Below are 71,580 nucleotides of genomic sequence, written 5' to 3'. Positions count from 1 at the left end.
GGACACAGCGGATCATGGAAAGAGCCGAAGATGTCGGCTCGGTCATGTGATCAGCTGTGTCCAATCACAGCTGATCACATGTAAACATGGAAATGCTGGTTATCGGCAATTCTCTCCTCTCAAGCTGTCACGTTGACAGCTCGAGAGGAGGGGAGAGCCGGTAATCGGCTTTCCGCGGAGGGGACATGTACACTGATCATCAGGGCACTGATGATCAGTGTGCCCTGATGATCAGTGTGGCCCCAGAAGTGCCACCTGTCAGTGTCCATCAATGCCAGCAGTCAGTGTTCATCAGTGCCACGTGCCAGTGCCACATCAATGCCACATATCAGTGCATACCAGTGCACATCAATGCCACATATCAGTGCCCATCTGAGCTCCCTTTCACTGTCACCCATCAGTGCCAGTAGTGCCACCTATCAATGCCAATCAGTGCCACCTATCAGTGCTGCCTATCAGTGCCACCTGTCAGTGCCAGTCAGTGTCGCCTATCTGTGCCACCTATCAGTGCCAGTCAGTGCCGCCTATCAGTGCCAATCAGTGCCGCCTAACTGCCAGTCAGTGCTGCCTATCAGTGCCAGTCAGTGCTGCCTATCAGTGCCGCCTATCAGTGCCATATATCAGTGTCATGTATCAGTGCTGCCTTTCAGTGATGCCTGTCAATGCCCATCAGTGCAACCTACCAGTGCCTTCTCATCAGTGCCCATCAGTGCCACTTATCAGTGTCCATCAGTGCAGCCTATCAGTGCCCATCACTGCAGCCTCATTTGCGCACATCAGTGAAGGAGAAAAATCACTTATTTACAAAATTGTATAACAAAAACTAAGAAAAAATAGTTTTTTTCTAAATTTTCAGTGATTTTTGGTTTGTTTAAGAAAAATAAAAATCCCAGAGGTGATTAAATACCAACAAAAGAAAGCTCTATCTGTCTCAAAAAAATGATAAAAATTTCATATGGGTACAATGTTGCATGACCGCGCAGTTGTCATTCAAAGTGTGACAATGCTGAAAGCTGAAAATTGGCCTGGACAGGAAGGGGGTATAAGTGTCCAGTAGGCTAGGGGTTGAAGACTGAAATGCGAGTATCACCCCTCTTTAGTGAATACACTTCACAGTGTTATCATTATGACATTAGTGATAAATCTCCAATTATCACCCATACATTATATATCATTCATTAATACAGATCCTAAACATTATCTCTGTAACAAAAAATACATAAATAATAAAAATAAAATTAATAAATGCAACACATGATGTGATATCTCCAAAAAAAGTCCCATGTAACAAAAAAGAAATAAATAATAAAAATATATAGTTTTTATGTCACGGGACTTTTTTTTGGCGATATCACATCATGTGTTGCATTTATTAATTTTCAGCTGCCCAACATGTATAGCTCCGGAGACCCAGCCAGGCTTCACCATCCTTGCCTTACAGTGCAGCGCCTTCTGCTGACCGATTATGGTCCACTCCTCTCTGGAATAGCATTTACATCTGGCGACAGACGTACCACAACACATCCCTATGAGCCTGTTTTTATTGTTCAAGATGTGAGTTGTTAAGGTTACTTTTTTTATTAAATGTGTTATACAGTTTACACCTAGAGGCGCTGTTTCCTTTGTCTCCTGGGTTTAGTAAAATTTTAATTCATTTAGGGTGAAACCCCTCTGACTGAATTGGGTATTGAGATCCAGCCAGCAGCTGTGTGATAGGACTATAATAAAGCCAGGACTAAATGCACAATTAAAGCTGAACTCCAGGCACAAAAATGTTTATGCAAATATATTCCTCAATAGCCATAAAGGATATAAATTCACTTTGTTTGCACCAAATTTTTTGCGTTTGGCAGTGACATCATCATTGTGCTGTACATAATCTGTGCAGAGATCAGAGTAGTGATAGGCCTATCAAAGTGTGACCAGATGACCCCATTTTCTGGGGACATTCCCTTGATTTTAGTAGCCTGTCCCTATACAAAAAGTGTCCCTGATTTTATCCCCATTTGTAAAATGCCATTCCCCACCCATGGACAGCGTTGTCCTTTATTTGGAGCCAAACCTGGAGGAGGAGCAGCTGACTGTACCTGGAGGAGGGATCCACACTGTGTCCAGGTTTCATCCTGCACAGCTCTCTCTGGCTGGCTGCCGTTGGGCTGCAAGTGCTAATAATTTTCTGCTGCTCATCCTCCGATACTCAAGCTCAAGGCAAGGAGTTCTTCCTCCAGGAGCTGGGCATTATTTCCTTACAGTAGCATGACCACTAGCATTTTAGTGAGAATGCTCCTCATATATAAGTTGATATTCAGGTTTTGGACAATGATATATTGGTACAAGACACTCTGGTGGCCATATGGCTGCATTGTCCATCCATCAGCAGAATCTACATGGTAGAGCAGAGCAACAAGAGCCAGCTGGGAGCTTCTGATTATAGAGATCTCCAACAAGTTGGCAGAGCATGAGCCTTGTGAGTGTCACAGAACCTAAGGCCACTAAGTCCCCCTGTGTCTTTCTATTGTACCCCAATCTTCCCTTCACCCTTCTATTGTACTACAATCCCCCCTCTGCCCATCTATTATACCCCATTCTCCCCCTAGTCCTTCTCTCATGACCTGTTCCTCTCTCTGTCAATTGCTAGTGACATATGCACCTACACGTCATACCTGACCTGTCTGCCTACCTTTGAAAACCTGGTCATCTTAGCCTGTCAGTTCCACCCACTACAGGCTACCTGCAGAAAATTACAGGAGGGGGGTGGAGACAAGACCAGTCACCCTGCACAAGTACAGAGGTCAGCAGTGACCGGTCTTTATTATAGGAAGCTCCTGCACAGAGGCAGAATTTCACACTGTCCAGCCGTCGAATCACTTCCATCTGACAGCCAACAGTCGGCTTGTCAGATATACACACATGTGGAAAACCACCTGTTGTCAGGTCCATACGACCTATGATCCTGGCAGTAAAAGGGTTAAATCTCTGATTCTGAATGTAACTGCTTGTTGACAATCACTTTATTAGCATCACATTGATTTCTGAGTGCTGCCAATAAGTGGTTAAATTATCCAGTCTCAAAAAATGAATACTAACTCACACCACAGTTATTAGGAAGGACAATCTGCACCCTCTCGTCCTGTTTGGTCAGTGTAGATGGGTGCTTGTGAAGTCCCTGCTCCCCCCCACCTTGGCTGTAAACATTGGGAGAGCATCACAACTATGTGTCTCCTGCTCTGGTAGAGTGCGAGAGGAGAGATGGACTATGTGCCTTTCATGTGCCTTTCAGCCAGCTCTCTCCTTTCACTTCCTTGCTGCCCTACACTGTGACAGAGGGGGCTGTGTAAAATCCCCCTTCTGCCCCCTTCCCTGCTGGCAATGGTGGATCAGATCTAATCAGGGGCAAGTGTGAAACAACCACTTAGGATCATGGGATATGTAGTCCATGAAGGTTCACTACTCAAAAGGAGTAAATGGGCATCCCCTCCTCTCCTCCACCTCTTGCCGGTGTTTTCCATCGATTTCCATGCATTGCACTGGCTGGAATGGGCGCATGCACGGTAGGTCCCCTGTGTGGACTGGTGGCGGCTTCACAGGAATGGGTGGATTGAGGCTGTCTTCCAGAGCTATTGAGTCAGTGTTAGCGGACAGCAAATGTGGTGATCCAGGAGAGGCTGTTGACTCACATCGCGATGTGCCCAGTCATTTTACTAGTTCATGTGAGTGCATTGGAGAAAGTTTTTAATATATTTTTTTTACAATAAAGCGTGTACCACTAGGGCAGTTTGGCGTGCTCTTTTTGTTGTCTTTTTACAGCTAACATAGGAATACAGGAAAGGCAGTTTAACAATTCTTTTTGCGCTAATCAAATGGATACATTTTACATATGAAAGCATCTTCTCAATGGACCAAAAGTTCATTTTTTTAGGTTTACCCAGGTGAAGATTGTTGTGCTTAGACTATTAGATAACACCACTAAATATTGAGGTCATTTTGATTTAAAACCCAACTACAGTGGGGATCGAAAGTTTGGGCACCCCAGCTAAAAATTTGTATTAATGTGCATAAAGAAGCCAAGGAAAGATGGAAAAATCTCCAAAAGGCATCAAATTACAGATTAGACATTGTTATAATATGTCAACAAAAGTTAGATTTTATTTCCATCATTTACACTTTCAAAATAACAGAAAACAAAAAAATGGCGTCTGCATACGTTTGGGCACCCTGCAGAATTTATAGCATGCACTGCCCCCTTTGCCAAGTTGAGACCTGCCAGTGTCATGGATTGTTCTCAATCATCGTCTGGGAAGACCAGGTGATGTCAATCTCAAAGGTTTTAAATGCCCAGACTCATCTGACCTTGCCCCAACAATCAGCACCATGGGTTCTTCTAAGCAGTTGTCTAGAAAACTGAAACTGAAAATAGTTGACGCTCACAAAGCTGGAGAAGGCTATAAGAAGATAGGAAAGCGTTTTCAGATGTCAATATCCTCTGTTCGGAAAGTAATTAAGAAATGGCAGTCATCAGGAACAGTGGAAGTTAAAGCAAGATCTGGAAGACCAAGAAAAATATCAGACAGAACAGCTTGCAGGATTGTGAGAAAAACAATTCAAAACCCACGTTTGACTGCATGATCCCTCCAGAAAGATCTGGCAGACACTGGAGTTGTGGTACACTATTCCACTATAAAGAGATACTTGTACAAATATGGTCTTCATGGAAGAGTCATCAGAAGAAAACCTCTTCTACATCCTCACCACAAAAATCATCGTTTGAACTTTGCAAATGAACATATAGACAAGCCTGATGCATTTTGGAAACAAGTTCTGTGGACCGATGAGGTTAAAATTGAACGTTTTGGCCGGAATGAGCAAAGGTACGTTTGGAGAAGAAGGGGCACAGAATTTAATGAAAAGAACCTCTGTACAACTGTTAAGCATGGGGTTGGATCAATCATGCTTTGGGGTTGTGTTGCAGCCAGTGGCACAGGGAACATCGCACGAGTAGAAGGAAAAATGGATTCAATAAAATTTCAGCAAATTTTGGATGGTAACTTGATGCCATCTGTGAAAAAGCTGAAGTTAAAGAGAGGATGGCTTCTACAAATGCATAATGATCCTAAACATACCTCGAAATCCACGGGGGATTACATCAAGAGGCGTAAACTGAAGGTTTTGCCATGGCCTTCACAATCTCCTGACCTCAACATAATTGAAAATCTATGGATAGACCTTAAAAGAGCAGTGCGTGACAGACAGCCCAGAAATCTCAAAGAACTGGAAGACTTTTGTAAGGAAGAATGGGCAAAGATACCTCAAACAAGAATTGAAAGACTCTTGGCTGGCTACAAAAAGCGTTTACAAGCTGTGATACTTGCCAAAGGGGGCAGTGCATGCTATAAATTCTGCAGGGTGCCCAAACTTTTGCAGACGCCATTTTTTTGTTTTCTGTTATTTTGAAAGTGTAAATGATGGAAATAAAATCTAACTTTTGTTGACATATTATAAGAATGTCTAATGTGTAATTTGATGCCTTTTGGAGATTTTTCCATCTTTCCTTAGCTTCTTTGTGCACATTAATACAAAATTTTAGCTGGGGTGCCCAAACTTTCGATCCCCACTGTATAACTACTTTTCAATAGAACATTAATACACTGCAACTTTACAGATGTTGACAGAGCAGAGCTAGGGACCCAACAAGACAGTATAGCCATACAAGTTATGATGAGAAGGAATGAAAGGAGTCAAAATCCCTCCAACTGAACCAGTACCCAGTAAAGCCTTCCTTATATGGAAGGTATTCACATGTCTCATTCTGTTACATATTTCATATATACAGTTGAGTCTGTATACTTCCGCTGGCCCATATAACAGAGTGGGCTCTGAAACATGAGCAAACATGGATGAGCCATCTGCCTATTCTGCTCTGATCAGCAGGGATGCTGTGAACTGATCCCCTGTTGATCAGAATGGTATCCGTACCATGTGAAAGGGACCTTAGAGCTTTCTTCAAATAACAAAAATAGTGTATATTTTCACTTCTATAAAACCTGCTTGCATAAATTCCCAGAGTAAACAAATAAAGGAATTAGGGTTCTTATGGTTCATATATAATCCCTTTAAGCATTATTAGTATTATTAATAAGCAGATATGTATATGGGAACGATTAAATAAGTCAGTGTTTCTCTAGTGGGTTGCCACAACACCCTATGGTGCTGTGAAGAGTCCCCAGGGGTGTTGCGGGAGAATGACATACACCTGCTGCAACCCTGTGTGGTCTGATCTGTGAGCATTCCTCTGTTAACTCCTGTTTACAGAGAGGAGAGAGAGAGCACAGCCTGCACCTCCTCCCACCTCTCTTCTTCTCTTCTCCTCTCACTACTTCTGTAGCAGAATGCTGTGTAGGCCTCCCACTGGCGTCCTACAAACCAACAATGTTATCGTTTGCCAGGGACCAGTCAGGCAGTCCACACAGCATTCTGGGTTACTGAAAGAAGTAGTGACAGGGATGGAGAACGAGAGAGCCGGGAGGAGGTGTAGGCTGAGCGCTCTTCCTCCTCTCTTTACACAGGAGTTAACAGGGGTACTCTCACAGATTGGACTGTACAGGGTTTGATTACCTCTTCCTATCTCCTCTCCAGACTGCTCCTGTCTTGGTAGCAGAATCTGTATGTAGGGGGAGATATTAAAGCCCTGAACAGTCCTGAACAGTCATCTCCTGTATACTGACAGGAGGGAGAGGGGCGGGGAGGTGAGAGCACAGCCCACACCTCCTTCCAGCTCTCTACTACTGTCACTACTCCTGTAGTGATGGGAGGGTGGGATGTTTTGTGTTAGGAGGGGAATTTGGAGGGGGGAGGAGGAGGAACAAAATTTGTGCTATGAGGGGGGATTGGGTAGGGGTTATGGTGGGAGGGGGGTTTTGGAGGGAATTAAAACCCACAGACCACTTAACTCACAAATTAAATTTTAGTGTTTGTTCACACCAGGTGCAGTGCGGTAACAGGTGAAAATGCACATTTTTACACACCACACAAAAATGTATTGCCTTTTGCAGACACACACAGGTGCCATTGTTTCTTAATGGCACCCCCACGCATCTAGCAAATGCAGGTATGGTCATGCCCAAAATCATTTTAAAAAATCATGCTAGCATCATTTTTTTTTGCATGTTTTATGAACATAGAGCAGCCTAATAAAAATGCAGTGCATGGGAACGTGCAAAAAGGTGTGTGCGCATGGAAACACTTTGTGGTGTGAACAAGCCCTCAGATTAGTGTGCCCTGAGATTGTGCGCAATTCAAAAAGGTGCCGTTGTCTGAAAAAAATGTTGAGAAACACTAAAATAAGGCTTCTAACAGCCATCTGTCAAAAAAAATAAAATAAAAAAATTAGGAGATTATCAGGATTTTTATTGATTCATGTTCAGTCCCTGTCATGGAGTATTCCTATAACCAGTATATTTGATTATGCTGGCCTTGGCAGCATCACTTCACACAATTCAAGAAAGGGTATGAATTGTTTATCCTGCACACAAACAAGAGGACTAAATGTTCATTAATGTCTCATGTGCCTGCTTTGCCATTTCTGCGTATTCTTTTCCTTTTCATATCCTCAATCCATTCATGTTTCCTCCTGTCTCCTCCCTCCTACTATGATCCTTCCTGCTGACCCTATTCTCCTCCCTATTGTCTGTTATATGCTCCTGATGCCTGCTGTCTTGCTCCTGCCATCCACAATCTAGTCTAACACACTGTATGTTATGTATGTACATCCACTTTTCTTACTGTTGATCTGTGATCCATTCCCATGGACACTCATCCATCACCAAAGTATTTTCTACTTCGCTCTTTAGCTCATGTGCCACTTTCCTCCTCTGATCTTCTAGCTCTTTCCCATCTGCTCACCTTCTCTGATATTTGGGCCCCTGTCCTGCACTCAGCTCACTGCCTCCCTCTCTAAGCTATCATTAAAACCCCTGCCATAGCCACCTTTTATTTACCCCATTTTCTTCAGATATCCCTACTGCCCTGACTCCTACTAGATGAAATTGCAGCGTTTTATTTGTCCCTTTGTTCTACCATCAGTTCCCATACCCTGTTTACTTTATTTCTTCTACCGCCACCACCAGCTTCTGTATCCTCCCTTGCCATTAGCCCCCTTGGACTGTTAGCTTCAGTACTACTCCACCATGAGCTCCTCTCACCCTCACCTTTTCACCACCAGCTACGATCCTTTGGTTCCACAACAGCCCCCCTGCTTGAAGGGATTATATAAACTATAAGAATAAAACCACTCTGCTCCATCATAACCTTTAGCCCCCCCATCAGCTCCTATTCCAGAGCATTACATCAATTTCCATTCCCCCACAAATCCTCCTCAATCATCTCATTCTCTCAACTATCAGCTTTTGTTTTCTTTCCCTGAAGGGACTGTAGAAAATAAAATATTAGGGGATGATGAAAAGCCATATGAGAATAAAAATATCTACACATTTTAATGTACAATCGGGTCCATAAATATTGGGACATCGACACAATTCTAAAATTTTTGGCTCTATACACCACCACAATGGATTTGAAATGAAAAGAACAAGTGCAGACTGTCAGCTTTAATTTGAGGGTATTTACATCCAAATCAGGTAAACGGTGCAGGAATTACAACAGTTTGCATATGTGCCTCCAACTTGTTAAGGGACCAAAAGTAATGGGACAATTGGCTTCTCAGCTGTTCCATGGCCAGGTGTGTGTTATTCCCTCATTATCCCAATTACAATGAGCAGATAAAAGGTCCAGAGTTCATTTCAAGTGTGCTATTTGCATTTGGAATCTGTTGCTGTCAACTCTCAAGATGAGATCCAAAGAGCTTTCACTATCAGTGAAGCAAGCCATCATTAGGCTGAAAAAACAAAAACAAACCCATCAGAGATATAGTAAAAACATTAGGTGTGGCCAAAACAACTGTTTGGAACATTCTTAAAAAGAAACGGGTGAGCTCAGCAACACCAAAAGACCCGGAAGACCACGGAAAACAACTGTGGTGGATGACCGAAGAATTCTTTCCCTGGTGAAGAAAACACCCTTCACAACAGTTGGCCAGATCAAGAACACTCTCCAGGAGGTAGGTGTATGCGTGTCAAAGTCAACAATCAAGAGAAGGCTTCATCAGAGTGAATACAGAGGGTTCACCACAAGATGTAAACCATTGGTGAGCCTCAAAAACAGGAAGGCCAGATTAGAGTTTGCCAAACGACATCTAAAAAAGCCTTCACAGTTCTGGAACAACATCCTATGGACAGATGAGACCAATATCAACTTGTACCAGAGTGATGGGAAGAGAAGAGTATGGAGAAGGATGCTCATGATCCTAAGCATACCACCTCATCAGTGAAGCATGGTGGTGGTAGTGTCATGGCGTGGCATGTATGGCTGCCAATGGAACTGGTTCTCTTGTATTTATTGATGATGTGACTGCTGACAAAAGCAGCGGGATGATTTCTGAAGTGTTTTGGGCAATATTATCTGCTCATATTCAGCCAAATGCTTCAGAACTCATTGGACGCCGCTTCACAGTGCAGATGGACAATGACCCAAAGCATCCTGCAAAAGCAACCAAAGAGTTTTTTAAGGGAAAGAAGTGGAAAGTTATGCAATGGCCAAGTCAATCACCTGACCTGAATCCGATTGAGCATGCATTTCACTTGCTGAAGACAAAACTGAAGGGAAAATGCCCCAAGAACAAGCAGGATCTGAAGACAGTTGCAGTAGAGGCCTGGCAGAGCATCACCAGGGATGAAACCCAGCGTCTGGTGATGTCTATGCATTCCAGACGTCAGGCTGTAATTGACTGCAAAGGATTTGCAACCAAGTATTAAAAAGTGAAAGGTTGGTTTATGATTATTATTCTGTCCCATTACTTTTGGTCCCTTAACAAGTGGGAGGCACATATGCAAACTGTTGTAATTCCTACACTGTTCACCTGATTTGGATGTAAATACCCCCAAATTAAAGCTGACAGGCGGCAGTTAAAGCACATCTTGTTCGTTTCATTTCAAATCCATTGTGGTGGTGTATAGAGCCAAAAATGTTAGAATTGTGTCGATGTCCCAATATTTATGGACCTGACTGTAATTGCATGTGTGAAAAATTAAACCATGTAAAAGCATTCTTAACAAATTACAACACAAAACTACCAATTCACTCCCATGTTACCTTTCTCATTAGCCCACCATTACACAGGCTATTCAGCCTAAAAAAAGATTCTGCTGCCAGACTTATTACCAAATGCTCAGTGTCTACCACCCCCCTTGCCAATCCTTCCACTCCAAACAAATAAAATTAAAATGCTAATGCAACATACAAAGCCACCTGCAACTCTGCCCAAAGCTACATCACCATCTCCTCTCAAAATATCACCCAAACCATACCAACCTCCTGCTCTCTAGTCCTCTCCTTACCTCCTCCCCTGCTTGCCTCTAGGACTTCCCCAGAGCTTCCACCATGCTCTGGAACTCTCTACCCCAATCTCTCTCCTACTCTGTCTGCCTTTGGGTAATCCCTGAAATCGAATCTCTTTAGGGAATTCTACCCCGTCTCCTTCTAAAAAAACTATACTATTACTTTATCAGTTAATCGCTCACAGTTGTTACCTTTTGTATCACTTGCCTTCCTTCTTGCTTGGAAGCTATTACAAGTAGGGCCTGCCTAATCATCTTGCCTTGAATTGTACTATGCTGTCTCCTTTTATATATACACTGCTCAAAAAAATTAAAGGAACACTTTGAAAACACATCAGATCTCAATGGGGAAAAATATCATGCTGGATATCTATACTGATTTTGTTAGGGATCCAGGTATGACCAGAAATGTGTGGACTGACACAGGGAAGTAGCAGGCTTCAGGAACACAGGCGTAGTCAGGCTGGAGAGGTGCAATGCTCAGGCAGGCTGTAAGGTACTGTCAGGTGCCGCCTGGCAGTGTCTCTAGCAGCCCACAGCACGGATTTCCTCAGGGCGCGGGGTCTAAGTCCCAGCCTGCTATTCACCAGGCCCCTGATGGTGGGAATGGACTTGGTGCAGACTGGAACCAGGTCGCGACCCCTCAGTGCGTCCGGCTGTAGTAGAGAGTACTGGCAGGGGAGTGCAGGAATGGAGTCTGATGGGAAGAGGCAGGCAGACTTACTAAAGGTGATCCGTACGGGATGGAAGGATCGTCAGGTGAAGTAAGCGTAGTCAGGCAGGCCGGGTCGGTATCGTGCGGGCAGCGTGGTACAGGAGGAGCAAGCAGAGAATGGTCGGGGTCACAAGCCAGGTTCAGCAGGTAGCGGGCAGCGCGGTACCGAGGATCAGGCAGAAGGATGGTCAGGCAAGCCAGGGGCTCAACAGGAGACGGTCAGCAGAGGTCAGGATCAAAGCAGGGTCAGCAACAAGGCAGGAACACAGGATACCAGGTACAGGGGCTCATGGGAAACATACACCAAGGCCCTGATCACAGGCCTGGTCATTCCTTAAATACACCTCCTGCAATCAGCCCCAGGTGTTGGCTGACTACAGGAGTGAGCTTCTGGCTGCTGAGAGCACCCGCTGGTCAGCCCTGGTACTGCAAAATTATCAACCTACAGAGGACTGAATTCAAAGACACCCCAAAAATCAAAGTGAAAAAATGATGCAGCAGGCTAGTCCATTTTGCTGAAATTTCATTGCAGCAACTCAAAATGGTAGTTTATATGGCCCCCACGTGCTTGTATGCATGCCTGCAAACATCAGGGCATGCTCCTAATGAGATGATGGATGGTGTTCTGGGGCATTTCCTCCCAGATCTGGACCAGGGCATCACTGAGCTCCTGAACAGTCTAAGGTGCAACCTGGCAGCGTTGGATGGACCAAAACGTGATATCCCAGAGGTGTTTCATTGGATTTAGGTCAGGCGAGCGTGGGGCCCATTCAATGATATCAATTCCTTCATCCTCCGGGAACTACATGCATACTCTCGCCACATATATATATTTATATGGCAAAGTGCTGCACAATGTGCTGGTGCTATATAAATCCTGGATAATAATAATAATAATAATAAATTGATTACTTTTAATCCGTCTCCAAAAGGATTAGGACATGGCTGAAAAATTTGTAGGATGATCACGGTAACAGCATCCCCAAATGACTTTGCATGTTTATAAGTTAACACACAGAAATGTAATAATACAATCTTTATTGTGTTAAAAAGATTCTAAGTATAAAAAGTCAATGACTCTTAGATTTATAAAATAAATCAAAGAATGAGCTGCAAAAGGTCTGTTTGCCATCATACCTAACCTCACAAAATTCTAATAATATTCTGATGGAATCTGATACATCATCAGTTAGCACTAATTACAGCAAATTGGATTTATCACTGTTCTTTTCTCAACCTTATTAAAAAGGTCTAGCACTGTTCAATGCAATTTCAATCACTTTTAAATCTCAATTCATCAACCTTTTGTCTGAAGTGGGACAGGTTTCCTCCTGAGAAATGGTACAGCTGAAAGGAAATGCAAGAAGAAAGTTAGTAACATGAAACAACTCCTACAAGTAGGCTGCAGTGTAAGAAAATGACAACCACTCACCAACACCAAATAACTTCTAAATGTGGGGAACAAAATTAAATCTGCAGAAAACAACAGAGACCTAAAGCTGAACTTCACTCTCTCAATCAACATTAACTATTTGTAATCCTTATGCTGCTAGCATTAGTAAATAAATAAGAAGGTATATTAAATTTACTTGTTTAAACATTTTTTTTTACATTTCTTCAGTTTCTTCCTTGTTTCTGGCCTAGTCCAAAATTATATCATACATCCCAGGAGTCTTCATGGGCATTTTTTTTTCTCAGGAGAAGATTTCTCAGCTAAGCACACCCTTCAATCTGCATGCCTGAGGTAAGGGTAGATGGATTCCAGGAAGTAAATGGTCCATGAATCATATGCCCCTACTCAAAATAGAAATGCTGGGGGTGAGGGACACCTGTAAAAGCGCCACTAGGATCACTTTTACATTTTGTAACAAAGAACAAAAACAAAAGTGCACCAACCTTGCGCATTACCTCAGTAAGCAAAGGGTGAATTTATTGAATTGAGATATATACTCACAAAAGTAGCAATAATTAAGGCATATAAAATCCAACATCAAAGCACTGGAATAGGAGACACATGCGGATCCCATCGAGAGGGGAGACTCCCAGGATGAAGCTGACATGTTTTGAAGGGGAATCCCTTCTTCCCCAGAGCTAATCAAACTGAGAATACCCTCCTCTATATATAGCATGTGCAGGGGCAGACTGACCATTTGGGAACTTGGTCACCGCCCGAGGGCCCGGGGTCAGTAGGGGGCCCCATGAGATGCCCCTGGTACCTTTCATAGGCTTTTTTTGGGTGTGGTTTGAGTGTGGGCGAGGACACAGGGGCCCCATGATCCACTATTGCCCGGGGGCCCCATGACTTGTCAGTCTGCCCCTGAGCATGTGTGAGCTTTTTCATATAGGCGGGACATTCACAACATGGGGGTGGGGCAACAGTGTCAAAAAAACCACAGATGAAAATAAAAAAAAAATATAGAAAATATAGAAAACATATAGAATGTCTAAAATATACAATATATACTACATGATTGCCATTCTGGTATAACCCCTTCAAACTGATGATGTACAGGTACGTTGCAGGGGCTGAAGTGGTTTAAACCCTGTGCCCTATTATTTGTAACCAATTTTTATTTGGAAACATCTTAAAATGCTTTTTTCCTAAAAAACATGCTCCTATCCACTCATAATTTAGTGGTTGCAGAGCTAAGTATTAGCCACATCCCTCCTCACACAGACTTATATTGTAGAAGAGGATGTGCCTGATCAGTTCCATTACTAAGTGCTGATTATTGAGAGCACTAGTGCCTTTTAGACTACACAGTCATATCTGGATGTCAGGCACAGCTGCTGTAACAGGAAAGTGAGGATAGAAATAGGAAAATGAAGGCTGTTGGCACAATGGCTGCTTGATGGCCAGTCAGTTTCTGGGTTTTTTTGTAACCCCCATGTCAGAAGTAATTTTCGGAACATTAAAAACAGGTTTATTTTTTACATATAAATAAATGGTCATGGTAAATAAATAGAAAATAAATTCAGTTTCTGGACCTACTTCAGTTCCATTCCTGAAGTAATAGAATGTTGGTACTCCTGGGATTTGGAAACGCTGTGTAAATTCCTGTAGAAAAATTATTGAAATGATCAACGTCATTTTCTAAGCTGCATAAAGCTATCAGAGTTTATGTGTTGCTACTTACATCATCTTTATCAACTTCAACTTTAAGGAACAGTATGTCAGGCATTTCTTCACTTATTGCCTGAAAAATTGAGGAAAAAAAAAAAAATCAGACTACAGGAACATATCATATCGGAATGTTTCATATCGTATCATATTGTAATGTTTACTAAGTGCTGATTTATACCAGGTTTCCTTACTATAATGGAATTCTTCTTTAAAGTTAATTGAATGTAATACTGCAACAAATCTTAACACTTGACACAACACACTGTTCTAACGCACCAAAATGCTAAAGTGTGAAGGAGGCCTTAGTCTAGGTTCACAACTGTGTAAGTTGAGTTTGAGGCATTTCTGCATTGCGTTTTGCGGTTTTGCACTTGGTTGTTTTAAGCGTTTTTGATACCTTTTTTTGTTAATTTTTTTCATTTTCTTGTTGCTAGGCAAATTTTAAATGCATTAAAAGAGCGGCAAAAATGTAGCAAAAATCAATACATGCTTTTCCGCAGCATTCCCATTAAAGTCTATAGAACAAAAAAACGCAACGTTTTGCATTCAAAAAAGTCCCTGACGCTTTCCAAAAAACACATCGGGTGAAAACGCGGAGATGTGAACCTGTCCCATAGGAAATCATGTTAAATGGACTGTACTGCATTTCTGCAAAATGAAAAACACTGCAGAAAACACTTAGGTGTGAATCTAGGGTTAGGGTTTGTATGGGATGGATTTCATACTCCAAAGAAATGTGACTTCATTTCACTCCTGTAGGTTTCCCATAGTTGCGTAAGCATGCGCACAGAGTGTGACAGATGTGCTTGAGCACACCCTAATCACCCCGTGTGGCAAAGATTCCCCCTTCTGCTGCCCAATTACTCACTGTGATCATTCATAACTGAAGCATAGTAGACTATGTTTACTATGCTTCATTTTGTGAATGAATAAGAAGCCACTTAGCAAAGAGCACTTCCCATTCTTTCATGGTCCAGTGTAGCTGAGGCTGCAGAGAAAGGGACTGGGGAATCTCTGTCCTCAGTCTATTTCTCTGTCTCAAATGGGAGACATCAGGGGACTGTTTAGCGCCCAATGGGGCTCCTAAAAAAAATTAAGAAAAAAATGTAAAATTATATTGTAAAAAATATTATTAAAAAATAAAATAATAAAAATTATGCCCTATTGACACCATCCATTTTAAAATGTTTGTTTATATTTAATTATAAGTGTGTGTCTGTGCATGTGTGTTTCATCTTGGGGTGAACATCCTAATGCAATAGGTTCCGCACAGATATGTATACATTATTTGTGCTTGAGTTGCTTTGCCTTTCATCTGTTCAAGAAGATCAATCTGGCTTCTGAGCTGCATTCAATTTTCATGTGCATTCACATTGATATGTAAAAGAAAAAAAAAGCTCAGAAGCAAACAAAAACCCATATACAAGATCTCCTAAATTGGTCATAAGCGTTACATTCTGTTTGTTCAGCTTCTATAAAATCTCATTTAGGACTAGAGCACATGTTGCAATCTCACTGTACAATCTTTGTACAAGAAACTTTGGATTTATTAACACTTTTTAATAAGAGGACCTACCTAAACTATCTAATCAAGCGGTATCCAGTCAAGCAGACCCTTGCACTACAAAGGCAAAGGAACTTGTACAATCATATTGTAATATGTGTCTAATGAGCCTAAAGTGTGCATCCAGCCAAATCTTTTACTACATTTAGTTTATATTTCGATTGGCTTGGCTCATATTTCCATTGTTGGTAAGCAGCTAAAAAGTTATATTGGACAACATTTTTTTTCCTGCTTTTAAAGGCTTCAGAATTCTTTAAGGTTCACTTACCTCCAAGCAAGCAGGCACAGGTCTGCAAGGACCACAACCTTTAGATGAGAAAGTAACAACTACAAGTTTCCTTCCAGAATTTGATATTTTTTCTTCCAGATCTTTCTATAGAATGGAAGACAGAAATATAAAATTACTGAAAAAAGCCCATTGTGTGAGTGCACAACTACTCCGATGTCATTAGTGACTTCACATAAAGAGATTATTTATGTCAAATTCCCATGATATAATTAGCTATACATCATTACCATAATCATGTATTTTTTTGTAGTAAGGTGCAGCTTACTGTTAAGTAATTAGCCAGTTCAAGTCAGGAGGAGGCTGAAGAATACATAAAGTATGCAGTGCAGGGAGAAGGCCCACTGGCCCTAAAATGAAGATTAACATTAAACATTAATTAATAAATGAAGAATGGGATTTGGCTTGCTTGCCTTGCTGCTGTGGTTCCGCTGGTACCTCTGGTACCTGTGGTTCTACAACCATGCGATCTGTTCGTGGGTCCTTGCAGCACAGAGCTAGCAGCTATGGGCATTGTCCGCCTCTTCTGCTGAATAACATACCTTTCTCCTAGGTCATTCCCTGTCCAGCTTCCCAAAGTCCATCAGTGATTTAGGTTCTGCTTGGATCAGTTCCCATTTCCTGAGCAACTTTCTTGTTTGTCTCTGAGCTCCCTATTGCTACTCCTTGTCCTGCCTGTTATTTACTGTACATGGATTGATCTTCTGTGTACTAACCCTAGCATTGCCTTTCGGATTTTGCACATTTGCCGCCTGCCCTACCTTTGGCCTGTTTTCCAGATCTTCTCTTTGTCTTTACCTACATGTACTCCTGCTTGCATGTCCTCTTGCATAGCTTGTCTCTGCACCTACAGCAGGGTGAACCTAGAGGTCCTGACCTAGCAGCAGCCCCGGTATGTGCAGGCCCAGACTGGCCAAAGGGCACAGCGGGCATTTGAATCTGATTAGGAGAGGCGCCTGGGCGGCACATAAAGGACCGCGCAGTTCACGGTTCCTTTACCTAGCCGCCTCTCCTATCCATCTCCTGCATGCTGTTGGCTCCTGTATGCTCCAATACGGCCACCCCCCCCATCATCTCCTCCAGCAGGCCCCCTCCCTTATCTCTTCCAGCGGCCCCCTCCACATCTCCTCCAGCAGCCCCCCTCATCTCCTCCAGTGGTCCCCTCCCTCATCTCTTCCAGTGGCCCCCTTCCCTCATCTCCAGTGGCCCCCCCATCTCCTCCAGCGCCCCCCTCCTCATCTCCAGCGCCCCCCTCATCTCCAGCACCCCCCCATCTCCTCCAACAGCCCCCTCCCTCATCTCCTCCAGTGGCCCCCCTCTTCATCTCCTCCAGCGGCCCCCTCCCTCATCTCTTCCAGCGCCCCCCCCTTCTCTCTCCTTTTTTCTTTCTTTCTTCCTCTGTCTCCTGTTTCTCTCCTCTCTTTCCTTTCTTTATCTCTGTCTCCTGTTTCTCTCATTGTTTCCTCTCTTTTTTTCTCTCTCTTTCTCACTGTCTCCTGTTTCTCTCCTTTCTTTTTCTCATTTTCTTTCTTCCTCTCTCTCCATCTCCTGTTTCTCTCCTTTCTTTCTTTCCTTCTTTCTTCCCCTCTCTCTCTGTCTCCTGTTTCTCTCCTTTCTTTCTTCTGTCTAAATTGGCCCTAGTATATGTATGTATGAATGTGAGTTAGGGACCTTAGATTGTATGCCCCTTGAGGGTTAGGGACTGATGTGAATGTACAATATATAAGTAAAGCGCTGCGTAAATTGATGGCACCATATAAGAACCTGAAATAAATAAATAAAACTACTTAAGATATTCTCATAAACAGCATACCCTGTAGTACAGCCCATGGTAGCTCTGGTAACAGAGGTGAACAGCTAGAGGGGGCCCAGGTCCTGCTGGAACTGCAGTACTGTGGTAGCAGTCAATGAAGGACTTTCCATAGTAGCTAGATCTTTTGAAGAAACTGTATGTTATTAGGCTGCAGCCCTTCTGCCTGCACACCAGTTCAGACAGTCGAGTGCCTCCCACTTGACTGCAGATCACTTGTCTAGCTAGCTTTGATTCATCCTCTGCCTATCCTGCTGAAGGAAGGAGAAGGAAGCACAGAAGCTTATCTTTCCTAGGTGTGTCCATGAGCACAAGGAGCTGTGGCAAAAAAAGAGTTAATGGGACCTGTGCCTGTATCTGAGCATGGTGAATAAACAGGCACTCAGCTACAATGTTCTTTATTGGTATCCAGCATGTGCAGCAAATGGTTCTCAATAAAAAAGGGAACAATCTGTGAGCAGTCACATAGGGCTCGTCCATGTGATAAATACTTTCAATGCTATTAGGCTACACATTTTTATTACAGGTGATGTGTGGGAAATTATTTGCCGCTGTAAGTAAGGTAATTAAATGCAAGTGACGTGGAATAGGCACAATATGTGCAGTCTAAAGGTATGTACCTATTTGTTTTTGCACATATGTTGTCTAATTTAAAATAGTTTTTAAAGAGTTTTTTTCTGCATACAAAGTAGATTTTCAGATTTTACAGCACAGGTACAAAAATGAATGATACTTTTTAAAGTGAAGAACGTTGTATTTCAGCAGGCTGACTAAACTAGAAATCAAGATATCGGCTTTTTAATTAGAATTGCATCCTTGCCCTGGCCAAGACCATTGCCTTACCCAGACATTACTATAGTTGTGGAGATGGTCTTTCTGTTAACGTAAAGTGGTTGTAAGACCTTATATATACCCACTATTGAAGTGACTAGCCTTAGATGATACACAGAGATGAAACAATCCGCCTACATAAGTTGTACCAGTTTATCTATGGCCCTCTCACCTCTACAGCTGTTTAAAGTACACCGACCAAAGGCTATATCTGAACTCCAGCAGGCAGGGAGTGAGGATCTGATATCACACATGGTATAGCATAGCATATAGAGACAAGTGTAATCTGAGACCTGAGTAGAGGGTACAGACACCCCCCCTCTACACAAGCTCATAAGGCAACTGAGGCTGTCAGTCACCTGCTGTGTGCTGGGGGGGGGGGAGGTGTTTCTGTGGTGTCAGCATAAGCTGTCAGGAGTGAGAGCAGACAGAAATCACACTCGCTGCTTTGGTTTGAGACACGTACACGCTATAGAGTGATATGCCTTATTCATTTTTTATTTATGAGGTTTACAACCATTCTAATAGATAAAAAGTGTTATTCTATTATCTGCTTATTGTAGTGTCATAAAATCCCCAACATTACTGCATGACAGAGGCAAACTAAATTCTTAAAGGTCAGAGTTGACCAAATTGATATTTAATTTATAAGTGGCCATAGATGAGCTGAATGAGTTACATAGGTGGTAAGTTTGAGTAAAGTTTGTGTGTGTGTGTGTGTGTGTATTTATGTATTTATGTGTCTACCACTTCCTATATCCCTGTATATTGTGTTCAATAAGATGCCCTTCTAAGAGTTTTTTTTTTTTTTATTTAGCGACATTTCCCGCTGAAACCACTGATTAGGGCTTCCACATCCTTACTGCTCTAACTGTAAAAAACTCCTTACACAGTTTATGATTAAACCACTTCTCGTCCACCTTCAGTGAGTGGCCACGTGTCTTCTTGAGTGACCTGCTGGAATCACAACCATTAAGATATTTGTATATTGCTATCATATCCCCTTTTAGGTATCTCTTCTCCAGGGAGAATAAGTTTAATATCGTTCCTCGTAACTGAGGTCCTCCAACCCTCTTAGTTTTGTTGCCCTTCTCTGGACTCCAGTTCCAGCACATCCTTCCTGAGGACTGGGGACCAGAACTGGCTGGCATAATCAAGATGCGGTCGAACCAAAGTTTTGTAAAGTCGTAGAATTATAGTTTTATCTGTTGAGTAAAAACAATTTTTAATGCATGCTAATAGAGTCTAAGTAAAGTAAAGTTATAGTCTAAGTAAACCTATCATGCAATATATCTGGGCACTGCCATTGCTGCCCTCATGAAATATTAGTTATATGACTGTTATATTGACTGACTGGCTTCACTATTTTTGAGTTAAGCTACAACTAATATTTCTTATAGATATGCAATAGAAGTTCTTTGTGAAATGAAGAGACTGGGTGGAGTACCAACTGTGTGACTAATACCAAACCTATTCTGTAAAGAAGGATGTGGGGTTGGGATTGAGACATACAAGCTAATTGATATGACACTGCTTGCACAACAAGAAAATAATCTGAATCTGCCAAGGCTGCAAGATGTGCAATGCAATGCTCACACTTGTTTCATCATGCTCAAAAACACTCAAGTAACATTCAGGTACTTTTTTTTTTTTTTACATGTATCCCAAGTAAAATAGGTTTATTTTTCATTATTAAGTCTTCAATACCAGGCACTTTTACCCCCTTCCTGCCCTGGCCAATTTTCAGCTTCCACGCTGTACCCAAACTACATTTTTACTGTTTTGATCACACAACTACAGCTTTTCTTTTTGGTGGTATTTAATCACCACTGGACTTTTTATTTTTTGCTAAATCATTGAAAAAAAGACCAAAAATTTAGAAAAAAAACCCCAAAAAAACCAAAAAAAAACAAAAAAAGCCCCACGTTTTTATTTGTTTCTGTTATACAAATAAATAATTGTTCTTCATAAATTTAGGCCAAAATGTGTTCTGCTACAGTTCTTTAGTGAAAATAATCCAAATCAGTGTTTATTTTTTAGTCTGTAGGAAAGTTATAGAGTTTACAAACTCTGGGATATATCTGAAATGGATCAATCCTGAAGTACTGATGGCCAATCTAATTTCTTAAGGCCCAAAAATTTCAGGACAGTACAGATATCCTCAAAATGACCCCTTTTTGCAAAGTAGACATTCTAAGGTATTTATGGCGAGTTTTTTGAAGTTGTCATTTTTTTGGAAATTTTTTTTTCAATTGTTTAATTTTTTTTATTTATTTTTTATTACATTGTTTTCTTTTTTTTAAGATTTTTTTTGCCATAATACACTGTAGCCAGAGTAGTATAATGTTACCATAGTAATGGTAACATTGGGGAAGTGATCAGTATTTTTTTTTCTACACACTATGATTTCTTATAGCAAAGAATTTGAATGAAATCGATTCATTCAGGTTTTTTGTTGTGATTAGCTGTGATTGGCCATGGCTAATCACATGACACAGATGGGCAGTGATTGGCCCAGTCTGTACATGTGATCACTGTGACCAATCACAGATAGTGATACAATTGTATATAATGGATGGCATGAAAGGAAGCCATCCATGGTTTACAATTGTCATGTGACCTGCTGTGATTGGTCACAGCAGGTCACATGGTACTGGCAATCGGTCGGTACACAGATCTGTCATCGGCTGTGACCGAGGTAAACAGCTGTGGCAGACCTTGCTCCGCGTGAGGCCGATCCGGGAAGGATGTCATATCACTACCACCTGGATCGAAAAGAGTCCTGCTTGGCCGTCATTCTGCTATTGGCCGGGTGGGAACTGGTTACAGTGGATGTAAACCATAACTGGATGATATTTAGTTTTCTAAAGCACAGTGCATCACAAGCTATTGTAATTTATATTTATTATAAAAGGAGAAGTGTACGGTTTTAAAAAAAAACATATATACTCAACTTTATGCTGCAGCATGAGTGTGATGCTGTAGCTGTCCCATGTCAGCGCTAAGAGAACTGAGTGATCACATGACTGTTTTTGGTCTGCTCAGAGTGGAGATCAGTGACTGTCAGTCACTGCTCTCCACTACGCTCCTCCAACACTCACTGGAGCATGGGGCAGGAAAGGGGGTGGGTGCAGTTGGCACCAACTCTCAGCCACACACTGGGAGGTGTAGCCAGCTGTCAATCAGGCAGTTGAGTGGACCCCAACAATATTGTTGGGATCCTTTTAGAGTCTGGATCAGCTCTGCCATGTCAAATGATAATGGGCAATAACATGCTATCAGTCGACCCTGGGTCACAGGAGAGCAAAAGTAACTGCCATAAATGACTGTAAATTCCTATGTGTGCATGGATAGACAAACAATGAAGGACATTTAGTGTCAGAAAAGAAAAAAAGTTAAACGCTCCTAAAAGTGGCATTTTTAACGCCCAATGTGCATGAGGCCTTTTTAAAATCTATTCAAGTTCTAAAACTACATTACCATGTTAAAGCTTATATGTGATTTCAGAGACCTTGGTTTAGATCTTCTATATTTATAAATACAGTGTTTAGCATAAATGAGTACACCCCAACAGATTTGTCAGAAAACCTTTACTTTTCTTTCATAATCAAAATTTTCTATGGGGCACTACACTACAAAATACTCCCACAAATGCAGGCCATTGATTGCAAACAAGACTGGTTAATTTGCACAAAAAGTATTTTTCTTACAGATTCATTCAAGACCATGTTGCAGAAATGAATACACCCCAATGAAAGTCTTATGAGGAAAGCTAAATTTTAGACAACAAAATTCTAATTAACAAGAATTCAACTACAGGTGAGTTTAATTATTAATTAAACAAGTATCCAGAGGACAGAGCAAAGCTTTACTTTTCAGTCAGAATAATGTAGTAAAATTCATACAAAAATGTCACAAAGATGGAACTGCAACCATCTCACAGTGACGTCCAGGTCATCCATGGAAGTTAACACATCGACAGGAGCATCTTCTGATGAGAAGGTTTGAAGAAAAATTGCCATGAAAGTTCACTGCAGTTAGCTAAAGAAGTACAAAAAACTTGGATGATTGTTTCCTGTGACACAATATGGTGTACACTGCAGAGGAATGGCATGGGTGTGTCCACGAAGGAAGCCTCTCCTAAAGCCCATGCACATAAAAGCCTAGAATTTTCTAGGGCCCATGCTGGAAAAGAAGACTACTGGAGTGATGAGACCAAGATAAATGTTTTTGGAAATTCACAACTGTATGGCACCGCAAAGGTGAGGAGTGCAAAGGAAAATGCACGGTGCCTACAGTGAAACATGGTGGTGGCGGTGTCCTATGGGGCTGCATGAGTGCTGCTGGTGTCAGGGAGATGCATTTAATTGGTGGTATCATGAATTCACAGATGTACTGCTCTGTATTGAAATAGAAGATGCTACCATCACTCCCTGCCCTTGGTCGTCATGCACTTTTCCAACATGACAATGATCCAAAACAAACATTTAAGGCCACTGTTGCATTTCTAAAGAAAAACAGGGTGAAAATGATTCAGTGGTCAAGTATGTCTCCTGATCTGAACCCAATCGAACACCTATGGGGAATTCTGAAGAGACAAGTTGAGCATCACCCTCCATCCAGCATCCAGCCTCTAAAAGAGGTCATTATTGAAGAATGGAAAAAGATAGATGTTGCTATGTGTCGCCAACTTGTTCATTCCATGCCTAGATGACTTGGTGCTTTCCTTAAAAATCATGAAGGTCATACAAAATACTAAATGGAGTAGTTTTTGTTGTGGGATGTATTCATTTTTGCATCAACTAATTAGAATAAAACTTAAGATTTTGTAATCTCAGTTATATTATTAACCTTACTTTCATGTAATGAACACAAGAATAGTTTTGGAAATTGTTCTCGTATTCATTGAAATATTGATTTAAATCTTACCTTTCAAAAGGAGTGTATTCGTTTATGCTGAGCACTGTATTTATTTTGCAGAAAACAGTTGTCTCAGCCTACTACTGCTAGTTCCTATTCATTCCAAAAGTCCTGAGGAATATCCTTGCACTACAGCAGAGGTGCCCAAGTCACCAAACAACAGGATTGCAAAACAGAACACTTGCCAGCATTGCTCCCTTGCTGTCCAGATAGAGGGAGCAACAACAGAGCTGAATAGACCAGAGAGGGAGTGATGCCATAGAAGCAGATGAGTGATTTGTTCTTCTAGCAATCCTGTTCCTGGTGTGTTGTGGCTAGCATTAGGATCGCTAGTGTTACATGGCCCAAAAGCAGTGGTTCTCAACCCTAAACCTTTCTAGCTGGGGTCCTACACTGAGGTTAGTCAAGTTTTAGGCACTGTGGGGGTGATTTACTAAAACTGGTGCAAAAGAATCTGGTGCAGCTGTGCATGGTAGCCAATCAGCCTCTAGGTTTCACCCCCAATTCACATATATGCGGCCATGCGGGCTGCATTTTGCACGGGCACGAGAGCCCATTCATTTGAATGGACTCCCATGCCGGTGAAACGCAGGGAAGAAGTCCCTGCACTTCTTTGGAAAACGCAGCCTGCATGGGAAACTCGGTTCCCAGTATGGTTGCGTATTCCAATGCTGGAGGCATGCCATTAGAACTGAATGTGGATATCCTCCTGCGCTTTATTGGATGATATTAAATCTACTTATAGCTGCTGCCACTCAACTTAGACCAATAAGTGTATGCTCAAAATATATGTGAATAGTGAATCGCTATAACAATCTAATCTAATGCTTGCGCAATGCTACCATGCTAAATTAATAAAAATCGTGCCAACATAATAGTGCTCAGTGGAAAATCCAAAATGAATTAATTTTTAAACAATGCAAAGTGAACAAACCATTAAAATAAAGTGAAAATCCAAATAGTGATTATTCAAAATTGAAAGGATAACATCACGTGCTATTTTCCAATATATATAACCACACAATTATAAATGATAAACAACAATATATGATGCAGCAAAAATCATCTGTGAAATTCCAAAGCATAAAGTCCATGCAAGTGTAATTGTGCCCACTCTAGTGAAAAAGAAAAAGGGATCCTCTAATAGCAGCAATGCCTGCTCACCTCCACACCCTGACCCACACAGGACCAAAAGGCTAGAATTCACAATACCAGGTCCTCTCAATTCTGCTCCTCATCAAAGGGACCATGGAATGTGATAAAGACTTCTCTCATGCGCACCTTATCCACTCCACCTCCACTCAAGGTTGTATGCATAGGATACAAAACAAAGATCCAATTCTATTATGTTGGCACGATTTTTATTAATTTAGCATGGTAGCATTGCACCAGCATTAGATTAGATTGTTATAGCGCTTCACTATTCACGTATATTTATGCCATTAGAACTAATGGCTCCAGCCCGCAGGTCCGCATTTCTCTGTGCGGGTGGTGTGGCTGCACACATTTTCGTGCGGATCCACCGTGGCATCACCTGCACAGATGCGAACCTAGGGTTACTCTCAAGTCATAATTGAACTAGATGCAGTTAGAACTAGCTCACCAGATTCTGAGTGCACTAGTTTTAGTAAATCTCCCCCTATGTGTACGGGTTCATTTTAAAAACAAAACATGCTTAAAAAACAAAAACACTGGTCCCTTTATCCTTTCACTAACCTGTCCCCCAAGATTGGGCACTCACTTCTGGGAATGCTGAATTTCATCCATCCCTTCACTCAAAGACATATCCAAGATTGTCTCAAAGATATTTGAAAGAGCATAAATAAACCAAGTTTTTACTTCCTGAAGCTTCAGTGGGTCACAGTCTACCTTAATGTTAATGTAAAAATAAAATAGACTTACCATATTATTAATCATCAACACTGGCATGGTGAAAATCTCCTTCCCAAGACTCCTAGTTGAGTTGTCTTAGACAAGATGCTACAGAACACTGTGATCGTGCATGCCTTTTTCCTTATGTTTGTGGGAAATCCAATGACTCCAGGGCATTGGCCCAACCCTTTATGACCTAATAAAGTTTGATCAGTCTACTGCTTATTTTGGGAGTGGTGCAGATGAGTGTAGGTGTGCAGGCTAATTATTGGACGTACAAAGCAGCATAATTTCGTTTTTATGAACACTTTTTTTACAATTTACCTAAATGTTAATTAATAACACTTATTATTTTCATTAGAAATATTTAAACATACATTTAAGATATGTTTAATAGCCCTTTCACACTGCTCCATTGAAAAAATACAGTAAAAAGACATGAGGTTTTTATGTGTTTTGGTGCATTTTCTGATTGCCTAACTCAAATAATACACCTGTGAAACATGGACATGCAATCTCAAAAAACACACCAAAAACATAAACGCTGTACATTTTTGATGATGTGTTTTCCATTCATTTAAATGGGGATGTGTATTTTTGGTGCACTTTTTAAACATGCAGCAAAAATGCAGCATGCAGGACTTTTAAAGTCCCACTGCACCCACAGCCCATTGGTGGAAAGAATATATAGTGTATATATATATATATATATATATATATATATATACACACACTCACTATATTGCCAAAAGTATTGGGACACCCCTCCAAATCATTGGATTCATGTGTTCTAATCACCTCCATTACCATAAGATCAAGCACCTAGGCATGTAGACCGCTTCTACAAACATTTGTGAAAGAATGGGTCGCTCTCGGGAGCTCAGTGAATTCAAGTGTGGTACCATAATAGGTTGCCACATGTGCAATAAGTGCATCTATGAAATTTCCTTGCTGCTAAATATTCCATGGTCAACTGTTAGTGGTATTTTAACAAAGTGGAAGCAACTGGGAACAACAGCAACTCAGCCATGAAGTGATAGGCCACGTAAAATGACAGCTGGGTCAGTGCATGCTGAAGCACACAGTGCGCAGAAGTCGCCGTCTGCAGAATCAATAGCTAAAGGCCTCCAAACTTCATGTGGCCTTCAGATTAGCACAACAGTGCATGGAGAGATTCAAGGAATGGGTTTCCATGGCCAAGCAGCTGTATCCAAGCCTTACATCACCAAGTGCAATACAAAGTGTCGGATGCAGTGGTGTAAAGCATGCTGCCACTGGACTCTAGAGCAGTGGAGATGTGTTCTTTGGAGTGACGTATCACGCTTCTCCATCTGGCAATCAGATGGACGTGTCTGGGTTTGGTGGTTGCCAGGAAAACGGTACTTGCTTGACTGCATTGTGCCAAGTGAAATGTTTGGTGGAGGGGGGATTATGGAGTTGGGTTGTCTTTCAGGGGCTGGGCTTGGCCCCTTAGTTCCAGTGAAGGGAACTCTTAAGGCATCAGCATATCAAGACATTTTGGACAATTTCATACTCCCAATTTTGTGGGAACAGTTTGGGGATGGCCCTTCCTGTTCCAACATGACTGTCAGTGGCATCCTGAGGCAGGTGCGGGGGGGTGCGGTCCGCACTGGGTGACACCGACCGCACGGGGTGACACCGGACCCGCTCCACAAAAAGCTAAGTTGTAAAGCAAGCCGATGATCCCTGCAGGATGGATCTGATCCATCCTGCAGGGATCGTCGGCTTTCTTTACAACTTACCTTTTCTTGGAGCGGGTCCGATGTCACCCCGTATAGGTTGCATGCCAAAGATCCTGCAGGGTGACACCGGTGTATCGGCAAGATGTGTCTCCCATGTAGATATGTCCCCCTGAAGCAACTGCGCATGTCCCAGTTTCAGGCATGATCAATCGATGATAGAACTACTGCTATCATCGATTGATCGTGCCTAAAACCGGGACATGCGCAGTTGTCCCAGACCCGCTCCAAGAAAAGGTAAGTTGTAAAGAAAGCCGACGATCCCCGCAGGATGGATCAGATCTGCGGATTGAGCATAATGGATTGGAGTCGGAGGGGGTGTCACCAAGTGTTACCGCACCGGGTGACACCAAGCCTAGGAACGCCTCTGATGACTGTGCACTAGTGCACAAAGCAAAGTCCATAAAGACATGGATGAGTGAATTTGGGGTGGAAAAACTTGACTGGCCTACACAGAGTGCTGATCTCAACCCAATAGAACACCTTTGGGATGAATTAGAGTGGAGACTGCTAGCCAGGCCTTCTTGTCCCACATCAGTGCCTGACCTCACAAATGCATTTCTGGAAGAATGGTCAAACATTCCCATAGACACACTCCTAAACCTTGTGGACAGAATTCCCAGAAGAGTTGAAGCTGTTATAGCTGCAATGGGTAGGTCAGCTCAATACTGAACCCTACAGACTAAGTATGGGATGCCATTAAAGTTCATGTGCGTGTAAAGACAGGCGTCCCAATACTTTTAGCAATATAGTGTGTGTGTATGTATATATATATATATATATATATATATATATATATATACAGTTGCAAGAAAAAGTATGTGAACCCCTTGGGATTACGTGGAGTTTTGCATGAATTGGGCATAAAATGTGCTCTGAACATCATCTAAGTCACAACAATAGAAGAACACAGTCTGCTGAACATAATAATACACAAAATTAGATGTTGCCATGGTTTAATTGCACATAACATGTAAACATTCACAGTGCAGGGAGGAAAAAGTATGTGAACCTTTGGACTTAATAACTGGTTGACCCTCCTTTGGCAGCAATAACCTCAACCAAACGTTTCCTGTAGTTGCAGATCAGACCTGCACAATGATCTGGGGTCATTTTGGACCACTCCTCTTCACAAAACTGTTTCAGTGTAGCAATATTCTTGGGATGTCTGGTGTGAATCGCCCTCTTAAGGTCATGCCACAGCATTTCAGTCGGGTTGAGGTCAGGACTCTGACTGGGCCACTCCAGAAGGCGTATTCTGTGCTGTTGCAGCCATTGTTTTGTTGAATGACTTGTATGCTTTGGGTCATTGTCCTGTTGCAACACCCATCCTCTGCGGAGCTTCAGTTGGCGGACAGATGGTCGTACGTTTTCCTGCAAAATGTCTTGATAAACTCTGGAATTCATTTTCCCATCAATGACAACAATCCGTCCAGGCCCCGAGGCAGCAAAGCAGCCCCAAACCATGATGCTCCCTCCGCCATGTTTTACAGTGGGGATGAGGTTTTGATGTTGGTGTGCTGTGCCTTTTTTTCTCCAAACATAGTGTTGTGTGTTCTTCCCAAACAACTCAATCTTGGTTTCATCTGTCCACAGTATATTTTGCCAGTAGTGCTGTGGAACATCCAGGTGCTCTTTTGCAAACTTCAAACGTGCTGCAATATTCTTTTTGGACAGCAATGGCTTCCTCCGTGGTGTCCTCCCATGTACTCCATTCTTGTTTCATGTTTTCCTTATTGTAGATGTGTCAACAAAAATGTTAGCATGTGCCAGAGATTTCTGTAGGTCTTTAGCTGACACTCTGGGATTCTTCTTTACCTCATGCAGCGTTCTGTGCTGTGCTCTTGCAGTCATTTTTACAGGACGACCACGCCTAGGGAGAGTAGCAACAGTGCTAAACTTTCTCCATTTGTAGACAGTCTGTCTTACCGTGGACACATGAACATGAAGGCTTTTGGAGATACTTTTGTAACCCTTTCCAGCTTCATGCAAGTCAACAATTCTTGATCGTAGGTCTTCTAAGAGCTCTTTTCTGTGAGGCATGGTTCACATCAGACAGTGCTTCATGAAACCAGTAAACCGAAAACAGGTGTGTGTTTTTTAAGGGCAGGACAGCTGTCAGCAACACATCCAATATCATCACACTGATTGGAGTCAAGGTTGGCTCACTCCTGGCTCCAATTAGCTCTGGGAGAAGTCATTAAGCTAGGGCCTCACATACTTTTTCCTCCCTGCACTGTGAATGTTTACATGTTATGTGCAATTAAACCATGGCAACATCTAATGTTTGTGTAGTATTATGTTCAGCAGACTGTGTTCTTCTATTGTTGTGACTTAGATGACGTTCAGAGCACATTTTATGCCCAATTCATGCAAAACTCCACGTAATCCCAAGGGGTTCACATACTTTTTCTTGCAACTGTATATATATATATATATATATACTGTATATATATATATATATATATACTGCTGCAAAAAAAAATTAAAGGAACACTTTGAAAACACATCAGATCTCAATGGGGAAAAATATCATGCTGGATATCTATACTGATATGGACTGGGTAATTTGTTAATAACGTAAGGATGCCCCATCGTTTGTTAGAAATGAAAATGATCAACCTACAGAGGACTGAATTCAAAGACACCCCAAACATCAAAGTGAAAAAATGATGCAGCAGGCTTGTCCATTTTGCTGAAATTTAATTTCAGCAACTCAAAATGGTATTCAGTAGTTTGTATGACCCCCGTGTGCTTGTATGCATGCCTGACAATGTTGGGGCATGCTCCTAATGAGACAACGGATGGTGTCCTGGGGTATTTCCTCCCAGATCTTGACCAGGGCATCACTGAGCTCCTGGACAGTCTGAGCTGCAACATGGAGGCATTAGATGGACCAAAACATGATATCCCAGAGGTGTTCTGTTGGATTTAGGTCAGGTGAGCGTGGGGGCCATTCAATGGTATCAATTCCTTCATCCTCCAGCAACTGCCTGTATACCCTCACCAGTCAAGGCAGGGCATTATCCTGCACCAGGAGGAACCCAGGACCCACGGCACCATTGAAATGTCTGACAGTGGATCCAAGGATTTCATCCTGATACCTAATGGCAGTCAGGGTGCCATTGTCTAACCTGTAGAGGTCTGTACGTTCCTCCATGGATATGCCTCCCCAGACCATCACTGACCCACCACCAAAACGGCTCTGGTGGTGCTCATCCTGTTCCTCCTTGCACAAAAGAGCAGATACCAGTCCTGCTTATGGGTTTAGGACCTTCTACGAACCTGTCCAGCTCTCCTAGAGTAACTGTCTGTCTCCTGGAATCATCTCCATGCTTTTGACACTGTGCTGGGAGACATAGCAAACTTTCTTGCAATGGCACATATTGATGTGCCATCCTGGAGGAGTTGGACTGCTAGTGCATCCTCTGTAGGGTCCACGTATTGCCTCATTCTACCAGTAGTGACACTGTAAATAGCCAAATGCAAAACTAGTGAAAAACAGTCAGGAAAGATAAGTAGGGAACAAAATGTCAGTGGCTTGCACCTGTAAAACCATTCCTGTTTGGGGGTCATCTCCTAGTTTCCCACCAAGTGCACCTGTTGTTAATTTCATTAACACCAAAGCAGCTGAAACTGATTAACAACCCCCTCTGCTACTTAACTGACCAGATCAATATCCCAGGAGTTTAATTGACTTGATGCTATACTCTGATTATATATATATATATATTACAATAAATATATATATATAAATTGTTCTTTTCATTTTATTGGGGATATATATATATATATATATATATATATATATATTTTTTTTTTTTTTATTCCACAGCTTTGACAACCAGCTGGAAATCCTGAGGGTACGTAAACTAATCAAACAGTAAATTGTGTGAATTTTCACTTCAGTCAAACAATCATGAGCCCTTGTGTAAACAGGAACTTGCATTTCATATGATTGGATAAGCAAATAGTCACAAAATTAATTGTAAGAATATTCTCTGCCTTGCTGTCACATAGCAATGAATGGACAAGAAGAGAATATGCCCTCCACAGTCACCACTAACGCGAGCAACAGCAGTCTTCAACATAAAATGATGTATTTCCAAAGTACAAACAAACACAAAGAATTGTGTGACAATTTTATTAATATTTTACCTCTTCACATAAGCCAAACCTTTGGCGGATCCAAAAGCAGTGTATATTTTTGTCACAATAATAGAACAATTAGAAATAAAATGTCTCAGTTTTTATAATAGGTTTCATCAATATCGGCTTACCCACCCACTTCTGCCTTCTCTGCCATTCATAAAACTATGATTGACCCACAATGCATCTCCTTCTGTGAACAGAGAAGTAGCAGTTGAATGACAGGATCTCCCCTGCCCATTCACAGAACATGGTGCATTTTGCGGAACTAAAAGTATGAGGTTTGTGAATGGTGGAGAGGGCAGAAGGCAGCAAACAACAGCACAATTTTTATCAGTAGCAGCAGTAGCTGTTAATCTTCACAGCACCAGAAGAGAACCACTCAGTGAAGTATCCAGCAACTCCAAAGGAGGCACAGCATAGAAGATTTCTAGCAGAAGCAGTTGCCTGCAGATTTGATTGATTGATTGATTGATCGATTTCTTTATTACAGGTACTTATATAGAGCCATCAATTTACACAGAGCTTGGATACACACCAGTGAACATAATATAACTCATTTGGAAGAAAATACTTTGACTACAAGAAGTGTTTCTCATTGGTATTGCTGGCCATGGTAGATGCAGACTACAAATTCTGATATATCATTCTATGGAAGCAACAGCAAGTCACCATCTTCAACCATTCCAAACTCGGGCAGTGGTTAAGGAAAAGCAAACTAAACATTCTGGCTGAAAGACCAAGTTCTAGTACAACAGAACAATATATCCATTCACATTTGTGGGCAATGAGGTATTTGTATTTATTTATTTTATTACAGGTACTGATATAGCACTGTCAATTTATACAGCTCTTTTACATATATATTGTATGTTCACATCAGTCCCTAACCCTCAAGGGGTGTACAGTCTAAGGTCCCTAACTTACATTCATACATACACATACTAGGGCCAATTTAGACAGGAGCCATTTAACCTACCTACTGATTTATTACAGGTACTTATATAGCGTCGTCAATATACGCAGCACTTTTACATATATATTGTACATTTACATCAGTCCCTGCCTTCAAGAAGCGTACATTCTAAGCTTCCTAACTTACATTCATACATGCACATACTAGGGCCAATTTAGACAGGAGCCATTTAACCAACCTACCTATTTATTACAGGTACTTATATAGCGTAGTCAATATATGCAGCGCTTTTACATATATATTGTACATAACATCAGTCCCTGCCCTCAAAGAGCGTACATTCTAAGGTCGCTAACTCATATTCATACATAGACTTACTAGGGCCAATTTAGACAGGAGCCATTTAACCTACCTACTTATTCATAACAGGTACTTATATAGCGTCGTCAATATACGCAGCGCTTTTACATATATATTGTACATTCCCATCAGTCCCTAACCCTCAAGGGGCGTACAATCTAAAGTCCTTAACTCACATTCATACATACAAATACAAGGGCCAATTTAGACAGCTTTTTTTCTGAGGAATCATTAATACAACCATATGCACAAAGAGGAATAAGTCACCCCAAACACATCTTTGATTATAGATTTTGCCATGTACAAAGAATGGTAGAATGCACATTTGGCATTTTGGCTAAAAAATATTGATGGTGTTATGCTCCACCATCCACATGACCCCTGAGAACACTGTCAATGTTGTAAAAACTGCTTGCGTTCTTCTTGTTAGGTATAAGAATGTTTTTGAGGATACATTCCACTACAACTTGGAACAAGCTTGGTGGACACTGCTTAGAGTGCCAATGGGAGAACCAGCCATCCAAGAAAAAATGAGCAGTCCAGGATCCTTTGCAGGAACTGTTAAATTTTTTCCTTCTGTAAATTCTTTCCAGCTTCTACTTATTTGTATCAAAATAAAAAAAAAGTACTTTCTGTGCCTTAATAAAAAAAAAATATTTTTTTTTTTAGAATATATTGTCTTTTTTGTGTTTGTTACATAGTTCTGTATCATTTATACAGTCATATGCAGGGGCGGACTGACAACTCATGGGGCCCCCGGGCAATAGGGGATCATGGGGCCCCTGTGTCCTTGCCCAAACTCAAAAAAGCCTATGAAAAAGGTACCAGGGGCATCTCATGGGGCCCCCTACTGACCCCGGGCCCTCGGGCAGTGCCCAAGTTTCCAAATGGTCAGTCCGCCCCTGGTCATATGTTATCTAACAGAAAGTAGTGCAGTAAAATATCTTCTTATGCAACATATACAGTACCCTTTGAAATGGAGAAGAGGGTAAGTTTTTCAGTTCTGGTGCTAGGGAGTAAAGTGGAGTTCCAGCCGTTTTAGTGTTTTTTAAAATTCAGCAGCTACAAAAACTGTAGCTGCTGACTTTTAATACACACACACTTACCTGTCCCAGGGCCCAGCGATGTTCTCAGCCACGCGGTCCCTACTCCCCTTCTTTCCTTCACAGCGCCGGCATCTCACCTGTGGGCACCAGGCTGTGACTACTTGCGGCTTCACAGCCTGGTGCCCACTGTGCATGCGTGACTCATACTGCACCTCCTATTTGGTCCGGCAGTCTCCTGGGACCTGTGAAAGTCCCCAGGAGACTGCAGGAGGGAGGAGGGGACCGAACTTCCAGCTCATTTCACTGCAGCGAACTGAGCCGGAAGTGGGAGAGGGTACCTGCCAAAAACAGGTATCCAACAAACCCCCTCCCCCAACAGGTGCCAAATATGTTAATGGAGGGGGGGAGGCAAATAAGCGGAGCTTCCACTTTTGAGTGGAACTCCGCTTTAAGCTATTAATCTTTTATCTAAAAAAAAACATTCAATACAGTTGAATCTTCATGGTTCTTTTTGTTTAAATGACAGTGATATATTCCAAATAGAAAAATGTGTGAATCTTTGGTTAAAGTTGTGTGAAAACTTTTATAAATAGACCTTTAATAGTGTCAGTGTTGTCAGCAAAGTTTGAAAAAGATTGGGACCTGCAATACACCCACCATAACATAACATCTAATATACAGTACTTGTAACAGTTTGCAGGGACTGTGATTGACTTTCTAAACTGAGAGGCAATTTCTCTCCAAACTGCATTTTTTTTCTAGTTGCCCTTCTACAGAGGGTGGGCCCGACTATAAATCTCAGGGTGGCTTTAGACAAAGCTAGTCAAAATTTAACACGGTTTACTCAAATACTGTTGTAAATTTTGATACAGTCCAAAAGTATAGATATTAGATATTAGAGAAAACAGACAGGGCTGGTTAGTCCATTACTCTTAAGACTAAACTGGAGAAGAGGCAAGCAAACAAGGGTGTTTTATTGCACCCTACAACAGAAGATCTCGTCTGAGAGATGGGGGACTGGGTTCCGATAACTTGAAACCAAAAGAGGGAACAAAAGTCTGTTTAGCCAATGCGAAATTATTGTGTTGATTGCCATTGTCTTTAACAATAGACGTAAAAATTGGCATATGGTTTGGACTGGAGGTAAAGCATACAGTTTGGGAAACCTCCCCTGATTTATCACAGCATCCACTCCTAGGGCTTATCAGCCTAGATGAAAACACTCTCCAGCTTGCAATTGTAAGGAATGCAAACAGATTTAACTCTGGAATCTTGCCCAGGGATAGAAATCCGCTTGAAGGAACTTGTGTGTAGGAATCACTCAGTGCTCAATAGGGCCACAGATTATGGATTGTTCCCAGAAGTTCTGAATCCCCGGAAAGTAGATTTCCTGAAATGTTGGAGTGTTTCCTCCCTACCCAGGTCATGATCATCTCTTCCTCTCAGCAGACTGAACCTGCATGTTCTGTCTTTCCTCTTGATATAGTGAACCACTATGTTGTTTAGCCTCATCAAGACCAAAGAGCCTACTGTCAGGTGACGTAAGGTACAGGGAGCAAATAATGGCTGGCCAAAAATCCAGAATGTTCAAAACAGCTTAATGAACAGGGGAGTTCATTAGTTCTTAGCAGCTGAGAATAATTCACTGTTAGGGCTCGTTCACACTTGACTGTTTTACCAACACTTGCCAAACACCCCTATAGCATTTGGCAAGCGTTGGTCCGGCGTTTGCGGAACGTTTTTTAATGCTCGGCAAACGTTCCGCAAATGCCGCATGTGCGGTTTAGCAGCGGTTGCTAGGCATTTGCCGAGCGTTAAAAATGCCCACAAACGCCTATAATGAAGTTTAAATGGTGTTACTTCTCCGCAAACTCCCCGCAACCGCGTCGCAAACGCCGGCCGGGCATTTGCAGAGCGGCACCATAGACTAGAATAGGAGGCTTCAACGCCCCCTGACTCGACCAGAGGCGTCCGTTTTGCCACGACGCGACGCTAACGCTCTCGTTAGAACAGCACCATGTGCTGCAATGTGCAGAACTGTCCGAGGCGTTTGGGAAGCTGTAAAAATTCTTCCCAAAGGCCTCTCTGCCACCTACACACAACGCTAGTGTGAACGTAGCCTTAGAGAAACACCCTTCTGGAGAAGGAGCCTCCTCCACTGAGACCACTTTAATATAGGGTTGGGAGAGACCATGATCTCAAACATCATCCAGCATTGAGATGCTGACAGAAGAAGAGAGGAAAGCCAAAATAAATAACCCTGAGCCTTATCACCAATATACTTTAGTGGCAAACAAAAAAATGGACTGTGCACGGTGATGAATTAGGTTCTCAAATACACAAGGACTTGTGTAGGAATCAGATGTCAATTTTTTTTAATCACTAGCCAGACAACTAAATGTAGGATTCTGAGAATCCCTTCTGTGTTCTTGCAAAGCATCTCTGTCTTGAGAAGGAGTAGATTGAAAATCCAACCAACAGACATGTAAGCTGCATAATGTCTGGACCCATGGAGAAGCAGAGGTACTTCTGTAAGGAAACTCCGGGAAGGTGAAAATAGGCAACCCTGTTAACAACAATTGTACCGCTCTAAAAATCCCATCTGCTGAGATTGGAATTGCCATTAGACATGTATGGTTCATTTCATTCCAAGAGAGCACAACCAGTGAAGATGCATAATATTTTTTGTGATTGGTGAACTGCACGGTTATTATTTCATATCACAGGACTAGAAGAAGTGTCAAGGTCACGGACTTAATAAGGACATGTTTGCAGCAGTAATAAAATTGCAGAGATATTGATATGCACTCTTTCAAAGCTGGTCTGTTATTTAATATTTATTTATTGACATTTTTGCAATTGGTAGTGGAGTGCAACATCATTTTTTATTTTATTCTCTATGACACAATGGTATGAGTATGTGTAGAGTGTAAGCGAACCACTAATTTTCACTGTTTTTTTACACAATTTTTATTATAATTTTATTTTCACTATTGTATTGATTTTACCACATAGTATTGATAATATTTAAATATTTATTAACACTTCGCATACACCATAGTAGCTCACAAGGCCCCACACATTAGTGTCTAATATGACATCCTGTGGTGCAGGTAGAAGTATCTTAGTTGGGATTTGAACTGATAAATCTAGTGCTGCAAGCAGAAGTGCTTATCATAAGTGATCTGGATCAGCCTCAAAATTTATGGGAGTGGGGTGCTATGGGATAGGAGTGAGGGCAGAGTCTACCTAAACATATGCTGCCATGGAGTCAGTCAGGAAATATAAAATATTGCAGCTTATCAGTCTTTAGATGAGGTAACTTAGTTAAACATTTTCAGGCTAAGAACATTTTCAGCAACTACAGAAAATACAACTAAAGATCCAGTATTAGTGCTAAAAATTTCTTAAGATAAAAGTATGAAAAAATGTCATCCACAGTGGAAACAGGCTGAAAAAAATGGATCCACCCTTATCTGCCACAAAACATGGGGGCCAGTCCAACTCATATCTTATGAATATATATAAAATACGAATACTTTATTGATATGTGTACATAAAAATAAAGCAATACAGCGGGAGGAAGAATACTGTCAATGCGTTTTACAAACTGTGCTTAATCATAGCATACCCATCATGCTGTTTTTCATCCTTATACTGTAAATATACTTCAGGCACAATACTAATCCTGTCTCAACACCTATTAAAAATTAACAATATACAAAACATCAATAAGGACTTCACATCTAAAGTATACTGGAAGTGCATATGCATATGGGATGGAAAAATAAACATTTTTATGATAAACTAAAATTAATTTGCTGTGTTATGCCTTTAAATGATTCATGGTAAATACTGTACATAAAACACTTGCAACCATTACATCAAAATCACAGTGATTCAATAGTAAATATCAGTGAAATGTATCAATTGTGCACTAGATACATTCCAATGTGTAATAAAAAGTAAATCTCCACATTTTTTGTGAATAATTGCGATGGCATTCCACTTAAAATGCTGTGTTCATTTTATTGTTCCATCACCATAATGCACACCAACTCCTTACCAAATGCTTATGACCTCTTATACAGTATATGAGTTCCTCAGCATGTTCTGTGTTAAGACACCACCTGCCCCTTTAAAGATGACCAGAGCCCACAGTAATCTCAACAGTAAATGGCCCAAAATGTGAGGGAGAGAACTACATAGTGCATTATCTTGGCATTTGCCTTTTGTACTATTCCAGAATTAAAAAGGATAAATTCACATTTAAAAATAAATAAATAAATGCACATTTTTTTTGCTGGTAATAAAATGGCATTTATTATTTTTGTTCTTAGGAGTGAACTTATCCTTTAGCTCCAGAATGAATTTAGATTGTCTGAATGAATAAATACCACATGGTTTCTAAGGGCCGGTTAACACAATGTTGGCAGAATGTGGTACAGGAAAGATGTGTATTGTGCGTGTTTTCTGCACCACGTTCAAAATGCACTGTCTTTGTGATGTGCTGCAGGTGCCAATACTTTGTCAAAGGCATGCCAATCGCAGTTTACAAATGCAGTACTAGGTGATTTGGTGCAGCGCGTTTTGCAAAAGTAGTGCATGCACTACTTTCTGTGCGCTCTGGTGAGAGTTGCAGCCCATCCAAATGAACGGGCTGCAAAATCACACTGGTGTGAACCAGCCCTCAGCCCTGGTTCACACTGATGAAGTGCGGAATTCGCAGCATTTTCTGTGCAAATTCCGCACCGCATTTCACTTCTCAATTTGTGGAAACAACAGAGACACTTGCTACTACCACATCTATAACTGTTTGTGAAGTATAACCAATTCTTCTTTTTATCCTGTCGTGTGTCAATATAGCTAGGGCTGGCAATACATTATGCAATTTTCTTTCCTTCAGCCACAGGTTGAAGGTGCATTGGCAACATTCATTTTTCCTGATCTCCTTGCTCTCCATCTTAAAAAAAAAAGTTGGAAGAAATGGAGGAGCCCTAAATCTCCCTTACCCCAGGCACACAACACTGCACTGAATGAGCATTTCCAAGCACAGTGGCACACTTCTGCAAATATAGTAAATATAGGTAACTAAAGAATTAGGTAATCTCTAAGAGACATGCCTGCACTACATTAACAATTAAGAAGTGGAAATTAAAGTGGAAATAAACCTATAGATTTAACAGTTTCCCCATAACAGTTAAATTCCAGCAATGCCATGGATGACAACTGTCACAAGTGCTGATGCTCACAACCAAACTGTCAAGCCATCAAATTGCTAATGTCATAACTGGTCACGTGTGCAGCACCATGTCAACAAACAAAGGCTAAGATGACAACTTCCTTGGCTGTAAAGAATAGGATGGCTTTGTTTCAGTTTAAGTTTATTACAAATGCCCATTAGTAGTTCTTTGTCTTTAAAGGGGTTGTAAGCCTCAGACATGGAAAATGAACAAAGCATATCCCTCTACAGGGTGTACTTGTCTTAATCAAGAGCACAAAGTGTCATTTCTGTCTGCTGCCTTATTCCTCTGCTATCTGCAAGAGTCACTCCTGACAAGTTTTCCTGACACCAAGAGAAAAATGGTGACGGGGAGGGACCTTCAGGAGATTGACAGCCTCAGCTCTGTTCCTGTGAGTTGTGTGTGTGTGTGTGTGTGTGTCTGTGTGTGGGTGGTGGGGGTTGTCTCTTCAATCCCTCCAATCAGCTCTCCTCACTGAACTCTGCTGAGTGTAATTTCAGCTCTCTGCCCTTTTTTTCCTGAACTCAAACAAGCTATGTAAGTTCAGCACTTTGAATGGATGTAGATAAGAGAAGGCTGCAGACAGACAGGTACAACTTATGTAGGAGGATTTTTTCATCTCTTTTTTTATCACCTGAGGCCAGTCACTTCACTGGGTTTATGTAAGGGTTTACAGCCCCTTTAAGTTCCAACTCTGCAGTGCAAGGCCTAACTGTTCATGGTGTTTTGGGGGCAAAGGAAAAATGTATAATACTTACCTTATGCCTTGTTCCCCTAGGCTTTCTCCACTTCGTAAGACCAGTCCCTCGAAGCTGTTCCTCTTTGCTGTCTTCTGCTTTAGGTTTCCTATAAGCTGAAGCTTCCACGAGGAATTCATGTAAACGCCCTAAACTAGAAAATCAAGTTTCGTTATGAGAACAGCCTGATAGATACAAATGTGTTGACAGAAAATATGTACTCATTTTCAAATGAATACAAATGATTATAATAAAGCTTACCTGTAGGTAAAAAGAACATCTAATCGTGCACCATTTAGGAAATATTCTGGTGTTTCTTACAGCAGCACATGCGCTCTGAAGGAATGGCATACCTGTGCTGTTCCTTCAGAGCACTGTGCCATGTTCATAGACTCCTGTGCGCATGTGCGGGAATGACGTCATCACAGCTCAGCCAGCCAGATGGAAGGAAGACAGGTGAAGATGGAAGCCTCTACAGCGGTGACAGTGCGCCACTGGGGGGGCTTCGTTTTAAGGTAAGTTTTGCATAATGTGCTAGTATGCGATGCAGTATTGCTTGGACCATGAAGAAGAGGACATACCCTGAAAGCTTGTCCTAAAAATTGTATGTTAGTGCAAATAAAAAAATTATCACGGACAGTACTCAATTGTTTCTGTCACAAGTGCACTAATACGGCTACAATCATCTCAAACAATAAAACCTGGAACTGATTGGTTTCTATGCAGTGTTGCACCAGATTTTGCACTCTCCAGTTTTAGTAAATGACCCCTAGTGTTACATGTGGTTGCAGTCCTCCAGGCAATTCCCTATCCAAGAACACAGCAAGGTTGCCTCCCCTTGTACTTACAGCCTGCCAAAAGGGGACAAAGCCACCAACACCAGTGAGCCGGCAACAAAACCCCTTCCTAACCTTTAGTCAGCCTGGCAGCAAAATACACAATAAACACGTTCAACCAGTACAAGGCCATACAGAAAAAACATAATAAGACAGAACATAGCCAAGTATTTACCCCAAGCAAGCACCTGCCTACAAATGTGATGAAAGGAGAGACTGTTTTCACAACATAAGTTTAGTTATAGCTAGGTTTACCTCTTCTTTACGTTTCACATTGCGTTCTCAACTGATATGTTATATTGTCTATGGCTGTTGTATGTATTGACCATTGTTATTCTTTCAGTATTTCCGCATTGGGTTGTCCAGTTCTCTAGTTCCTAACCAGTTCCCTCCTAGACCTTCAGCCCAAAAAAAAAAACATATTTCCTCTAAACTGGTGCATTGATGTGTGTTCTGGGTACTATTAAGGGTGATATCACTTCACTGGCAGATGATAGGAAGACCTGCAGCCAGGAAGCGAGAGGAAGAGTTTTTAGAAGGTGGTTAGCGATCGCACACACCTGTCCGCCATGTGTATCAGTTAAGCTTCTTGGTTTCTGAAGAATAGATGTTTTTGGGGTTTTTTTTTTAACAGACAGCAGGCTGATGGAAAAAAAATGAATAGAATTCCATGTCCACACAAGTGAGGTGGATAGAGGTATCCTCCCCATTGTGCTGTTGTATTCTGACAGCGGGACTTCTCTGCTGTTAAAATACACTGATCAGCTGTAGCCGGCTGATCTAGAAACGCTTTTCAACGTTTGCCATTAAGATTATCATTAGATCAACTTCTGTCGAGCGGAAACGGCCAAACAAGGATTGAAATTCAGCCAGTCCCTGCTGAACCATCCATCTATGGCCAGTTAAAATTTACATCACTATGGCACTGCAGCCAAAGTTGTGACAAAAACATTTACTGTAATGATTGTAAGCTCGAAAGAGCAGGGCCCTCAATCCCCTCATGTTTTGCATTGTATTGGTATTGTTCTGTCACATGTTCTGTCCCCCTTTGTAATGTACAGAGCTGAGCGAACTATTGGCGCTTTATAAATACTGTATAATAATAATAATAATAATGAGGACCTCATCTTGTTTGACTGCTCTAATTTCAGGGTGTTACTGTTGAGATCTATAAGAAATTCTGGTCTTGCTGTGCCATCTGCTGGACATTACTGTGTAGTTGTTAAATGTATTTAAATGTAAGAACACTTTTGTAATATCGTAGCTTACCAGTCCTTAGATCTGGTGGCTGCATTAGATTATTTTTCAGGCATTTTTTATTGTATTTTCACCGTGATCCTGTCAATAACTTGGGTCCTATAGAACACCTCCTCGTCTTCGCTTTAACATAGGGTGAGGTAATCAGTAGTTCTCAGAAGTGATCTGGGCAGTGCAAATTTTATTTGACATAAGGTCACAGAGTGCACAGGATACAGGATAGCCCTGGATATCTGCAGGATCTCAGTAGGTATTATTCTCTACATTTATCAAATATATGTAACAAATTATGTATTTAACAGTCCATCAATAATATTTTATTAAATATTGACATAAGAAAAAGTAAAGAGTTTTCTTATACAAGAATGTACAGTACAAGTACAGTCACATCAGCAAATGATTAACATTTTCAAAGTACAAAAAAAAGTATGTGCCATAAATTGAATGTAATAACAACTAAAGTAACTATGTAAAATAAAAATAAACATAAGTGTTCTGAAGTAATTCACATTGTAATATTCACTACAAAGTAATATGAATACTAAAAAATAAATTGTAGTTATGATACATTTGAATAGCCTATACATGTTGTGAAAGTTGATAGACTCTAAAACCTGAAAATGTAAAGATAAATAAGAGAAAGAAAAAAGGAATAAAGGAGGAAAAGATGCCAGGGAGGAAGTTTATCACAAGCATCAATCATGTGGAAAGTAAAGTGATCAATTTATTATTTCATAAATGGAACAAATGTATTTAACATTTCAAAGGAAGCAAATAAAAGAGGTTTTGTTTTGTTGGGGTTTGCATACAATTTAACTTAAACAAAAAAACCTGTACAGGTGCCATTTGTGATAGGAAATTGTACAGCTTACTTCCTAAATTAAATATGCTGGTAGCCAGCTAGATTCTAAGGTAGGATTCAATGTAGTACATGCAATAATGTTATGGCATGATATATGTGTTTTCATCCTGATTGGCATTCCAGTATCTGCACTTACTACCCCAGGTCCTAACCTCTGCACTGCAGTATACAGAACAAAAAGTACTATTTATGCAAATTATTAAAAGAGTCATGAAAAGGCCTTTATTGAAAAACAGACCTATATGAAAAAGAAAGCAGAAATACAAAACAAAGTACAGTACTACAAAAAATAAATAAATAAGTAAAAATAAAACACAAGAGGGAAAAAAACAAAACTAAACAAAACGGAAAAAACAGTACTGACTCACTTGTTGCAACAAGGAAGGCTAGTATTTTCTATGTTGCCAGTTTGGCTTTTGGCATTGTATAGAATAAGTGAAATATTAAGCGTTTCATCTGATGACATTCCATTTTTGGAATTCTGTACAATGCCCCATTTCCTTTCAATACATTTTTATTGAATAAACACGGTACTGACGTACTTGTTCCAACAAGGAAAGCTTGTATTTTCTGTGTTGTCGTGATGGTTTTTGGCATTGCTATAGAATAAATGAAATATTGAGAGTTTCATCTGTTGGCATCCCATTTTTGGAATTCTATAGATTTCCTAGGCATTCTATACAATGCTCCATTTCCTTTCAGTACATTTTTATGGAATTATTTTGATTTTAGAAATTGCAAACTGCTGTCATGTGTACAAACAAAGATTTAACAATAAACAGTAACAATCAGTGGCAGTCATGCACAGAAAAATAAAACATACGAAGGACTATACACCCATTGCCTAACATCGAAAGAGATAATGACGTCTGAAATACACAAAGTATATAGTCGAACCAAGAAATACATGGAACTCATCGTAAATCATCCCCAAGGAAGAGGCAGTGGAGTAAGAAAAAAAAAAAAAGGAGGAGTAGGGGGGAAACACAAAAAAAGATTGAAAGGAGGACTTCAAAAAGGTGACTGATCCTGGATTATGGGACCTCCAAAATTATAGGGAAGTGAAATTATCTATTGGTATAGCAGGATGGGCAAAATGCCCTATTTCACACATTGACGGTAAAATTATATATATATATATCTATATATCCATATCCAGGGACAAAAAGGGGTTTGTTTTGTGTCTCTTTCCATTTTGTTTGTCTATATATTCAAACAAAAGTACAATTCAAAAATATCTTTGCGTTGGCCAGTGTTAGTTGAAATACCAGTGACATCAAAAAACCCTAATGGTACTGTGGACAAAAACTGCTAATTTATTCTGGAGTTTTGAGCCACTAAAATTATGATTTTTTGAACGAAGCATGGCAAGGCTATTTTTTTAATCAAAGCTTTTATATTTAGTTTTGTGTATATTTTAAAGCAAGGCAACAAAAATGAATACACTTTTTCACATATGAATGGTCTTGTGATGGCAGATAGTGCACTCATGCAAAATTATGTTTTTATTATAAGTGAAAAAATTTAGATCTCTTCAAAATATTCTCTTTTAGAGCTGGTAATATTTTCACTAAGGGAACAATTAAAGTGTTACTAAACCCACAGCAGTAAAATCAGTCTGTATATGCACTAAAGCATGCTTATTATACTCACTGTGGAACCTAGAGGGGTTAAGCCTTTCCTTTGCATTGTGTCAAAAGGCTGTTTGCTCATGTGGTCTCTGATCCTGCCCTTCTACTGTTCCCCATCCATCTGCTGATGATACAAAGCTCTAGGAGTCACTGAGCACATACTCAGTTTAGTGCGTATTTCTAGAGAGTTTCCTTTGGGAGGGTGCATGTGATCAGCATAGTCCAGACAAAGGATCAGGGGTCATGCAGACTCATAGGACAGTCATAGAAGAAAGAAAACTCCTCCTACAAGATTAACCAGTGCTCTGCTGGAAAATTATAGAAGTCATAAGACTGCTCTATACTGCTGATAAGGAAAGGTATTTATCAGTTTATATTTACTAAAGTAATTGCATTTCCATGTTCTGTGTACCGTGAGAGACCAGGTATAGTGAATGCGGGATCATGGGTTTAGTGACACTTTAAAGATTAATGATAAATTAATCAGTTTGACTGCCCTAGGATTAACAGCTAGTTATACAGTACCAATCTAAAGATATTTCTGCATATTGCTGATTCATCTGTGCACTGGCTGGTGCACTGGAGGCTGGTCTTTGTTCTTGAAGATTGCCCTTTCCCACCGTGAGTCCCTTTCCACAGTGTTGCTTCACAGCTTCGATAGAACAGCAGGTGATCCTTTACAATAATGAAGATACAGAGCTTCTTGGTGCACCTATTCAGTAAACATATGTAAGCACAGATGTGTTTACAAAGTGGATTAAAAGGAGGACCTGTGGTACACTAGTTAATATTTATTGCCCGAATAAAATCCCGGTAACATTTGTGGAGGGAGTCTTAAGAAGACCTACTGAATTTCAAAGGGGTAGTCTGGTTGTGGCAGATTTTAACCTATGTTTGGATCCATAGATGGATACATCATCAGGTATGCAGAGAGAGGGTGGTAGGAAATTAAAATTGCAGAAAAATTGGTAAATTGGTTAATTGGTAAAAATACCAATTATTTGACACTTGAAGAGTGAAACATCCAAGAGAAAGAGACTACACCTTCTTCTCTTCAGTGTATAGATCGTATTCATGGCTGGATTACATAATGATCAAACATAGACAACTGGAGTCGTTGGGTAGCTTCAGTAGAGAGGTTATGTCTATTTCTAATCATGCTCCTGTCACAATGAGACTACGGGTAGGAGGGGAGCAGATCAAAATATCTAGGTGGAGATTAAATTACCATATTTTTCACTCCATAAGACGCATCTAGATTTTAGAGGAGGAAAACAAGAAAAAAAAATCTGAACCAATGGACTGCAGACATGGTACAGGAGATGACCAGAGACCGCAGACATACTAGAGGAGATGAACAGAGACTGCAGACATACTACAGGAGATGACCAGAGACTGTGGACATACTACAGGAGATGACCAGAGACTGTGGACATACTACAAGAGATGACCAGAGACTGCGGATATAGTACAGGAGATGACCAGAGACTGCGGACATACTACAGGCGATGACCAGAGACTGCGGACATACTACAAGAGATGACCAGAGACTATGGAGATACTACAGGAGATGACCAGAGACTGCAGACATAGTACCCAAATTTGACAGGTACCCGCTCCCACTTCTGCAGAGTTGTCCTGCCCCCCCCCTCCCCGTAGTCTTATGGGACACGTGACAGGTCCCACAAGACTATGGGGCCATTTACAAAGTGCATTGCTTCTGCCGCATGCAGAAGGTCGCATAAATCTGGTAAAGATGGTGATAGTACCAAAAATTCTGTATAAGTTTCATATGCTCCCAATACATTTACCAGGATTTTTCTTTGAGATAATAAAGAGGACGATACTTAAGTTTATATGGGTAAATAAGAAACAGAATTAAATATGAGGTACTGTGTAGGGCAAAAAGAAATGGGGGATGGAATCTGCCTAATTTTAGGAAATATTATTTATCGGTGATATTATCACGAATTGTAGATTGAACATATAATTCACAAGGGAAATGTTGGGTAAATAAGAAAGACTATGAGTAAGGCACATTGGAGAAGATTATCTGGATACCACATAATTTTCATATATTAGATGTGAGTACTAGTTCTTTGACAAGGAAAGTTTTAAGAGTGTGGGACATTATACACAAGCAAATGGTATGGAAATATAAATTCAATATTATTTCCGTTGGAGGGAATGGAGTACTTTCCTCCAGGGAAGGATAAAATTTCCGGGAAATGGATTAAAGATAAATATGCACGTTTGAAGGATATAATGGAAAAAGGGGAAAGTGTGCATTTTTCTACAATTAAAGAGGAAAAAAGATTTATTTTTTACATTAGATGAGTGGTGGTACTATTAATTAGGTAATTTTGTTTCAATGCTCCCACAACCACTAAGAACGCTGGAGGATCTGCATGCTTTTGAAAAAATACGGCATAAAAACATGCTACCGCTAGGATTTATAAGATCCTTATTGATTTAGAGGGAATGGATCCTCCCATGTGCTTAGAGAAATAGGAAAAGGAGCTGGGAACAGAATTGAATGAGCAATAAAAGAATACGATATTTAAATTAACACGAGGTAATGAATATGAGCACTGTTGAAATGAATTATAAATGTTTGTCGAGATGGTAGATTACACCGAGTGTGGCACATAAACAAGTAGATGTTTCAGCTTTATGTTGGAAAGGCTGTGGAAAAAAAAAGGGAACAATGGCACATATATGGTGGGAATGTCCTAAAATACAAGAGTATGGGCAGGAAATAATTCAGTATATTCAGGAGATACTTGGGATCACCATACAAAAGGACCTGTGTGTTTATTTTACATATTTGAGTCATCAGCGAAAGTATATAAAAACAGGTTACTATACCATCTAATTAGTGCAGCTAAGGGCCTTATTCCCAGTTCTGTCAAGCCCCAGAGCCCCCAAAAATAACAGACTGGTTAAATAGAGTTGAATATATAAACAGAATGGAGGAGCTATACCATATGGAGGAGGATAAAATGGAAACATTTAGGAAATTGCGGAGTAGATGGTTGGATTGTAAAATATCTAAAAAGATACCTGGAAGTGGTGGGAGTATAAGAAGGAACGTTTAGGAATGTATGATTAGGTATGAGAGACACAGAAAGAGACAGAGAGAGACATAGTTATAGACAGAAATGAAGGGGGGAATGGGAAGGAAGGATTTGGGATATGGGCATCGATATTTGGATGGGGGGGGGTGGAAGGGTATAGGATAATTGAATTGGAATTTGTGTATATGTGAATTGTATCGGTATAAAATGGATTTTTGTAATGAAAACATTTTATAAAGATATAAAAAAAAAAAAAAAAAGGGGAGGACCTGTGTTCTAAAATCAAAGCTTGAGATACTACGGTGGAATTGTCAGGGGTCCAAAAGCAGCAACTTCCATTTTATTTTTAGCTACCAATTCAAGATGAAATATGCCCTCTGCAAAATATATAGCAGGTTTGCTAATAGTAAATGAGTTATAACCATGCCCAAAATAAAAATAAACTCAGTGTTTTTTAGCCTAACACATTGAGCAGAATAAAATAAAATTTCCCCAGTAAACTATTGTTAAAGTTCTTACTCTAGCACAGGTGGAACTATCACAGTTCCTTTAAAGGATGTCACCTTTGGAACATGCTACATGTTCCACCTGTTTTTAGGGATGCTGTAGCCACCCCTTCCTGTGACAGACGTACAGGGAGACGCTACTACATCCCGTACGGGCAAGCAGATATACTATCAAGTCTGCAGGAGACGTGCATGGCACCAGCGATTTGCTGATCACTAGTGCAATGCTTTACAGGCTCCTGCGAAAAAAAAATAAAAAACGCATTTTTTATTTTTTTACTTGCAACAAAAAAAAAAAAGGGTTCATTTAATATCTTTGGTCAAAGCATATATTAATTCAACAGAAATGGTTTAATCAAAATTATACTCTTGAAACTGAATTTACAACTCACACCATTTTGTTTTATGTCCTCTGGCAGAGTTTACAACTTTTTCACTCATTTTGGACCTGTCACTATATGAACACTATTGGTCAAAGTTATATAGCTTTATTAGCTTTCTGGGTCTCGCCAATATAACTTTTGCCCTAAATATTGCTTATTGGGCATGGTGGATGATATCACAACTCAATCCCATGAAAAAAAAAAAAAAAAAAAAATCCCAAAAACCTATATACTCTGTACCCCCTCGTTCCATCCATTGAGGAGTGGAAACACCTGGTCAATTTAGGCATTCCCCTATTTTCAGATCACTAGTTGTGGCCACCACATTAGGCACCTTTCATACATGGTGGAATCTGATTAGATCCACAGGGGATCAGTACACTGATCCCCCTGCTGATCAAACAGAGCAGGTGGATGACAGAATCCCCTTCCCTTTTTTTTTTTTTTTTTTTTTTTTAGCAGACTGGATGTTGGGGAGTGTAAACAACAGTGTAAAGTGCAAACAACAAGCCCAAAATGCAATATTGTATATCCGTGATCTTCGGGTCCTCTGACATGAAAAAAATAAAAAATAAAATAAATATATATATATATATATATATATATATATATATATATATAAATAAATATCACTGAACACAGTCCATCTTCCTATCTAAAAATGCAAGTTAAAGTTATCTCATGCAAAGAAGTCATATCTGAACATGATCCAGAAACTCTGTCATCTTCTTTGGGACAAAGCTCATTTAAAATAGTCTGTTGCAAAGTGGAAAACGGTGCTGTAATCAGAGGAATCGAAATGTTACATTCTTTTTGGCAACCATGGGTGCTGTATCCTATGGACTAAGAGGAGTGAGACTTTCCAGCTTGGTCAGCACTCAGTTCAAAGGCCTGCATCTCTGATGGTATGGAGTCACATTAGTGCATAATTGCTGCCACCAATTTCAAAACCCTATTTTTTTTTCTTAAAATTGTACATTTCCTCAGTTTAAATATTTGACGTTTTCTATTGTGAATAAAATATGGGTTTATGAGATTTGCAAAATCATTGTGTACCATTTTTATATAGATTTTACATATAATCCCAATTTTTGTGGAATTGTTGTAGTTCATGCATGTTGCTTAGACAATGACTTGATACTTTTGCTTTCCTAAAACATCACAAATAAAAAAAAAACACAAGAACGTTCATGTACTCAACTGTTTATTGTTCATTTGTTTTGCATTGTACTTTGTATTTACATATCAAAAACCCAATAAGATTATATCAAAAAAACTAAAGGGGGAGGCTGGTCTTTTACATTTGGGCAGATTTTAGTAGTTCCACACGCTCCTCTCATTTCAGCTTGGCAATGATTTCCTTAAGCTTGGAATGGAAAATAATGTTTATTTTATCCTTACAGTTTTATTACTCATACAGTTCTGTATTCTAAAGAATTATACCGAAACAGACCAATCATAGTCCTGTCAAGAAAATTAAAATAAAATGGGTCATGGCCAGATGCACCGTATGTGCCTTTTTTTTTTGAGCATTGCTTTCTGCATAATTACACCAGGAGTACAAGCTACCTTGCACTTTCAGTATTTTCTCAGTTTTCTGACTGAGGACATATTGTGGTAGAGTAGAGGTACTTCAGTATATAATGCCAGAGATGACTACTGCAGCCAGAGCTGGAGATTATAAAGATTATATAGATTTATATATTAGCTTAGAGTTGGGTATTAAGAAGAAGATCATGATCTCTGTTCGGATGTGTTATTCAAAAGAGAGAATGTGGAAAGTATCCATGACCTAAAAGAACTAGGTATACCACACATTGAAAAAGTACATCACAATGTGTTTTGCAAAGTTCCTGAAAAAGAGAAAAAAAAACACAGGTTTTTAAACATAGATTGAGCTTCTATGCCTAAACTGAACAGTTTTTGCTATAGACCTCCATAAGCCCTTAACCAATTCCAGTTCAGGCCAATTCTAACATCTCTCATGTTAAAACTAGCATTTTGTTTTCTGGTAGGAAATTACTCAGAACCCCTGAACATTATATATATTCTGAAAGCAAAGGCCCTAGAAAATAAAAAAGGTGAGTGCTGCAATTTTTTGGGTCTCAAAATATTAGCACAGCCATTTCTCAAATGCAACATTTTCAGGGAAAAAAAATGCATCTTTGTGCACACAAACACAATATAATACCCATTTTTTTGGTAGAATACAATAAAAGATGTTGCACCGAGTAAACAGATACCAAACACGTCAAGATTTAAAGTTTTGCATGCCCATGAAATGGCAACAAACTACAGTACCTAAAACTCTACATAGGCGCTCCTTTAACTGGTAACCTGTAAAGGTTTCTAGAGTTAAACACGAGCTCTGGTGCTAGGATATTTGCTTACACTCTAACATTTGTGGTGATACCTCACATGTGTGGTGCAATCACCTATTATAATTGTGTAGTGATGTGATAATTTCTTTGCCCATTTTCCAGTGTATACTTCTATTATGCAGTGTTTGTTTTGCCCTTTTCCAATATGACTGCTATGTTCTCTGGGGACTGTGGATGAGGTCATCAGGGAGAGACTTGTGAAAAAGAGGGAAGTGTGGATTGTCCTGAGAGAGAGAGAACTCAGACTGTAAGTGTTGCAGCCTCCCCTCACTGAGACATGCAGAAAAGACTGTTAATGCTTTAATGTTCCTGTTTGGAAGATACTTTATGTTGGATGGTTCACTGAATGTTATTTCTTCAACACATGGAATTTCATATACAATGCTGTGTGGATTACTGTCTATGTGGATGATACATTTCTCAGTTGGGATTTCACTTGTTATCCACAAGCCCCAATTGAGTGGAGGCACTAGTGTTTGTTAGAGATCTTGTCCTGATCACACAGATTATAAGGATTCTACTCCTAATAACTATACAGGTGGCGCCATCATACCCCAGTAGCCGCAAAGAGTGTACAAATAGCGCTACAATTGCATGCAGGACCTGCACATTTATTTGGACTTGCGGCCTACCCGGCACCCGAAGCCGCAGCCTCGATTTCTGGCGCGGCCGACCCGGATTGCCGGGCATCAGCCCAGGCCGCCGCTGCTCTGTTCCCCGGTCCCCGCCGATCAGCCAGCCTCCCCAGGGCCCCCCTCACTGGCCCTGGGTCCATCCCTCCCGACCACCGGGTACCAGCTCGCCCGGAGCAGCCACGTGCTCGTCAGCTCCGGCGCCCCCGCGCCCGATCCGCTGCCATCCGGGCCCCTGAGCCTGCTGCCGATGTCCCCACCAACACCCTGAAGGGGACACAGACACTCCGTCCCTCCAGCGGAGCTCCGGCGGTCCGAAGCGGCTTGAGGCCTACCACGGCACCCGAAGCCGCGGTGTTTCCTGCCGGCCGTGGCTGGAATCGCAGCGGGACGCCTCCGCTCCTCCGGGGAAGCTACCACCACCACCAACGGTCCTCCTAACATAGGAGGGATCCACCTCCACCCCGACGCTTCAGGACATCAGGTACTCCACCAGGGGCACCCACTACCCATCAGGGAGCCCAACCACCATCCCACCGCCAGCCACCAGGGATCCCACCACCCACCGGAAACCCTAACCACCAGGGACCCTTAACCACTATCCCTCCAGGGATCGCTACTAACCCACCAGGGATAGCACGGCCACCATCCCACCAGGGATCCCCTGCCCTCCACCCCACCTGGGACTACCAGCCACCTCCCACTGCGTTTCGGACACTGCTTCGCCATCCCTGACCAGCACCCCCCCACCCACCCCGACCCTTCCTGCACCCCGCTCACCCCAACATGCCGCCCGCGCTCCTCCTCCTTGTCCTCCTCTCCTCCATCCCTAAAACCGCCTTCCTCTACCCACCCACCCCCGCTAAGCAGCTCTATATTGCCCCCTCACTTCTCCCCTCTCCCCACTATGGCACCCACCACCTCCTCCTGCTACTCCACTTCCCCGCTGACCCACTTGCCACCACTTTCAGACCCAAGCGCTCCTACACCTCCCGTTCCCACGCCACCTTCCTCACCCTCCTCCTTCTCATATCAGCTGGGGACATCTCCCCAAACCCTGGCCCCTCACCACCTCACACCCCCCCTAGAGCCCCCCCTGCTCACGCCAGCCGACGCGACCCCCTCAACCTCATACATGTACCCCTCCTCCCCATATCTATCCCCCCTCTCTCGGTTGCACTCCTGAATGCCCGTTCGGTTTGCAATAAGCTTACCGCCATCCATGACCTCTTCATCTCCCGCTCCCTCAACCTCCTAGCAGTCACCGAAACCTGGGTACAGGCCACTGACTCCACTTCCCCTGCGGCACTCACCCATGGAGGTCTCATCTGGACCCATTCACCAAGACTGAGCGATCGCAGAGGTGGTGGTGTCGGCTTGCTCCTATCACCGCTTAGCACCTTCCAGGTCCTCCCTAACCCACCCTCTCTTTCCTTCCCCTCCTTTGAGGCGCACTGCATCCGACTCTTCTCACCCACCCCCCTAAGGATCGCAGTGATCCACAGGCCTCCTGGGTCCATACCCCACTTCCTGGACAACTTCGCCGCCTGGCTCCCCTTCTTCCTCTCCTCTGAGCTACCGACCATCATCCTCGGGGACTTCAACATCCCCATCAACGATAACACCCCGGCTAGTTCCCAATTCCTCCACCTAACCTCCTCCTTCGCGCTCACACAGCACACTCAATCCTCCACCCACTTCGGAGGGAACACCGTGGACCTTGTCTTCTCCCACCTCTGTACCCTCAACCAGTTCTTGAACACCCCCTTCCCTCTCTCCGACCACCACCTCCTCACCTTCTCCATCTCCCCTTCCCCCAACTCCCCCCCTCAAAAACGCCAAACCATCACGTGCCGCAACCTCCGTAACCTGAACCCGGCCCCCCTCCACTCTGCCGCCGACTGCCTACACGACAGCATCCTCCCACTGTCATGTCCTGACATAGCCACCACCTTGTACAATGACTCGCTGTCAGCTGCCCTAGACTCTCTGGCACCCCTAACCACACGCATCATCAAACCCAGACCGCTTCAACCCTGGCAGACCGACAGCACTAAACGCCTCAAACGTCGCAGTCGCGCACTGGAGAGACTGTGGCGCAAAACCAGGTCCCCTCATACTTTCTCCCTCTACAAATCTGCATTTCTTATCTACACCTCCTCCCTTTACGCCGCCAAGCAGGCCTACTTTGTTAACCTAATAAACACCCTCTCCTCCTGCCCCCGCTGACTCTTCTCCACCTTCAACTCCCTGCTCTCCCCCCCCCCTCCTCCACTCAGTACCTCTCTCACCGCCCACGAGATTGCCACCCATTTCCACAACAAGATTGACGCTATCCGTAAGGACATCGTCAACTTGCAATCTACCTCCCCACCTAGCCTCCTCACCCCGTCACCCCTTCATCTCCCCCCTCCTCTGCCCTCACAACTGCACTGCCCCCCTCCTCTCCCAATGCCCCGCCCACCATAACCCCCCCCCCGCACTGCACTCCCTCAGCCCTGTCACTACTGAGGAAGTCGCCAAAGTCCTCTCAAAAGCCCGCCTCACTACCTGCCCCCTGGACCCTATCCCCTCTCAACTCCTCCGGTCACCCCCCTCTTCCCTCATCCGCTCCCTCACCCACATCTTCAATCTCTCCCTCTCTACTGGCGTATTCCCCTCCCCCCTAAAGCACGCGCATATCACCCCCATCATCAAAAAGCCCTCCCTGGATCCCGCGGACCCCAACAACCTCAGACCCATCTCTCTGCTGCCACTCACCTCCAAGCTCCTTGAACGCATAGTCTACGATCGCCTAAGCGCCCACCTTACAGACAATAACCTCCTTGACCCTCTACAGTCCGGCTTCCGTCCCCTACACTCCACTGAAACTGCCCTCCTCAAAATCACTAACGACCTACTCAACGCCAAAGCCAAGGGCGACTACTCTGTCCTCCTTCTCCTGGACCTCTCTGCGGCCTTCGACACAGTTGACCACCCCCTCCTCCTTAATAAACTACTCTCCCTTGGCATCGGAGATACTGCTCTCTCTTGGTTCTCATCCTACCTATCCCGACGCTCCTTCAGTGTCACCTACAATGGTGCCACCTCCCCCTCCCTCCCCCTCTCTGTTGGGGTCCCCCAAGGCTCTGTCCTTGGACCCCTTCTCTTCTCCATCTACACCTCCTCCCTGGGCAAACTCATACAATCTCACGGCTTCAACTATCACCTCTATGCTGACGACACCCAAATCTACCTCTCCACCCCTCACCTCACCCCCACTATCTCCGCCCGCATCACTCACCTCCTAAATGACATCTCAGACTGGATGTCGCTACATTTCCTCAAGCTCAACCTCTCCAAAACCGAGCTCCTCATCTTTCCCCCTGCCAACACCCCCCCCCCATCCTATCCATCATCACCAACAACTCCACTATCACTCCCGCCCCGCAAGCCAAAGTCCTTGGCATCATTCTTGACGCGAACCTCTCCCTCCAACCGCATGTCAAATCACTCACAAACACATGCAGGCTCCATCTTCGCAACATTGCCAAGATACGCTCCTTCCTCACCCCAGACACCACCAAACTTCTAGTACACTCCCTCATCATCTCACGCCTTGACTACTGCAACTCCCTCCTCACTGGCCTACCCAAGTGCAGGCTCTCCCCGCTCCAGACCATCCTGAACTCAGCTGCCAGACTCATCCACCTCACCACCCGCTCCACCTCTGCCACCCCCCTCTGCCTCTCCCTCCACTGGCTCCCGATTGCCCAACGCATCAAATTTAAACTCCTAACCCTGACCTACAAAGCCGTTCACAACACTGCCCCTGACTACCTCACCAACCTGATCACCAAGTACCACCCTACCTGTACCCTTCGCTCCTCACAGGACCTCCTTCTATCCTGCTCCCTGGTCTCCTCCTCCCATGCACGACTGCAGGACTTCTCCAGGTCCTCCCCCATCCTCTGGAACTCACTGCCCCAATCCATCAGACTGTCGCCTTCCCTATTCACATTCAGGCGCTCCCTCAAAAGCCATCTCTTCAGGGAAGCCTACCCCACCCTCACCTAACGGCCATCCTCCCTCATTCCTCCCACCACTTCATCCCCCTCAGCCACTTCCTACTGTACCTTTACCCCCTCCCTCCTAGATTGTAAGCTCGTAAGAGTAGGGCCCTCTTACCCCTCGTACGTTGTTTGTTGTTGTTGTACTGTGCCATGTATTGTCCCCCCTATTGTACAGCGCTGAGCAAACCCTTTGGCGCTATATAAACTCGTAGTAATAATAATAATAATAATATTTAATTAATTTTTTTTTTTTTACACATTGTTTCTTTAAAAGGTTTTATTTTGGATCAACTTTCTTGTTATCATACAGGATAAACAACATCCCTTGTAATAGCGTCTGCAGTGTCAGGTGGTCTTTGAAGGATCTCAAAAGGGAACCCTGATCTCTCCTCTGCTCTCAAAAGCATCTGAATAAACCAGGATTGGTTTGACCAGATGCTTGCCCAGCTGATAACTGCTAGTTAACTTAAACCAGAGGTTACATAATACACCTTGCTTTTGACTTCATTTGTCAGAGATGGGGAACAAACTGATTTTTTTTCCTCCCTTTGGCCTGCAGCCAGCCCAACCAATTATAGCATTCCTGGGCTCCCCACAGCGCCAGGTCCCTTCCACACCCTGTAAAAGTGATCGGGCAGCTGTGGAGCCACTCTGACCACTTTTACAGTAAAGCCCAGCGCCAGCTGCAAATTATGATACCAGGATCATGGCTGCAGCCATTTTCACCTATCAGTTGAATAGAATATCCTTCAAAAGACATGAAAGAATGCCAGCCACACTCCAGACTTGGCTCCTGTTGCTGTATTTGATTGTCAGGAAAAATTATTGCATACAATATGTCTCCCCCCAAAAACCAACCTTCCTTGACATGTTTCACCACTTCTGGCCTGTTCACAAGGATAGGGGAAATCATGAACTTTGGAATACTTATTGTTGTAACAGCATCATGTTCCCCTAAATATTTGAGCATGATATCACTCGCACTCTGCTGTGTGTTTTTGTTGATAATGTAAATCATATCAAAATAGTTCAGAAAGTGTAATATATTTGGTAAATAATAAAAAAAAAAAAAAAAAATGGTCAGTGTGCTTATAGAAAAGTCTGGCTGCCTTCTTTGTTTCCACAGGAGGACCTAAGGAGTAACTGCACTTTTATGGAAAACAAAAAACAAAAAATCCCCCCTGTATGATTTATATCTTTAGCAAGCATTTTACAAAGTGTTCCCATTTATGTTGTGAAAGAATAGCTTTGTTAGATCATGTCTTGTGCAGAACTGAATGGGAGTAACCTTTTTTTAATATTGATCAGCTGTTACACTTGCTGGGTTTTAATAAGAAGGAGCATCTCACCAAAACTGAATTTTTTGTTGTAGGGGATGCCTAAAATCTTGGCTTGCATCTTAGTGAAGACTTCTGAAAAAACCAGTGAAAGAAATCATACAATCTCTGGGTGTGTTCTATACACCAACAGTGTATGGAACAACTCCATGTTGCCGTATTGCTTTGCCTTTAACAGAAAAACACAGCACTGCAGTTTGAAAAAGAAAGGCAACGTTGAATAATACATTACAATATGGTTTGTGTCACAATTAGTATATGCTATATTATTTACTTTCTGCAATTTTTCCCCCCATGAAATGGGGGTTAGTCATTAAAGTGATTCTAAAAAGGAAAGATTAAAAAAAAAAAAAAAACCCAACAAAAGACCCATTTATATCACAATTTTTTTTCTCAATGCAAAACATGTTGTCACTTTCACACCTGCAAATCATTTAGTGTTTCCGGTTTTTGTCTAACCCCTGTATAGATGTCAAACGAAGCACTAAAAAAGGCAAAATGTCATATTGTTAAATATTTTAGATTTATGGGTGTAGCCATCCTGGTTCAATTTAAATTATTCATTGGTAATTGTAGTAAGGTCTGCTTGCATTGTACTTTCTAAAGCAAGCCAAGCTGTATAGTGAAAAACACAAGCACTACGAAACCAGAAATGCAACCTGCTGCGGTTGGTGGGGGGGGCTTTCTAAAAAACACATGGAAAACAAACAGATGTGAATGTGACCCATGGGAATCCATGTTAAATGAACTGTAGTGTGTAACTGCAAAACTGAACATGCACTGAAAAAAAAAATGCATGGGTGTGAACCAGGCCTAAAACAAGGTTACTTTTCACAGAATTGATGCATAATAATGAAAAACAAAATACTTTCTACAGTGTAGAACATCTTACCTCAAATAAGGGAGCAATGCTTACGCTCGGTCCACACCGTGATGTAGTGAAATCCACGACGACCAGTTTATCGCCCGCAGATTCCAATAAATCATAAAACTCTTTCTGTTCAATTAAAACCATCATAAAACTTAAACCTTTCATATGAGATTTCTACTAGTGCATAATTTCTGCAGTTACAATCTGTCCCTAAACGCTATTACATGAAAAACACAACCAGTTTGTACTGTTAGTAGTTGTGCAGCAACAAATGCCAGATGTAGTATTGATTGTACACATACACACTGCATATATATCATTAACCACTTCAAGACCAGACTGTTACATCCCCTTCTGGTTCAGGCCATTTTTCAGATTTCAGCACTGTCACCCTCTGAACGGCGATTACTCAGTCATGTATCACTGTACCCAAATTAATTACATAACTTTTTTTTTAGATAGATAGAAAGCCAGCTGTTGGCTGACATCACAGAGCTGCACCAGGCTCTGCAAGGAGCCCAACAATAATGTCAGGATTCACTCAGATGCCTGATCGGTAGCTTGGTTACCCTCTCAGTAGGCAGTTGAGAGCCTCAGCCAGCTGCTCCTGCCCCCTCCCCTGTCCAGCCCTCTAGTGAGTGCTAGAGGGGAAGAGCAGAGAGCAGTGACTAACAGTCACGAACTGAGAACAACGATTATGTGGTTGCCCAAACCAAGATGATGCTACAGGCCAATTTAGTTTTTTTTTTATTTCCAGCCAGCAACGTTGTTTAATGTAAAAGCAATCCTAGTGGCTAATTAGCCGCTGGATCGCTTCTAGAGGGTAGAGGAAGGGGTTCCCCCCAGGGACTGGAGCCGGTGATTAAGCTGGGTGACCATAGAGATGGCCCAGGACTGGAACAGCCCTGATCATCCCTAAAAAACCGAAAGCAAAGAGTATTTTGTCACTTCTAGTTTCCGTCTAACGTAAATAGGCTTTTTTTTAACCCTTCCCTCTTACTATATCAAAAACACACACCAAGCCAGTGATGCACAATTACTAAAGAGTAGTAGATCTGATGGATTTAGATTTACAATATCTTGGACTTATAATAATATAAACTCTTTTTAGGGTTTAGCTAGTTTAATCTCTATAATTAAAGGATTTTACTTTAGGCATTTGTATGCAATCATCACACAAGAGTAATTTCAAGATGAAACCGCCTTCTCTCTGTAGGCAGTATTAGATACATGATAGGCTAAACAATTAAAGGAATTTTCATAAGGAGAATTGGTCTTATGAGAAATACAGACTGCCACGGCTTCACTGTCCTTCTGCAACTGCTAGCTGCCTTGGTTTTGTGCTGACAATTTAAACTGAATTCTGGGAAGAAAAGCCCTTTACCCTCTTCTCCAGTGCAAGGGTTAACTGCCTACAGGATGATCAATAAGGTGATATACTTGCCTTATTCTTTGTTCCTCCGGCAGCCAGCTATCAATTCTACTGACCAACACTCCTAGGTTGTTGGTGGGACCAGAGTGCACTCATGTACAAAGCAGGACTACTGGTCCTGTGATGTAAAGGATGAGGTCCCAGAGCTGTGTACAGTTGAGCAGTGAAGAAAAGAAGCTTCAGGAGAATAGCTGCATGATGAGAAACAACCCTGCGGTAGTAAGGAATAAGGGAAGTGTATTACCCAATTCATCATCCCCTTGGCAAACAGCCGTTTACCCATGAATTGGGGAGAGGGACCCACTGCAAGGTTTTTTCCCCCCTCATCCAGAGTCCAGCTTTAAATACTCTGAGTCACTGACCCAAAAGATGTATTCAGGGTCAGAATCTAAAAACTCGAAGCTTATTGGTTTCTATGCAGAGCTGCACAAGAATTTGCACTCACCGCAGTAGTCTTAGCAACAAATATGGAGCACTCGATGGACTCCGTCAATGTACCAAGATGCATTTTAGGCTGCCCATTTTTATTTTCTAGTAAAGTAGAATAATAAATGTTTTTCTAAAGCTAGGGGTGAGGTATACATCCAACTCGACACAAAGAGCATCATATAATAGCCAGGAGTCAAATTTTTACAGAGCCCTGTCTGATGCCTCAACCAGAAAAAGCTTCTTCAACTGGAACTTCAGTAGGCCTCCTTAAAGCGGAAGTTCCGCTTTAAAGGACTGCTCCCCATTAAGGATTGACACCTTTGGGGGGGAATGGATGGTGTCCTCCCGCCCTGTAGTCTTTTGGGACACATGACAGGTCCCAGAAGACTACAGGACCATTCATGAAGAGCATCACTACTCGCGCATGCACAGTGGGTACCTGGCTGTGAAGCTGCAAGCTATCACAGCCGGGTCCCCACACTGAAGATGCCAGCATCCTGAAATACAGGACGGCTGGTGAAACGGGCTGTGGGGAACACACCACGGGACAGGTAAGTGGCTGTTTATTTAAAAGTCAGCAGCTACAATTTTGTAGCTGCTGACTTATTTTTTGACAGGGTGAGTGGAACTCCGCTTTAAGTGGTTACGCTCCCTGGATGTCACCATTATGACACACGTGTGCAGATGAGCTCACAGACTCTGCCCAGCCTTTGGGTCCTGGCAGAACAATTCAGTGCCATCTGTGCATGAGCTGTGGAAGTGCTGCACATATGCAGAGACAGGGAAGATTTCTCACTACCCTATTAGAAGGTTGTTGCGTGTGGGCAGCAAAACCAGTGTATGTGCAGAAACTAGGTACCCCCCTGCACGTGTCAGAGATTCAAACTGCCTGCATCAGATTAGACTCAGTGTTGTTCAGCTGAGAATTTTCTGCCTGGCTCTGTAAGCTGTGTACCGGGGTGGGCTCCCCAGGATTTTACTTAGATGTGGCAAATAAACCACAAATGCTGGGAACATACAATAAATTTACATACACCCAGCCCAAAGGCTGAGACCCTTGTGCTGCACAGCACAGCGCCTCCTGATGGATGAAGGTAGAAGGTGTAGTAATTTACCTACTGGCGGGCACAACTAAGCTGCCACACTTTACCCGTTATTACCCTAAAAGAGCAGGAATGGAATGGGTGTACGGTATGGGCTAGCCTGCGGTGCAGCACAACAGCTTACAATCTTACACAAATCTACAGTATTCCCTCTCCCATAACTGGTCCTGTAGCACGTGCCTGAGTACTCCTTCTGAGCAAAACGCCAGTCTGGCTTGAGTTTGTGGAATCTGATCAGCTCTCCAATGTGAAATATCACTTTAAGTTATGGAGTCGTTCCAATGATCAGTAATAACACTTGTGGCCTGACACAAACAGAGACCCTAACTAACTAACTATAAGCCTGGTCTCAGTCTCTAGGCACCAACACTGAAATGAGGTGCGTGCACGATCTTAGTTACCCGGGTCTGCTTTTTCATCCGCTAGTGACTCTGAACAGAACAAATGTCTCTCCAACAAGCATGTCGTATTGCAGTGTATGTTGCTTTGTTCCTCTGCTCTCATCAGCATTCCTGGCAGCAATCTTCCTTTCTCTGAACAGGATCAGGGTCTTGGACACGATCAGCTTCACTTAGCTGAAGCTCTGGTTACTGAGGTATGTTCTCACACCTGGATGCCATCAGATTCTCTGCTCACACGGCTCCTCAATTCCCTATCCTCCAACCATGGCTGCTTTCTCTCCTCTTCCTGTTCTCTCAACCCTGTGTGAAAACTCCACCTCTTCATGAATATAGAAATATCTATGCAGTCTGAAGCTGTGTTAGGAAAACAGTGGCATCTTGTGGCTAAACCGCAGAATGTCAGTCCAGAACATTTAATTTACTCCACACAGTAATTTACTCCACACAAACAGTGTTCAAACAATGAGAGCTGTTTCCCCATTTCACAGCTCCTTCAACAAAAGTGGATTGACAATTGACTTTGGTGAAGCTGGGTGGTGTCAACAGGGCCATCCATAGAATATGTTTTGGTTGATCTAATGGGAAACTTGTTTTGGTTGATTCAATGGGAAACTACAGCATACAGAGCAGCGTAAGGCTCAGAACACCAGTGAGACAGATATATATATATATATATACAGACCTCATAAAATTAAATCACAGTATTAGGCACACTACCGTTGTAAAGCAATATTAAGCACTACAGCACTATACACGCTTTCAACATGCATGCAACACGCAAGTTCTGCAGGACTGGAGTTGCAGTAAATTAGGATTACTTACTACTCCACTCAAAGACTTGTAAAGTGCTCCTTTACCATTTTCTTTCTGATTGCAGAGCCCACACATCCATTTATCCATCCTTGCGGCTAGCCATGTCATGATGATACAGCATACCCATAAAGCTATGTGTAATGTCATCCATATAAGGCAGGCCATAGATTATGCAATTTTGTTTTCTTCCACTGCAGGTTGAAGGAAGGCACATTGCTCAATTCTTGCACCACAGTCAGTGTTGATGGGGGAATCTCTCTCGCAGTGCTATTGTGTTCTGCCAGAGGGTAGCCTTCCCTGCCAGCAGAACACAATTAGTGCTGCCAGCAATAGGCTTGTTGTACACAAGCTGAACAATAGATTGATCTGTGTACAACCAGGGTGCCCATACATAGACTGAAATGTGACCAGTCCCTTCTAAACCAGCCAAATTTGTGATCCATGTATGGCTGGCTTAACCACTTCCCATCTGGCCCATGTACATAAACGGCCGGAAGGGAGCAGTGCAGGAGCGGGTTGCCGTTCATAAACGGCGCTTGCATTTACGGCCTGTGCATGCTCCCTGGGAGCACACGGCACCGCGATCCGGTGCCTGCTGTACGAGACCTCTGTGTGAGGTCCCAATCATGTGATCACTGATTGGCCAATCAGTGATCACATGAATAGTAGTAAACAAGATGTCACTTCCTGACATCATTGCTTACTACTAGTGAAATCTGTGAATGATCACAGAGATCATATCGTACAAGGCAATTCACAACAGTCTTGTACCAATCACAGCTCTCACAAGAATGCAGTCAGAGAGAAGGGGAAATTATTGCTTTTACAGCCTTTATGGGTGTAAACGCAATCAGTGTAAAAAAAAAAAATCTTCATCACCCCCCACAAGTAGTACAGTGTCACTATGGTGACACTGTACTGCTAGGGTGACAGTATGTTAAAAATAATAATACTAATAATAATAATATTAAAAAAAATAAAAATGTAAAAAAAAAACATTTTGAAAAATTATTTTTGGTTATAAACTAATTTGGGTTATTTGTTTTTTTTTTTTTACTAAAAAGATAACTTAATAAATTTTGGCCAAGATTTATGAAGAAAAATTATTTGCAAAAATGTATAGAAAAACCACAATTTTCAAAGTGTTTGGACTTTAATTTATATAACAAAAAAAAAATCCCAGTGGTGAATAAATACCACCAAAATAAAGCTTTATCTGTCTCAAACAAAATGCAAAAAAATTCATATGGGTACAGCGTTGCATGACCGCGCGATTGTCATTCAAAGTGTGATAGCGCTGAAAGCTGAAAATTGGCCTGGACAGGAAGGGGGTAAAAGTGTCCAGACTTGACATGGTTAAGTCATGCTTGCTTATCTTCCCATTCACATCAGTAGTACATAGTACAGGACTATTATCAGTTCACACAAAGCTGGGGATCTGCGGGAATAATCTGTTGTGTGCAACAGATTACAGGTTAGCATTCAGTCAACACTACATTTGTGCTGCAGGGTCCCATTACATTCCTAGGGCCTGGTTTAAGTTATGGGTTTGGCAAGAATACAGGTGAAACTCAAAAAATAAGAGTATAGTGCAAAAGTTCATTTATTTCAGTAATGCAACTTAAAAGGTGAAACTAATATATGAGATAGACTCATTACATGCAAAGCAAGATAGTTCAAGCCATGATTTGTCATAATTGTGATGATTATGGCTTACAGCTCATGAAAACCCCAAATCCACAATCTCAGAAAATAAGAACATTGTGAAAAGGTGCAATATTCTAGGCTCAAAGTGTCCCACTCTAATCAGCTAATTAAGCCATAACACCTGCAAAGGGTTCCTGAGCCTTTAAATGGTCTCTCAGTCTGGTCCAGTAGGAATCACAATCATGGGAAAGACTGCTGACCTGACGGTTTTGCAGAAAACCATCATTGACACCCTCCATGAGTTGGCGATAGTCTGATAAATTGGGGTGGAGAGTTCCAGAGGATGAGGGAGGCTCTGGAGAAGTTCTGGAGATGAACATGTGTGAACCTAGGATAAGAGGCTGGGCAAATTGTGTTACATTTAATTTTGTTTGTGTAAAATAGTCAGTACCTTTTTGTTGGCCATCTTACATACAGCCTTACCCCAGAGGTGTTCCCGTGGGACCCCTTCTGTAAGTGTCAGACAAAGTTCATGACAGCACTTTTGGCATTGTACTTGGACAGTAACAGGATAACATCAGTTCTCCAACCTGGAGAGTGTAAAGTAAATTATATCACGGCAGTATTATGTACTTGTGTAACTCTCTGTCACTGTCCACACTAGTGACAGGCCGTGTGCTGCCTCCCATTTTGCATGCTGCTTCTCAAAATATATTCAACAAAAATGTCTCTTTTTTTTTTAGATTTTATCTGTAAAATGTATGTAGTTTACAAGATAGGTTACTGGTTTGATAAAAAAAAAAGTAGGAACAAAATCTACTTGTGCTAATAAAGTCATCACAGTGTAGTCATACTTTTTCTTACACTGGGAGAAGAAGCATGAACGGACTGTTTATATTTTGACTGTTGTGTCCTCAATAGGTGTTAACCCCATAGCCTGTGTGCAGCTTGACATGCAGCTAAACCCAGCTATTCACCAATACTATAAGGCAGTAGTGGTCAATTTAAAAATGATAAAGGGCCTCAAGTGAGGCCTCTGCCACTCCCAAAAGGCCACACAGTAGCAGTACATTTTCACACCTCAATGACCTAAAATGTTGGTCCAGTGAATTTTTTTATCACAATACACACTAAAGAAATTGGAGTACAATAACCCCCAGTTTTGGTGTCAATGTGTGCAAAAATTACTCCCAACATTGGTGTCAGTGGACACAATAATAACCCCCCCTCTCATCATTGGTGTCAGTGGATGCAATAATAACCCCCAGCATTGGTGTCACTGGGCACAATAATAACCCCCAGCATTAGTGTCAACCAGTGCATTAACAGCCCCAGCACTGGTGTCAGTACTATTAACCCCTGTATTGGTTCTCAGTGGCAGTGACATTTAACTCCCCTTCTACATTGGTGGTGTGTGGCAGTGAGAGTTAACCACCCCCTTCCGTTGCATTAATGGTCAGTGGCAGTGAAAGTCAACTCCCCCATCTCTCCTGCATTGATGGTCATAGCAGTGAAAATTAAACCCCAGTCCCCCCATTGATGATCACTTACCCTTCACATGCTCCAGAGCCAGTTTCTCCATCTCTCCATGCTGGGATCTTAGTGTATTGTGGGTGGAGATAATGTATAAATGGCAATTATAAGATGATACTTCCCGGTGGCCAATACATGCCAGTGTAGCAGAAGCTAGTCCTTGTGACACCAGCATGGAACATATCTGCACGTATAGGAGTGTTGGGTCACTTTGACACCAGCCTGGCATCTCTGTGTAATTAAAGAAATGTGGGACCTCTGTGACACCAGCTGGGGACTCAATTGTTCTTACAGATCAGTGTTTTGTTTTTTTTGTACAGTGCACATTTTAAGGTGGAGAGCAATACAGACATGCTGTACAATTTCTGCACATAACATCTGCATTTTGGTGTGCATGGGACACATACAAAACAATAGTGATCTGCGTGCCTTGCTGAGAACTGCATTGTTCTAGTGCAGAAAACCATGGGTCTCTGCACATGGTGTGAATGAGTACTGTACTAATGTACAATGCAATGTGCTTTAACACACCAGACTACAAAGGTGCGAAGGGGCAAAACTGAGATGGGCTCAAATGGCATTTGCTTTGGATCTTTTAGAAAGCATTATACGCTTTCCCAGCTTCACAAATAAATATAATAAAATCCCCCCAGCTGCAGAATGAGGCCCCTTTCACATGGGTGATCCAATCAGTTTTGCCTGCTTGTTTCTTAGGCAGACCTGATCGGATGGTCCATTCAGCAAGCAGCCTGTTTAAATCTAAATATTCTTTCTTCATAAATTTAGGCCAAAATGTATTCTGCTGCCTGGGGGAAGCTGCACATGCTCAGTTTGGTGTGTATTGCTAGAGTGTTTTTTTTTTTTGGAAGGGTGCATGTGATCAGCACATGGCCTATCAGCACTATCCAGACAGAGGGTCAAGGGTCCTGCAGCCACATAGGACAATCAGGGGAGAATGAAAACTCCTACAAGCTTTAACCAGTGCTCTGCTGGACACTGATAGAAGTCTCATAGACAGCTGTAACTGTTGATGAGAAAAAGTATTTAGGAGTTTATATTTACTAAAATAAGTGCATTTCCTTGTTCTGTGTACTGTGGGAGACCAGATATAGTGAATGCAGGGTGCTGGGATTAGTAAGATAATACAAAGAGAATGGCAGGCGCATAATGTAGCAGTCCATGTGTATAATTGGTGGAATGAGTTCAAATATGGGCAAGGACGATCCAGTGTGCACTAGCATCCTGATGACGTCAGACGCCCAACCTGTATAGCTCCAGACATAGTGGAGACCCAGCCAGGCTTCACCACCCTTGCCTTACAGTGCAGCGCCTCCTGCTAACCGATTGTGGTCCACTCCTCTCTGGAATAGCATTTACATCTTGCGACAGACGTACCACAACACATCCCTATGAGCTTGTTTTTACTGTTCAAGATGTGTTGTTAAACCTACTTTTTTATTAAATGTGTCATACAGTTTACACTTAGAGGCACTGTGTCCTTTGTCTCCTGGGTTTTGTAAGACAGAGTTGTGATAGGCCTATCATAATGTGACCAGATGACCCCATTTTCTGGGGACAGTCCTCTGATTTTAGTAGCCTGACCCCATAAGAAATGTGTCCCTGATTTTATCCTCATTTGTAAAATGTCACCCCCCACCCATAGACAGTGTGGTCCTCTATTTGGAGCCATACCTGGAGGAGGAGCAGCTGGCTGTACCTGGAAGAGGGATCCACTCTGTGTCCATGTTTCATCCTACACAGCTCTCTCTGGCTGGCTGCCTTTGGGCTGCAAGTGCTAATGATTTTCTGCTGCTCATCCTCCGAGGCTCAAGCTCAAGGCAGGGGAGGCAAGGAGTTCTTCCTCCAGGAGCTGGGCATTATTTCCTTACAGTAGCATGACCACTAGCATTTTAGTGAGAATGCTCCTCATACATAAGTTGATGTTCAGGTTTTGGACAATGATATATTGGTACAAGACACTCTGGTGGCCATATGGCTGCAATGTCCATCCATCAGCAGAATCTACATGGTAGAGCAGAGCAACAAGAGCCAGCTGGGAGCTTCGGATTATAGAGATCTCCAACAAGTTGGCAGAGCATGAGCCTTGTGAGTGTCACAGAACCTAAGGCAGCTAAGTCCCCCTGTGTCTTTCTATTGTACCCCAATCTTCCCTTCATCCTCCTATTGTACCACAATCCCCCCTCTGCCCATCTATTATACCCCATTCTCCCTCTTGTTCTTCTCTCATGACCTGTTCCTCTCTCTGTCAATTGCTTGTGACATATGCACCTACCTCCTCATACCTGACCTGTCTGCCTACCTTTGAAAACCTGGTCATCTTAGCCTGACAGTTCCACCCACTACAGGCTACCTGCAGAAAACGACAGGAGGGGGTGGAGACAAGACCAGTCACCCTGCACAAGTACAGAGGTCAGCAGTGACCGGTCTTTATTACAGGAAGCTCCTGCACAGAGGCAGAATTTCACACTGTCCAGCCATCGAATCACTTCCATCTGACAGCCAACAGTCGGTTTGTCAGATATACACACACACTATGTGGAAAACCACCTTTGTCAGGTCCATACGACCTATGCTCCTGGCAGTATAAGGGTTAAATCTCTGATTCTGAATGTAACTGCTTGTTGACAATCACTTTATTAGCATTACATTGATTTCTGAGTGCTGCCAATAAGTGGTTAAATTATCCAATCTCAAAAAATGAATACTAACTCACACCACAGTTATTAGGAAGGACAATCTGAACCCTCTCGTCCTGTTTGATCAGTGTAGCTGGGTGCCCACCGGCTTGTGAAGTCCCTGCTCACCCCCCACCTTGGCTGTAAACATTGGGAGAGCATCACAGCTATGTGTCTCCTGCTCTGGTAGACTGCGAGAGAGATGGACTATGTGCCTTTCAGCCAGCTCTCTCCTTTCACTTCCTTGCTGCCCTACACTGTGACAGAGGGGGTTGTGTAAAACCCCCCTTCTCCCCCATTCCCTGCTGGCAATGGTGGATCAGATCTAATCAGGGGCAAGTGTGGAACAACCGCTTAGGATCATGGGATATGTAGTCCTTAAAGGTTCACTACTCAAAAGGAGTAAATGGGCATTCCCTCCTCTCCTCCTCCTCTCGCCGGTGTTTTCCATCGATTTCCATGCATTGCACTGGCTGGAATGGGCGCATGCACAGTAGGTCCCCTGTGTGGACTGGTGGCGGCTTCACAGAAATGGGTGGATTGAGGCTGTCTTCCAGAGCTATTGAGTCAGTGTTAGTGGACAGCAATTGTGGTGATCCAGGAGAGGCTGTTGACTCACATCTCGATGTGCCCAGTCATTTTACCAGTTCATGTGGAGGAAGTTTTTAATATATTTTTTTTACAATAAAGCGCGTACCACTAGGGCAATTTAGCACTCTTTTTGTTGTTTTTTACAGCTAACATAGGAATGCAGGAAAGGCAGTTTAACAATTCTTTTTGCGCTAATCAAATGGATACATTTTACATATGAAAGCATCTTCTCAATGGACCAAAAGTTCATTTTTTTAGGATTACCCAGACAAAGATTGCTGTGCTTAGACTATTAGATAACACCACTAAATATTGAGGTCATTTTGATTTAAACCCAACTATAACTACTTTTTTAATAGAACATTAATACACTGCAACTATGTTGTATAAGTTATGATGAGGAGGAATGAAAGAAGTCAAACGCCCTCCAGCCTAACCAGCACACAGTAAACCCTTCCTTATATGGAAGGTATTCACATGTCTTATTCTGTCACATATTTCATATATACAGTTGAGTCCGTAAACGCCCGCCGGCCCATATAGCAGAGTGGGCTCTGAAACTGAGCGGACATGGATGAGCCATCTGCCTGCTCTGCTATGATCAGCAGGGATTCTGTGAAGTGATCCCCTCCTGATCATAATGGTGTCCGCCCCATGTGAAAGAGACCTTAGAGCTTTCTTCAAATAACAAAAATATATATTTTCACTTCTATAAAACCTACTTGCATAAAATTCCCAAGGTAAACAAATAAAATCCAGAAACAAATCAGTCAGGGTCCTTATTGTTCATATATAATCCCTTTAATCAGAATTAGTATTATTAGTAAGCAGATATGTATATGGGAATGATTAAATAAGTCAGTGTTTCTCTAGTGGGTTGCCACAACACCCTATGGTTCTGTGAAGAGTCCCCAGCGGTGCTGCGGCAGAATGACATACACCTGCTCCAACCCTGTGTGGTCTGATCTGTGAACATTACCCTGTTAAATCCTGTTTACAGAGAGGAGATAGAGAGTACAGCCTGCACCTACTCCCGCCTCTCTTCTCCTCTCGCTGCTTCTGTAGTCAAAGCAGAATGCTGTGTAGGCCTTCCACTGGCGTCCTACCAACCAACAATGTTATCGTTTGCCAGGGACCGGTCAGGCAGCCCACACAGCATTCTGGGTTACTGAAAGAAGTAGTGACAGGAGCGGAGGAGAGATCCGGGAGGAGATGTGGGCTTTGCTCTCTTTCTCCTCTTTTTGCACAAGAGTTAACAAGGGTACACTCACAGATCGGACGGTACAGGGCTTCATTACCTTTTCCTATGTCCTCTCCAGACTGCTCCTGTCTTGGCAGCAGAAACTGTGTGTAGGGGGAGGTAATCAAGCCCTGCACAGTCCTGATCTGTGTCATCTCCTGTATACTGACAGGAGGGAGAGGGGGGGGAGGGTAAGAGCACAGCCAACACCTCCTTCCAGCTCTCTTCTATTCTCTACTACTGTCACTACTCCTGTAGTGATGGGAGGGATGTGGTAGGATGAGACGTTTTGTGTTAGGAGGTGGGGTTTGGAGGGGGAAGGAGGAGGAACAGAATTTGTGCTAGGAGGGGGGATTTTTGTGCTAGGAGGGGGGATTGGGGAGGGAGTGTGCTGGGAGGATTTACAACCTACAGACCACTTAACTCACAAATTGCATTTTAGTGTTTGTTCACACCAGGTGCAGTGCAGTAACACATGAAAATGCACATTTTTCCACACCACACAAAAATGCATTGCCTTTTGCAGATGCACACGGGTACCATTGTTTCCTAATGGCACCTCACGCCTCTAGCAAATGCATGTGTGTTTGTGCCCAAAATCATTTTAAAAAGTCAAGCTAGCACCATTTTTTTCCATGCTTTATGAGTTTAGTGCAGCCTAATAAAAATACAGTGCATGGAAACGTGCAAAAAGATATGTGTGCATAAACACACCTTGTGGTATGAACGAGCCCTCAGATTGGTGTGCCCTGGGATTGTGCGCAATTCTAAAACATGCCTTGACTGAAAAAATGTTGGGAAACACTTAAATAAGGCTTCTGTCAAAAAAATTAAATAAAAAATTAGGGGATTTATCTATGAGGATTTGTATTCATTCATGTTCACTCCCCGTCATGGAGTATTCCTATAACCAGAATATACTTTAAAAATTCTTTTAATGACCATCCATTTTTTTTTAGTATATTTGATTATGCTGGCCTTGGCCTTGGCAGCATCACTTCGTACAATTCAAGAAAGGTTATGAATTATTTATCCTGCACATAAACAAGAGGACTAAACGTTCATAAATGTCTCTGTGTGCCTGCCTGCTTTGCCATTTCTGCCCAGTGTTCTGCGTATTCTTTTCCTTTTCATATCCTCAATCCGTTCATGTTTCCTCCTGTCTCCTCCATCCTACTATGATCCTTCCTGCTGACCCTATTCTCCTCCCTATTGTCTGTTATCTGCTCCTGATGCCTGCTGTCTTGCTCCTGCCATCCACAATCTAGTCTAACACACGGTATGTTATGTATGTACATCCACTTTTCTTACTGTGGATCTGTGATCCATTCCCATGGACACTCATCCATCACCAAAGTATTTTCTACTTCGCTCTTTAGCTCATGTGCCACTTTCCTCCTCTGATCTTCTAGCTCTTTCCCATCTGCTCACCTTCTCTGATATTTGGGCCCCTGTCCTGCACTCAGCTCACTGCCTCCCTCTCTAAGCTATCATTAACCACTTGAGCTCCAGAGGATTTACCCCCCTTAATGACCAGGCCTTTTTTTGCTGTTTGGCGCTGCACTAATTCAAATGATAATTGCGCGGTCATGCAATGCTGTACCCAAACGAAATTTACGTCCTCTTTTTCCACACAAATAGAGCTTTCTTTTGGTGGTATTTGATCACCTGTGCGCTTTTTATTTTTTGCGCTATAAACAAAAAAACCACGAAAATTTTGAAAAAAACCCCAATATTTTCTACTTTCAGCTATAAAAAATATATAGTAAACTCAAAGTTAGTCATAAATTTAAGCCAAAATGTATTCTGCTACATGTTTTTGGTAAAAAAAATCCCAATAAGTGTATATTGATTGCTTTGTGTGAACGTTATAGCGTCTACAAACTATGGTATAGATACTGTAATTTATGCCTTTTTTTGCTATACAGCGCTGCACTAATTCAAATGATAATTGCGCGGTCATGCAATGCTGCACCCAAACGAAATTTACGTCCCTTTTTTAACACAAATAGAGCTTTCTTTTGGTGGTATTTGATCACCTGTGCGCTTTTTATTTTTTGCGCTATAAACAAAAAAACCACAAAAATTT

General features: G+C 42.1%; 1 protein-coding gene across 1 annotated transcript; it reads right to left on the bottom strand.

Moving 5' to 3' along the window:
• Window positions 1-12,184: 12,184 nt before the first annotated feature.
• LOC149473680 (uncharacterized) lies at window positions 12,185-59,546 on the bottom strand. The gene is made up of 9 exons (XM_089674776.1): window positions 59,484-59,546; window positions 57,628-57,732; window positions 56,257-56,386; window positions 43,279-43,335; window positions 39,803-39,930; window positions 16,120-16,224; window positions 14,301-14,360; window positions 14,156-14,221; window positions 12,185-12,510 (listed from the first exon to the last, which is right to left on the bottom strand). The coding sequence occupies exons 1-9, from the start codon at window positions 59,544-59,546 to the stop codon at window positions 12,436-12,438; spliced, it is 789 nt and encodes a 262-aa protein (XP_089530902.1). The 3' UTR covers window positions 12,185-12,435.
• Window positions 59,547-71,580: the final 12,034 nt, after the last annotated feature.

This window comes from Staurois parvus, unplaced genomic scaffold (assembly GCF_062004578.1).
Source record: "Staurois parvus isolate SC_StPar_1 unplaced genomic scaffold, SC_StPar_1.0 ptg000012l, whole genome shotgun sequence".
Classification (NCBI taxonomy): domain Eukaryota; kingdom Metazoa; phylum Chordata; class Amphibia; order Anura; family Ranidae; genus Staurois; species Staurois parvus.
Note: the sequence above shows the minus strand (reverse complement) of the source record. Positions and strands in the feature narration are given on the sequence as shown.

Excerpts from the sequence above, each read along its gene's own strand:
- LOC149473680 (XM_089674776.1), bottom strand. The coding sequence starts at position 59,546 with ATGCATCTTGGTACATTGACGGAGTCCATCGAGTGCTCCATATTTGTT. Across the intron at positions 57,733-59,483 it reads TTGTTGCTAAGACTACTGCG|AAAGAGTTTTATGATTTATT; the intron begins GTGAGTGCAAAT and ends TTAATTGAACAG. Across the intron at positions 16,225-39,802 it reads CTAGGGGAACAAGGCATAAG|AAAGATCTGGAAGAAAAAAT; the intron begins GTAAGTATTATA and ends TCCATTCTATAG.